We start from the raw sequence: 72,089 nt of genomic DNA on the forward strand, positions 1-72,089 counted from the left end.
CTTTTCAAGTGGTTTTCACAGCACATGTTCTCAGTTGAGATCTCCAAGAAATTTTGCCTGAAAAATAAAACCAACTCACTTGGGATTTCTGTCAGTTTCAGAAAAAAACAGGAGAAACAATTTTCATTAGGAGATCATGGGGTTTTGTCATTGCAAAAAATTTTCAAGGCTGATGTTTTGGTTTCGGGGTGTGCAATCCCAGTGGAAGGAACAATAAAGATCAAAATGTAGAAGTGTATTGTCACAACAGATTTGCATTAGCTATGCATTATGTACAACACAAAAAGTGAAACAAATGAAATTTTTTTACAATGTAGAAGCAGTATTAATGACAGAATGATTAGAATGTACATTGCAAATTGTTTGCTTTTGCTCATATTTTCTGTCAGTAAATGGACTAAATGGATCACCCTCAGAGAAATTTCTGAGTTCCATAAAGATATTATTTACAATGAAGGAATCCTTTTTAATTTCTTTGATCCAGAGTTCACAAAAGACAATAGAAGTCTCAGTGAAGCAACACTTTCCATACAGGAAGAAGTGATACAGCATATATGGTTTTCAAATGGTAAAGTCTGTCTGTGATTTTTTTCTGTAAGACAGCACAGGCAAGGATAAAAATATGCAGTTATTTAATTGTGGTTTTGTAGAGCATTTTCTTTTGTACTGACAGAACTCTCTCTTTGCTGTTTGTTTAATACTTCTTCAAGATTTTCATACAAATTAGATAATTACAGAATAGACTGAGCAAATCAGTATGGCATTTTTCATGTCATGATGTGACGTTAGTCATTTCCCCTAGACATATGATGATTCTAATTACTTTAGCCACCTTTGAATTATAGCTAACCAAACATTAATCAATGCAGATTTTTAATAATTACAAAAATTAATCTTTGAAAGGAACATTTTGTAAATGTTCCATTCAGAAAAATGTTCTGACTTCCATTTTACCGTGTAGAAAATATTCTTACCAGTTTAGTGAATATGCAGTATGTGTTATGTTGTTGTTTGAAGAACAATGTTCAGTTTATATAAGAATTGTTATGAATTGCACTATATTTTCCCATCAATGAGCAGATATTCATGTTCTAGTGACATTAAGATATGTTAGAAATAAGGACACCCACATGGTAGTTATTGGTATACAATATCTTGAAGCTGTGAACTGTCATTTCTGCCTATTATAAATTGTTTAACATCATGTCTTTGGTACATGCACACAGGGAAATTATTACAAAATAAGGACAAATAACACTCTGTATCATCACATAAATCTTAAAGAAAATTAAAAGTGTATATCACTTATTTCTTAGCTGCACTAAGACTGCAGTGGTCTTGTTACAAACCCCTCCAAGGTCAGTGACTCTTGCCTGCAACTAGGGGAAAAAAAAAGAAAACATCAGGTTTTCAAATGCATTTATGCACTTAATATTCTTCTAAACAGTAGCTAACTCTTGAATAATGAGGGTATAGTCTCTTAACATTCTTCTTACACTAATGTTACCTCATCTAAGTTAACTGTATTTTCCATGCTCACTAGCTGTTGGTCTGCTACATGTAGACATTGGGACAAATGCAAATGTTCCTGGTGTCCTACCTTGAAGTTAAATGACTAGTTGGGGCTGCAGTTGATCAATACCTTGTTTTTTGGATCCCCTCTTCAAAAAGCTCAAAGGAGCTAATGACTGTTACATCTACCTTTTTTTTATTTAAGTCAAATACACATTGATTGAATGAGATACGTCTCATCTGTTGTCACATTGCCTTTGGACCTTTATATTTCCTTTAAAACTTCCCTTTTATTCTGTTACACTTTTAATGAAATGCAGCTAAAATAACAAAACAGACCTGATTAATTTATCGTTGCCACACAAGAACTGGAAATAGCCTCTAGGCAATGCATTTTTGCTATCTCTTATGGGTAATAAAGCATTCATACAGTGATATATTGATTTAACCTCACACGTGTTGTTGAGTAACCTTTCTTACAGTATGCAAAGCCCCTTTTCTAAGACACCACAGAGTATGCTTTCAAGGTGCTACACAAGTGTTTTAGCCACATGACTCCCATAAAGATCAGTCAGAGTTCTGTGAATAACCATGCAAACTTTTAAAATCATGCCTTTATTTGATCAGTTGCTGCAAAAGCTTCATAGCTGAGATAGCATTTTCAAAGAAATAAGATTCTGTCTTAGTTTGATTTAAACATTATGGTCTGATTTATTATTTATTGAAATTGATTTATTGGCAAACTGATCTGGAAAAATACTGATACTCCAGAATAGTAAGTCGGAGTGTTGAATGATAAGTTCTAGTTTGCCTTTATTACTTCCTTCAACAAGCAACATTTTTGGTTTCAGTATTTCTCATGATTGATTAAAGGATTATAATCACATAATCAAAGCCTATCCTCAGTTCTCCAGATGTCCTTTCCTTTTAGGTCGTACCCTCAAGCAGGAAAGAGCCCAAGAGACCATTCTGAGATGTTGTGACTATTCATATTTTTAAAAAGCAACGATTAGAATGAAAATATTCTCAGATTGAAACTGTAGCATTGCTTCCTGCCTATGTGGTTCCTTGTTTGATACTTACATTTTTCAACAGTGAAAAGTAGCCATTTACTTTGAAATGAAAGAAATAATTATCTAGATAATTTTCCTATTCCCTCTATACTTAATGCTAATTTATTTCTTGTGAAATCTCATTTATTTAGATCTTTGCCCAAGCCTAATGTTACCAGACACTAAAACAAATGCTACTATAGAATTGCAGATAAGACTACCACATTTATTAATATCAGTCATTTAACTTTAGGTATTTCAAAATGGTACATCAGAGCGTCTCTTATTCTGTATAATAGACTTAGAAAATTTGGCTTTTAAATTATACTTGCTCGTTCCTATATTCAATGTCTGCATTTAGATTATCTGGAAGTTTACAGTTTACCACCAAAATGTCCAGGAATATAAACTGTCAGGAGGATCCCTGAAGCTTAGACAGAGATTGGGGGTGGGAGGGGTGGGGAAGAAAAAAAGGTATCTTTTTTTTCCCCAGAAAAGAGCAGTAGTTCCCTCTGCCTGTAGAATCCAAAGTTAATTCCAAAGTGTTGGGGGAAGGGCATCTTTTCCTCAGATTTTCTTTGGGAAAATGCAATCTGAAATGTCAGAGAGACAGCTAGCATCCTAAAACACACAGAATTCTTCCAAAACAAGGGATGTGGCACAAGAACAATTATTGTACCAATAAGCAAAAATGAATGTAGATTATTACAAGATCTCCAGTCCGGGTAAAGAAAAGCCCTATTAACTTTGACACTTAAGTCAGCATATCTTGCAAATGTTGGAATAGTGTTTGTAGCTTTAGCATTAGACAGGATTACATCTACATCTATGTATTCTAACAAGCAGGGAAATGTCAGGCTGAAAGTCAATTTATTTTTTGTGAATGGGCAAGAAGGAAGAAGAAATTATTTTAAACCCTTCTGCCAGCCACACCTATATAAGAGAACTATATAACAACTACAGAAACAGATAGAAGTGGCAGGGTTAAATGGAGAAGCTCAGGTTCTCTGAGCCAGTGTTCGGCACCTGAAGTCAGGGGAACTCTGCAGCAATGCAGAGGTCTGCCAATAAGCAGTAAAATGCCTGTTGGAGGCCAACAATAGCACTATCTATCTGAACAACGTGTGTGGATCACTCAACACAACTATAAAATGAAAGTGTAATGCATTTTGCTGTGTAATTGTTCCCAAAGAGATCATCAGAGAGGTAGAAATGAAGAAGTTGGGTTAAGAATGGACATGAGGGCAATCATGACTTCTCTTATATCATGTTAGATTATTTTTCCTCCTCCTTTTTAGTTTAATTTTATTTTATTTATTTTTATTTATTTTTATTTTAATCTCAGATTACCAGCATGCAAACATGTTCTACTTCTTGAAGTATATATGGACTATAATCTTGAAGGTTTTGTTGGTGTTTTTCCCCTAGAATACCACAAGCAAAAAATATTCTTTTTCATTTGTTTTCTGGTGGTTTTTTTCTTTTTTCTTCTTTTTTTTTTTTTTTTTTAACTTTTACATAGCTACAGCACAAGTAACTAAGTCATCCTATCTAGTCAAAAGTACTCAAAAGTTTATTTTGGAAACAGCTTTATTTGATAAATATTGTCATTAAGTCTTCAGAAAATATAGAACCAACTTGCTTTACATATAAAAAAAATTGTTTAGTTGCTTCACCTTTTAAATCGCTTTACCTTCTTTGTAGTAGCATATAATTATTAGAACAGACTTCATGAAGGAGTAATTTTCCAAAACAGTTGCAGAAAAGCAGTGAATACAGTATTCTAGACAACTTTTAGGAGTATGTTTACTGATCCGTGAAATGTAAGATGGTATTCAGCGGAAGGAAACTAATGCCAAGAATTTCTAACTTGCTTACACAACAAACAGCCAATGGTCTGTAAGACTGATCTACAGACTTTCCTGCAGCGAATAAACTTTATCAGCAAAGAAAAAAACCCTCTTCTTTCTGTACACCAGGGCTTATATAATAGACTTAAATTAGTTTTTAGATCACATTAGCAGTGTGCCACTATATTAGGAAAGGTCTCAGGGGAGCACCGTTTTATTGAAGATAAACCATTAAGGAGATTGCTGCCTCAGCACTTTCTACTTCAGATGAAGTATTCTCCATGTGACACCTGAGCAAGTGATAGGACAGAGACTGACTTCCAGCAAAGATTGTCAGTACTGAACCATGTGACTGACAGGTACTAAAAATACAGTCAGAGTTTTTCTGTTGGGACATTTCATATAATTAAGGCAAGAAGGATGCACCTTCAAAATATGTTTTGTATTTTGTAATATTGACAAATAAATGAAGGGATGGGCTATGTAAAGTCCTATCCTTAACTCATCTGAAATCATAGAGTTATGAGAAATCCCTTCTTTTACCATCTTTCTGACCTGCTGCCTACACCTTGATCCTGAAAGGAAAATAGTAACTGAGCAGTTCCCTTTGCCACACAGGATGGTTATAAATTTCTTTGATGCCGTTGGAGATGAATAGCACAGAGTACACTTAATATATGGGAGAGGATGAAGGAAAGGATATGAAAAGCAACCTGAATTAATTAAGCCTAAGTTTGGGAGATAAAAAGTTGTTAGGACAGGATTCAATTGCTCCTTACCCCAGGTAACTCAGTTTGAGGGAATTATGTAATTTGTGGTTGTGGTAATTCCTGTCTCAGGCTGTAACAGAGCACACTTGAAAAATGCCTCTTAGCCTAAGCTATGTTCTTCTGTTCAACCAGAGCAGAAATCAGCTCTGCCTTATTTTATAAAAAAATTAGGTGGTGGAGGAGGGAGTCTTTTAAAATTACTCTTTCAGTCTTCTTTCTCGTAAAATAGTTTTGGTTATTTATGAAACTTGAATACATCAAGGTGTTCATTGACAACTAACAGTTTTCTTGTGTCTGCACAAAGAGTTACAGTGCAGTTGCACTGTTGGGGTTGATGGAAGTTCAGTCAAATACATGTGTTTGAAAGCAGAGGAGAGCGTTCCAGACTTTAAATGTGAAAAACAGCAGAACATGTACAGTTTAGTCCAGAGTATAAGAAATGGAATCATTTACCTCCTGTCCCCACTTGCTTGAGAATGTGCAGATGTAAACTACATCAAAACTGGGGGAGAAAACAGTTGGGGGGAGGGTGGAATTAATGAACATCTATAATACTCCCAGATAAATGGACACACACGTTTTATGTTTTTATTTTTAAGAGAGGAAAGTGGCATTTTTTTAAAGTAGAGCTGAGAGAGCACCTGGTGAGCAAACTTGTTTTAAAAAAATCAGTAACAAAAAAGTTCTTTTCAGTTGACCCAGGCAACTTGAATTCTTTCATTCAAATCTTGAATGAAATAGATTGAAGTAAATGGAAACTTTTAAGTAAAGGGGAACAAATTAGTTCACTATCAGCAACACTAGTAAAACAGTAAATCAGATCAAAACAGTTAAGAAGAAGCCAGAATGGCTCCGTGGTGATTGGTCATCTGTGAGGGCTGAGATTACAGTGGAGAAGGGTATGAAATAAGGATTTTAAGTGAAAGATTTTTGGAAAGAAGCGTATTGCAGACACCACCAAAAGGAAGCTCCTTTCCAAAGAAAATTCACGTTTTCAGGCAAAGCTGCTATTCTTCATGTCAGTAATATCTCCACCCTCATTAATGGAAACCTGTAGTATTTATAGTCAATCTTTGTGTTGGTTTATGGGGATACAGCTCTGTCATAGCCCACCTCCATGCATGCTTTTATCCCAGGGGTCATTCTTTTCCACTATAAAATCCTGAGGGAATTTTCATTTCTCTGAGTCTTCAGGCTTGCAGTACAAGATTTTCCTGTATATAATGTCTCTAAATCCTTTCTTAACCTTCCTTTTCTCTTCAGCAAATGACAAAATCAATTTCACCTTTCTTTATCTGCCCCCCCCCCCCCCCCCCCCCAATCAAATAAAGCAAAAGACTCTTCAGAGCTGATTAACAGCAGCATTTAATGCTGGTTATTCCTGTGATCTTGTTTATAGCATCTAGCACTACAAGGCAGAAAGTAAACTAGGCAACACCCGTCAAGAACACATCCAAGAGAGTTGTGAGTGTGTGTGGGATAGCTGAATCTGTTCAGTACCCAGCTCAGTCTAACTTCAGAACCAGACTCCCCTACAAAAATAAGCTGCAGATTATTGTCAAAATTCTATCCGTGCTGCTGCTGGGCTAGAGAAGGGAGTAGCAAATAGCATGGGCTGCCTGACACAATCAATCCTATACAACCATGCTGCCAAATGTAGTTCAGCCACCTATGTTTCCAAGACAGTGAAAGCAGCCTGAATTTAGATTGCATCTTTCCTTGTACTTATGCTGGAAAACATCAAGACCCCTTTTAAAGGGCCCTAGAGTCATGTGATACGTAAGGTATAACTGACTTGGAAAAGAAGCCTAGGCAGGCTAAGCACAGATGACTGCATGCTTAATGACACATGACGGGGTAATAAACCCAGTTTTTTCCCCTCACATGTGTCCCAAAGTGTTCAATGGATGATGCTACAAGATAGAAACAGTTAAAAGTAAACATTTGATTTGTCTTCCACAGGGATATTATGGAAGATTTGATGCCAGAAAAAAAGATGCCTTTCTCATTTTTTATTTATCAGAACACAACAGAATTTTGGAAGTCCTGCTTTTATTTTTCCTCTTCTTTCACTTCCTACTGGGATTCCTGTTACCTTCTTAGAAACCTTTGTTCATTCCTGATTGTTCCATAGATTTCAGTGTCTTCTCTCTTAACAGCAGCTTTCCCAGAGACTGATAAGTCTACCTCATCCACTGCTGTTGGTTCTATTCATCTACATCAAGATTCTTTTACCTTTAAACTTTCTTATTGTAAAAATTTTATTCCTTCATCCAACTTGATCCCTATACATATTTCCAGTAGGCTGCTTCCCAGCTCCATAAGTTTCATTCAGATGTATTTATCTTTTTATTGTCTTCAGTTGTATTTCTTAATTTTTTTCGCCATCACTCTAACCATCAACTGAAGGCATATCTTTCACAGAGAAATTACATCTTCCTGCTCTCTAGTTACAGCATCTTGCAAACATATGGTTTTTACCCCACTAGAAGTTGTGTAATATTGCTCACCTAAAGTGCAAACACTCTTAGAGGGTTGGAGAAAGGAAGTCTTTAGTAATGATTTAAATACTGAAAAGACTAATGGACCAGTTTTGACAAAGGATAGAAAAGCCTGGTCACAGCAAGAGTGACCAGTTCACAGGTAGACATTAATGATGACTAGTTGCAATCAGGAACACCCCTTTAGTGTTGAAATTCAAGTCTAGATTTCATTCTGAGAGGGAGTGTAGCTCTTTATGAGGACTACATTTTCCATCATACATTGTAAAATCCTGGTTCTGACATTTCCATTTGCAAAGCCTAACCAGATAAATTCTACCTTGTAACTAATGTCACACTAAAAAGAATCCAGTAGTGTATATTAATCTTCATGCCTCCATGTGTAATGTGTCATTGTGTCAAAAGCTAATAAAACTTACAATAGTAATGCAGTAGTGCCTATTCCATTTGGCTCTAAATGGATATACATGCAAAAGATTTTTGTATTTTTCTCATCATAAACTTGATTTTTGAATTTGAAACCAAGCTCTCACACTAAGGCATAAGGAATAAACTTCACAGGTATTAATTTTTGCTAGATTTTTTTCTGACATGTCCCCCAGTTATTTTTGGATGATAAATCAGAGATATTTTTTTTTAGTAGCCAATGCTTCTGAAGGAAATTATTAACATTTATAATTGTAAATTGTGTTGAAATGAAATTTTACAAGACTGGCACTGGAGCAGTTATTATAGACTGCAAGAAACATTGTCTAACTTAAAATGAATACTGCATTTTATCCCTGTTTCATTTCCTTCACTTCAAGTCAATTTCCTATGCATTCAGTTCTTCCATGACAGCAGCTCTCAGTATGCTTGTGCCACAAGTGCATCACTTCTTTATGTGCCACTAATGTCCCAATTGCATGCCAGCAGTGGAAAACAAGTTCAAGACAGTTCTACAGTAATTTGTGACTGCACAAATATTTTGCATACCAATAAGCACATTTAGATATAAAACTCTGTGATGTACTTCAATTTTTTGCTACTGTGCTTTCAAATATCAGTACCTTGTGTTGTTCATTCCATTTAGCAGTTACTCCATCAGCACTTTTTTTAATTCCTGCAACTTTCACTATTGAATTTTGTTGTTATTCCCATTTTTAGAGCTTATGTTGCAGTATCAAGTAGATGGCACACCGAGGTCAGATCCCACAGTCCGGTAGTATTTCCTTGAAAGAACTTATTTGCCTGTAGTGAATTGTCTTTTATCTAGAAAGGGGCTTTACTGAGGTTAGAAAAACAGAAAAATAAATACAGTAACTTTTGCACAACTTTTTATCAGAAAGGACAACAGCAATTATAGTTACCACCTCCTCCTTGTCATATTCAGACATTACTAAAGAATTGAGCTTTAGAAGGATGACTTGAAGGAGCATAAGTTGATGAATACAGTTATATGGATATTTAGGGGGATTTTCCTTTCATCTAGAAAGACTCAATTTGGGGATAAATGCTTGCTAGAGGAGTAGAGTTAAGTAAATGGAAATTAATTACAAAGAAGATTTTGGAACAAAAAATTGGAACAGATGTTTCTTTCTGAGCAGCTTTCCTTCATCTCTGTCACAAGGTCTTCATGTAAGCCTTTGTCTCTCCTAATTGTTCTTTTGTTTCTGTGCAGAAAGATTGTGCTCAGATATTATAGAGCTAGGCATTTTACCTTGTTTGATAATTTTTTAAAATATTGTTCTTAAAAATGTTAATTACTGGTCACATTATTCAGATATTTTTTGTATTATAATTATGAAATTTGCAGGTTTTGTGCAATCTACTTGCAAATTACTTTGCTGTCAAACTGACTCTGGAAGTGATTTTGGATCCAAACCTATGCCTGGAATTGTTTCTTTCCTTCTGATTTCCATATGAGCAGATACTTTCTTGTTGATTTTAAATCATAATGATGATTCACAGCAGGATGTTCCAGAAGCACAAAGGAACATAACTTTCATGTCATTATCTCATCTTCAAATGATAACTTCTCAGAAACTTTGGACTATGGTCATTGATCTTAGCTCACCAAGCAGCATTTTACTGTTCCTACTGTGTTAGAGGTCCATAGGAAGCAGACCATACATTACAGATTCTCAGTGGCTGTTCAGATTTATCCCAAAGTATTATAAATGCTCTGGAATAGCATTTCTACAGTTATTAGATAAACAAAAGATATAGCAAAGAACTAGTAGACATTGCTCATAAAATCATGACTGTCAAATATCCTGAGAGGTCTCAACTACCATTACAATCAGGAATCCCCACGTGCTACAATGACGGAAGCAAAAGGGACATAGTAAGTAGGTAAAATGTAGGTTTTGGTATCTCTTGGGTAGAGGTCACTGTGTTCCTAGCCTGTTATTAAAATGATTAGCATTGAAAGTTGTAGTATTTCAAGAAAAATGTTCTATACTCTCTCCAAAATGCAGAAAGAAGGGAAAATAATATAGTCATGCTCTGCCCTCTGTTTTTGATCAAAATTCTATATGAATTTTTCATGTACATTTTATTTAGATGTTCTAGTAGTTACTTATGGTGATTCACCACAGAAATGGGTAATTATAGGATTCTTTATCTTGGTTAGAAAGTTTATGAATTCTAGTTGACAGCTTTGTCAGATATGTGTGTTAAGTGCAGTTTAGTGTTTGGTTTTAAGTTACATTTATACTTTTAGACTTCTAAGACTAAAATAGGAGAGAATAGAACAGAACATATACATACAAAATAATTTCTAAAATGAATTTTATTATATAGAGTTGTTAAGGATAATAGTTACCAAACCCTGGCCTTGTAACTAAGCTCATAGATTATATATTAATAGCACAGTAGGAGAATTGCATGCAATTCTGTTCCATAATCAGAAATGTAATTTAAAAGGGATTAAGACTGGTGTGACATCCACCAATGCAAGGAAAGCAAAGAAAAACAGGCCAAAGGAAAGCTCTTAACTATTAACTTAAAATCCATACAGCAAGTTTCCACTAATAGAGAGTGCCTCAGCATATTCACATATTCACCATCAGGCAATAAAACATACTATATGTAATATATAAATCTTTAGTAAGGACTGCCTTCCACTCATATGGCAAGGTGTTACTAAAAACCTGATCTCAACTTTAATTAAAGAAGCATTTCTACACCTAAGTATAATTAAGACTGGAATGTATAGTTCATTTTTCTCCTAAAACATATTTTTAAGGAATAACTCTGACAGTGTTTTGGGGAACATACATTTAAATTTTTTAACTTGCATTTTATAATCATAATAGGCAAGATCAAAAGTATTTCAAATGAGACCAAAATGATGGCTTTCCACCTTGTTTTTCTTCAGACAATGCGTAGATTAGGTGTGGAATATACTTCCAAGAGATTCATTCACCCTGCTTCAAGACAGGGTTGTCAAGATCTAAACAGTTTGTGACAAGCAATACCGTTTCTGTAATTACCATTAAAGAAATCTGTTCTTGTGTTTCCTATAGAAATGTTTAGCTAATGTATGACCTCAGTTTGTCTCAACCCAGGAGATTTATTATTTTTTGTCGTACCCATAGTGAATTCTGAGCTACAGGGAATGAGATTATTCATGAGGTAAGAAGCCATATAACTAGTGACAAACTAACAATAACTGAATGAGAAGAATTAGTTTAGGCTGCATCTGAAGCTATAAACATAGGGTTTATTGTGTGAAATAGATACCCTCTATATTATCTAAATCTCAGATCTGATAATAGACTCTTATTCAGAGTTTGTTTTGGCTCCAGTGCAGATTTGAGATGTACCCTCTAGTTTGCTGCTAGGAAGAAAGACGACATGAAATTGAAGTTCCACACTGTTTATAGTGATGAACTTGATACCTAATTTTTAAAGATTTTTTGAGGATCAAGTTGCTTAGATTTTCCATACTTAGCTGATACTGTGAAATTCTATGTTTTTCAGCACTCTGAAATACGCCTAAATTCAGAATGATGTAGAAGTCTTAAGATCAAATAAAATTAATCTAACTGGAGATGTTTAGTGCATTCTTTTTACCTTCTCTTCAATTGCTACTTTTTGCTACATATTAACCACCTCTATTAGCCAAAGTGGTTTTAGTGTTTTCTTAACATTTTAAGTGACTGACATGCTGCAATATCAGACCACAGACTTTGCAATAGTATACTTGATTTCAAGTTTTTAGGAATAAACACAAATAATGATTATAAATGATAAAGCCACCATATGACACCACGTTTATCTGCAACAGCAAAACTATATTTTATGCAAGTATGTTACTGTGGTTTGGCCTGAGACCTAGTTAAGCAATTGGTAAATGTGTCTCTTGGAACTAGTTCCTGGCCTTGAATGCAGATTACTTAGTTCACAAAATTAAGATTTCCTGCTGGGAAATTGGGTAGTTTCAAACGTGCTTTACCACCTCAATGGCTATTGCCAGATTCAACTTACACTCAGAGGAGAAGCAAAAGCTGCCATTATACAGTGCACTGTGTATAATATAGGGGAAGGAGTAAGCTTTGGAAGGCCATATGCACCTGTAAAATTAGTAAATTTAGGCAAACCAGAAGGTCAAATTTAGACAAGCAGGAGATAAACAGTGCTAGTGAATGCTTTACTCTTTATGAAGTAAAATCTTAGTTTTAGTAAAACTGATATTAAAGATTGCTCTAATTTTAACTATTGCCCCTGGATACTGCCATCAGATTTAAATGTAGTTGTGTGAAATCCCGAATAGGACCCAAAGCTTTGATAATGCCTTTTATATTGCCTTTTTCTTTGCAAATTTTACCAAATCACTTATCCATGCAAAGGTATGCAAAAAATCTCCTTACCTTTGCCATGAGGTTTAAGGCAATTTATCCTCTAAAATTTACTAGCACTTAAAAAGAATAAAGTGTAATATAAATGATGGTTTATAAAGGCCTTCAAAAATACAGTCATTTAAAGGAGATATTCTGAGATTCTCAATTTTTAGCAAATTATATACTTTTGCGTTTTATAGATGGATACTCAGGAGGATGTAAAATTGCTTCAGAAAGATTGGTTGGTTATATGTAAATATTTATTATTTCTGTTGTACCTTTTGTAGTATAGCTGTCAAAGTTTCATACAGTGGGAAGGGTACTACATAAAATATGTGCCTGTCCAAATGCATTTAAGAGTGTTCTAATAGTTTGAATCTGTAAAAATCAGTTTTTCTTTCCCTGTGCTACATCAGTTATATCAATACAAAAAATTATATCCACCACCATAATTGTTGATGGTATAAAATATAGCTTCCTAAAAAGTGTACAATGGAGTATTTTGTTTCAGCATCTGTTAAATGTCAGTGCAGAATTTCAAGGGTACAGAGTTGTGCAATCTTTCCTTGCAGAAGACATCAGTCATGAAAAGTGAGACAGAATTAAAGAGCTAGCCTTTCTTGGCTTGCATCTAATTCAGGCATGCATGACCCATTGCCATCATTGTTGTACTTATGCCAGCTGGTTCTGATTATTAAGAAAAGCAGCATTGCGTGCTGAACATATAACAATAAACTATTGTCATATGAATGGAATACTTTTCCTTCTAAGGAATATAAATATACACGTAATAAAAATAAGGTGACTCAAACTTCACATCTCATACAGAACAAATAATAGTTCATCAAGCATTCTATAAATGGAACCTGGCTAGGGAAGGTACCCCTACCAGCTTCAAAGTTATTTTCTTCCCTCTTTTTTTGGAGGAGGCATGGGAGGAGTAAAAGTTTTACACTTCTTACTCCTCTCAAGTAAGCTAATTCCAAGAGCAGATACTTTTAAACAGTTAAGTGGAATTTTTTGTCGCATTATATGTTCTCACCCTGTCCTGATGTCGGATAGTCTGAGTTATAATTAATGGTTAGGGGAAATAGTCAGCATCTTTGATAAATAGGATTTCCCATCTCCTCACTGATTTTAAACCAGACACCATGAAAAACCTGGACTCCTAGCAAGTAATAAACTCTTTTAATATCTCCATCAGGGAATAATAAAATCAAGTATGTATAAAAACATACCCTTTAGCATATGAAAGCATAGAAGCATGTGAACTTACACAATAACCAGTAGATACCTCATTTTGAGTACATTCACATATTGACACAACAATGTATGCCAAATAAAACTCTCATGAAGCTTGGAACTAAATAAGACAGTGTAATAAAATCTGGGATACAACTTCCTGAAGTCAGGTCAAAATCATCATGTTCTACTACGAATTACTGTGGAAGGGTAAAATCCCTAGAAATGATATCTAGATATCGAGGGAAATAGTTGAAGTAAGAAGAAACCCCATTTGGCACATGTCTAAGTCTTATTGGTTTCATAGTGACTTTATCCATCCAAGAAATAGGTATAGATGTAAGTTTTCTGAACCTGAAAAATGTGGAAAAAAGATTTTGCAGTACACTGAAAGAACGTTAACAATCCATTTTGTGAAGTGTGCATGCAGTTTCTCATATTTCTGTAGTATTTTTGGCCACACAGATTTCTGGGCTGTTTTTACCAAATTCTAAACTGAAACATGGGTTTAGTATACATAGTATTTCAGAAAAGAAAGAAAGATTCTAATGTTCGTTAATGTGATATGGATGATTTAAGTCAACATTACTGTAAAAACTGCAAAGGGATTCAGTGTTTGCTCATAATTTTGATAACACTTACTTCCACATATTGAACTAATCCTATAACTTTGTAGCCAAGATGAACACAGCGCAAGCCAGAGGAAGAAGTGAATGAAGGAAGCTTAAAACTCATTTGTGTATTTCCATGACTGCATGATGTTCCCCTGGCTGACCATGTCATCCTGAATCAGGAGGTCTGTATGTCCAGAGACACAGAGGACTGATGGCTCTTCTCTAAACCTTTACCTGAGTCTTCTAGGGAAGAGTCCCAGAGCTCAGGAAAGGAGCTAAAGTGCCTTAACCTGGCCTTCACTTCACATCTAAGGATCCTGTTGATTATTCAGCCCTTATCAGATTTCTGTGGCCAGGAAGAACCATTGTAATGATCTTGTTGGCCCTGAAGTAAAACACAGGCCACATAGTTTTGTCGACCGATTCCTATAACAACCCTAGGAATTTATGTCTGAAGAGCACTTCAAAGACGGTAATGTTGAGACTCAGAGTAATATAGACTCAAAGACAGAAGAGGAATCAAAGACTGAAAGATCGGCAAATATAATACATCCCTTGGTAATCTGTCCCAGTAGATGGTTAGGTGGGTTTCCTATCTGCTCCCTTTAAGACTGAAGAACAACACATGACTGCTTTCCCACAGTGAGCTGGATCTCCACAATAACAGTATGCTACCAGTAACAGCACTGAGGACCATTTCATCCACGGATGATTAACTCCCAGAACATGCTGCTCAGACTACTAGGTAGATGCTGCTCAGGCATCAAGTACACTCCTCAGACTTGTCAGGTAGATAATTTCAAAGCAAGTATGTTACCAAGTGCCTCATATCACAGGGGAAACAGGTAAGAAAGAGCTGTAAAGACACTTGCAGACAGCATTTTGCAAGGTGCAGCAACTCACTCTTCCTGTATTCTCAACCTGCTAGGCCTGGGCTGAGTCCCAAGCAGGATCTGCTTAAGAGGTTTGTGTGTGGTGACACAGTAAGCTTTGCTGGATAGTGGCTGCTGCAGTTATAGGGCGTGTTAGCAGAAGCAGAGCATTGCAGCACCTGCATTGCTCCCCTCAGCTCACTGTACAGCACCCTGACAACGGGAGGGCCCTGATGCTGCTCCAGGGACAAGTCCTGCTGCTCAGCCCCTTCCTGATGTAAACCGCTGGGAGAAAGGAAAGAGAAAGGGAAAGGGAAAGGGAAAGGGAAAGGGAAAGGGAAAGGGAAAGGGAAAGGGAAAGGGAAAGGGAAAGGGAAAGGGAAAGGGAAAAGGGAAAGGTGACCCACTAACTCCCTTGGTCTGCATAATAATAGAGAAGGGTAAAAGCACTCCTCAGGATAAAGCTCTACATTTTCACCACAGCCAGAGATGATTTAAAATCCCAGTAGGCAATATCAGCGGTAAGATCTAGAAATATACTGGTGTGTTGAAGATCATAAAGTAAGTTTATTTGCTGAAGAAAACATGTCTCAAGTATTACACTGTGCCCTCTAGAGAAACTGCGTGTGATGCTGGAGCGTGTCATGGTTGCAGCACGCACATTAATTCTCTATCATTTGCTGGAAGAATAGAGAGCTATTAGATGTGGTGACTGGGAGAAGAACTATTTCACTGCCCAGTACTTCGTGGAACTGTTTCTCTAGCCTAGGAAATAAGCCTTTCACTCATTGCTTTCCTATATCACTGACAATTGCATTAAAATTATTCCCTTCTTATGTCATTGCCACAGGGCAATTTTGAGCAGGGGGAGAACTTTCTCAGACGCATTGTTTCTTCTTTGAGAAATGTGACCAATGTGGCACTCCTCTTTCCCTAACCAGAGGCAGGCCATAGTTCAAGCACATCCTATAAATCAATCCAAAAGGAAAGAAAAAACCCAAACCAAACCAAAATACCTAAACCCAAAACAGTGTAAAAATTAGTAGTCATCCCTGTCAAATTTAGGAAATTTTCCAGCACCAGAGATACAAGTCATTCCTCAGGCAAGACTTTTCCTCACAGAAGTGGGGGTTTTCACCTTTCCTTTTCTTCCCTCTCCTTTTCCGTTCCCTTTTATTGACACTGGGAAAACTATAAATTGCCTATCTAGTATAATAGTAAATAATTACAGCATTTAGCCTCTGACTTCCTTACTTAAATTGCCAGTTGTAGCCCAGATGACTTTTTTCTGAAAGAAATAGAAAAAGCTAGGTCAAAGAAAAAGACACAGCCTCAAACAGAGAGAAAAAAGTAGTAAAAAAAAAAAAAAAAAGGCAGCACATGTTTTCACATTCCATTTGCATGTGCATCACATGCACTCCATATATAACACTCCTGATGCTGCCAATGAGAAGTTTAAAGAGGATTTACAGGTTACTAAATGTCTGGCCTCACCTCCAGGGCTCACATCTCAACCTCGGTGAGGTCAGTAAGAATTGTGCCATGGGATTTAATTCTTTTTGATAAAGTCACTGAAGCTGCTCACTATGTATAAAGCTAAGTCTACATGCAGAACTTTCAAGATGATTGTTGTTAGGTTAGTCGAAAAAAAAAAATATGGAGGGTTTATACTTGCCTCTGTACTAGGAGGTACAGCCAGTAGGTTATCTGGATCTCCATTCAAAGGGCTTGCTTACGGTCCTCAGCTGTTTTGTCATGATCAAGGAACAGCAGGAATGATTGCTCAGAAGTGACCATGCAATTGCTGTTCTGATATAAGTAATTCAATATTTGGTCGTTGCTATATGGTGTTTAAAGAAACACTTGAAAAACAACTGAAGGAAGATGATGGCTGCTTTGCAAGTAGAATATTGTCCTGATCTCTTTGAAGGGAAACACCTATTTTAAGTTTTTCAGAGGTGATAGTTTTCTTCTGCATGTAGCTTGGCATCAGTAAATCTGGGGGGTTTCTGTCTTTTTTGTGTCCTACGCCTGTGCTTGGTGCCATTAACAATAGCTGAACTAGAGCTCCTCCGAGTTCAGGGTCAAGAGTCTGTCACTATTACATCTGAGCACTCCAGAACTCTGTAATTTATTCTTCCTTTGATCTATAAAGCTGATCCTTGGCAATATCATGTTTCTTCGTTTGATGATTTTAGAGAACTGGAGTATGCAGTAATACTAAGACAATGATTTGGAGTGGTTATTACTTTTCAGGTTTGTTTTTTTTTTTTTTTTCTTTCTGTGGGAGCATGAGACAAGTATTAAGTGTGTCAGATTTTTTTTTTATTGATTATGATATACATCAACTGAATGAAAATCAATAAATGGAAAATATTTAATTCCCTGTGCTCCAGATGAACAATTTGGATTTATATTAACAATTTCACCATATACTGATTCTTCTTATTTAGGCTAAGCACTGATATCAGCTAACTTGCTATTGGATTGTTATGTGCTGCCTTAAGGCCACACGTTCCAATTCTTTTGCTTTCAGGTCTCAGATATTAGCTCAGAGGAAAAAATATTTTTCTATATCTTCAATGTTACTATTGTTTCTATATATAAATTACAATTTTGACTCACTATCACTTTCAAAATCTTTTTTAAGCATGTCTTTCAAATGCATAGGACCACATATAATTGTTATACACAATATATACTTGCATAAAAATGCCTGATCTACTGAACATTGTGAAGAAAAACTTCTGTAAGAATTTCCCAAAAGAATTATCCCAGTCCAGAGTTACACAGTACAGCAAGTGCCCCACCATTTGTAACACCAGAGGTTTTTCATGTGCAGCTCTGCAGCCTGCTTTCACTTGCAGCTCCACAGTCTTTTGCTTAAGTTGCCACCATAGTGCTTTTCTGAAGATACTGTGACAATGTTTTTTTCTTGTTCTCCTGTTCGCATGGTCTTGTTCTCATAATCTTGCACTAGCAAACCCAGACATTACTGTTCTGTCAGATTTCTCATGCTAAGTAATTGCCACTGATGTGAGAATAAGCCTTTTCTCTCCTTTCCCCCTTCTTACACCTTGTTTTGTAGCTCTCAGTTTATGTTTGAGGAGAAACAAGACTAAGAAAAAAGTAAAGTATACAATCATCATTTAAATATCCTGTAAGTATTGCCCAATAGTATATTTGCAAAAAAATTGACAACTAATCAGTAAGCAACACCTGTCCCTTATTGAAAATAGGCTCCAAACAGCACTAGCAGCATCATAAGGAGGAACAGTCAATAGGGATTTTGAGCAGATCCTGATAAAACCTACATCATTACTATGGGAAAAGTATTATGTAGGATCATATGCTGCTCTGGAGAAGACTTTGGGAGAAGATGCTCCTCAAAGGGACACCTTCCCTGCCTTATTGTCTGTCTTCCTGCCTGTTTACAAAGGACAGTTTTAAATTTACCTTTTGTTTCTCTCTATATATTTCCATTTCTTTTTCCCAAAAGTAATCCTGTTCATTAGAGTCCATGTATGCTTTCAGCTGCATCATCAAAAATAAGAGCCGACAAAACTTTGCTAGAAAGTCCTGAGAATTGTCCACCCTTCTGAAATCAAAAAGAGATGCTACAATCCTTTGAAACCAAAGTGGGATGCCATTTTTTTAAAACCTTTGGAAAGTCCGATTCTTCTTCCCACAGTCAGCTGACTAAGCCTAAGGCAGCAGAGCGCCGACAGGTTGTCTTGTTCGCTGTGCTGTGTGGACACTTGAGAAATAAACCTGTGTGTTAAAGAGAGCCAGCAGTTCCCTGCCTAGATTAAAAACCTACAGGCAGGAGATGTAGCCTGCTTCCACTCCCATGCTCTGCAAGGACTGGTCTGCTGCTGCTGCCTCACAAGCTCCTTCGAACAGACACGCACGCACACGTGCGTGCACCCACCTGGTGGTTAGGGCATTTGGCTGAGAAGGGAGAGACCCAGTTTGTCATTTCACCTTCAGACTCTCACACAACTAAAGACTGCCTCGCCCATGAGACTGTAACCTGTGCAGTCCCCTTCTGCAGTGCACTGGAGAGAGCAGGAGTCAGCAGAAGACTGAAGGAAGAAGGAAGGCATGTGGCTAAACCCCTAATTACAGAGTATGAGCTCCTGCTTCCAAAATTGTTTCTGTTTTTTATTGAATGCTTAAGCAGAGGAAGTACTTCCAAGGAGTCGGAACTGCAACCTCAGATGCCCTCCAGCTTCATCTGAGTGCTGAATGAGACCTTCTCCCCTTTCCACTAACCCCACCAGTAGCTCCGCACTGGCTACCCTTTGACAGAAGGGTGTTTTTCAGCAGAAAGCGTCTCCTCCCAGCCCACACAAACCCAGCGTCCTCAGCATGATGCTTGGGGACAGTCAAGTGGAAATCCCCAGGAAAATCCTCCTTCTTGTGTTACACTTATTGATTAATTCAATGCTATTATCACGTGTGTCTCAGTGTACTCACTGTATCCTAACCTTCAATAGAGTAAAGCATGGACAAACCTTTTTTCTGAGAGAGATAAGGTCTTTAAATATGCAAAGGAAGCATTTCTGGTAATACTGGTTTAATTCCAGAGAAAAAATTTACTTACAATGTCTTATACTCGGTTCAGTGAAAGAAATGTATTGTCTTAAATTTCAATATCTAAATCCCTTTTTGATCTCATTTCTAAAGAGTACTTCTTTTTTCTTCCTTCTCATTTTTATTCTCTTAAAGATTCTGGCTCAAAACTTTTCAGAAGATAATTAGAAATAAGAAGCAGAAGCAGCTTTTCTGCTTCAAATAACACATGACCTCTGACAAACTAGGAGGGTTGAATTTAACTATAAGTTGGTTTTGGGTTTTTTTGTTTTTTTTTTTTCTTTTTCTGATGTAAGGGCTTTTTAAAAGGATCACATTTCACACAATGAGTATTATTAAAACATGTTCATCAGATAAACAAAAAATTTAATTACAAAAAGTAGAGCCCTCAGACTATCACAGACTTTATAGATTATAAATGTATGGGTTTTTTAAAAAAAAGGACTTAGTTCCATGCAAACATAATTGTTGTAGTAATTTTTTGTAGGTTTCGTGGTTTATACACTTACTGCGAGCAAACGATGCAAAAGCAACTTTGAATGGTGCAGCTGGATATCCTACATTCTCCATGAAAATTGTGTGCTTTTATTGCCTGGTGTTTTTGTAATGTGATGCCAGTGTGCCACAGGATATCTATCATCAAGACAAAGTAAAATTTAGGATTCAGAGAATAAGTTGCCTTGTATCCTCTCAAGCTTATCTCTGCGAAGTGATTTTGAAGCCCATGGGATTGAACAAAGCAGAAAGACACAGCTAACACAGCTAATTCAGCTCAACAGAAACACAAATGTACTTTTATCAATGTCCCATCAATGTTAAGAGTGACTAGGAAGACTTGGTTTGAGCCAGAGGCCACTGAAGTCATGTAAAGACTTTCATCAACTCTGGCTTTCAGAACAGGCCTGTGAGAGAGGAACAAAAGGGGAAACTACAGAGTTATGCCAATTAATAGATAAGGTACAGTAGGCACACCAGGGGCTCTTGTTTGCTCTTTCTAATAATACAAGAACAAAAAAAGTTTAAGTTAAATTGAGAGGCAGCTTAAAAGCATTTTAACATGGGTTTTCATTAACTTAGAGAACTGGTCAATTAAGCTCCACTGAAGCCCAGATATACTATTCAAAAGGAAAAGGAAAAGGAAGAAAACAAGGGGGGGGAAAAAAAAGAAAAAAAAGCTGAGACATTTATTTGGATTTAAATGGTTTATTTTCTGCAATCTATCAAGGTCAGTTATTCTTTTTCAGAATGAATAATCTCATAGTTTGAAGACTTTCTATTATGTGCTTATGTTTGGTGCTATGAGTATTGCAGCTGCCTTTCTACTTACTAAAATTACCTGCAAGAATAGCATATATGATTACCTGTTTTCAACCTATTACTTAATAATATGTAAAATTGCCCCAAAGTCTCTTTATATACTGTAGACTACAGTCTATATATTTATTTTATACAAAGCTAATTAACTTAACATTTGCCAAAAAAAGTAGTGTCTTCAGACTGAGTACACATGCAATTAGTTGTTGATATGAGGCCAGTTCTTGGTTGATTATATGAGATACAGAAGAGGACTGCTGGATCTCGATTATCATAATCTGCTCCTGCAACAAACACATATGTATCTGGCAAAGGAAAGATGCTTTTTTCTTCCTCAGACCTATTTATATACAGCAATTTGCATGGCTTCAAATAGCAGACTTGAAGTGGTCTGTTTTCAGCTAAAACACATAATTAATGTTTCTATCATCAAAAAAATTATTTGAAACCAAATTTTTTAAAGAAATATTTTGGTGAAATAAAACCCTAAGGAGATACTGATATTTCATTTCTGCTTTATTTCCAAAAGAAATGAAAAAAGGCACTAAGAATTTGGGGGTGATAAAGACTCAAGAAGATACGAAGGATGAAACGGAATCTTTGCAGAGTGTTACTTAAGAGAAGGTTGAGGTGGGACTCAAATGTAATATCTTTTTAGGGATAAAGTTCACTTCAAACAAACAAACAAACAAATATATAAAAATGTAAGACCTAACTTCAAAAAGCTGACAGTTCTGACTCTAGGATGTTGGAGAGTTAAAGATAGAAACATCTTTAAGAAAATTGCAATATAAGGGAAAATAGTGTTATGGAAAACATATTAAACATTATAGATTGCTAAATACAAGTATTTCCCCAGAGGGAAAACAGGCAAAGGAGGAGTTGCGAATAAAAACAGCATCAGAGATTTTTACATCAGTAACTAATCGGTTAGGTGAGTAATGGTATTAGGTGACAGTAGTTCATGTGGATCAGCCATTCCATGTACCTTCACTGACAGCTTTAAAAGTGTGACTGCAGTATATGCATACATATGTATAGTTGCATATTTACATCCGAAGTCTCATGCTGTACTTATGTCTAATTACAGATCATGGAGAAGATCATGGTTAATGAATCTATAATAATAAGAGTTCATTTAAAAATATATCCTTTCACAAAGATTTTCCATATACACAGAGAAGAAAAAGGAAAAAGAAAGGAAAAAGGGAACCTGAAGTTTTCATACAGAAATGAAGCATAATAAAAGGGTTTGTTGCACAAGGCTTCTTTCCTTGTATTTTAAATTGGTTGGTCAATTTGTGAAGTGACGTAGTTGACTATGTTTCTTTGAAGTTCTACTGACACAACTTGTTTTCTCAAGCTGTCTTGCCCAGGAAAAGGCTTTTTTGGAAAAAAAGTCACTTCACTTTATGACCTCTTAGACCTTTTCAAGACCCCCAAGAGCTTGTCTATAAGAATGTCATTCAAGAAACCTCAGGCCTGACTGCCTGGTCGTTTTGTTTTGTGTTTTTTTTTAACATTTGTTATTTATTGCGAAAGTACTTGAGTAGAGTCAAGTGTCATAGGTGTAAGACAGTATACATTTTACTGAAAGGCTGTGGGTTTTATACATCTGTAAAGTGTCCATTCTAGGGGGAATTATGCTGTGGATGTTTTGTATTTGTGTCACAATATCACTGGTTTTTAATGGACAAACATACCAGTCAAAGTAGGTGCTACCACATATGGTCCATATTGCTTTGATTGAAGAAGCCAGTTGTTAGCGCTTGAAGCTTGCGTAAAAGCTGAAAATTACAGAGCAAGTATACATACTGAGTTTTTAGAATACCTTGAACAACTGATTCAGGATGAATTTCATTATTACAGATGACAATTAAAAATCAATATAGCCTAATTCTAAAGTGGAGACAAAAACTGATTTGCAAGAGATGGTTGTGCTTCAGAAAGTTTTTCCTTTTATTTATCTTTTCTTCCTGAGAGCAGTGCAGCAGAAGCTAGTTTACTGATCACTATATTGGAATTTTTTAGGTGAAAGAGAAATACCTTGGAGTTTATTATGGCTTGCCATAACTTATCCACATAGAAATGTTGTGTGCTGTACCCAAAGGGAAAGGCACAAAATGCTAAAAGTAAATACTGTTTCTCTGTATGAAGTCACAGGAAGAGTGGGAAATTGGACAAAAAAATAAAGTTCCATGGAACAAAATAATTGTAACTGTAATCACTATAACTGTAATAATTATTCTAATTAATAAAGAAATAAAACAACAAAAACTCCTGGAAAAACCTCACACATGCATTTTTTTAAATGAAAAGATATCACTCAATTTTGAAAATTCTTGTGGAATAAATAAAGAGCCTTGTCTTTCACATGCTGATTTGGGAGCTTCTTCTTCTTTTTTTTTTTTTTTTTCCAGCTATGTATGTTTTTTGCTTTGTTGGAAAGTGTCCTGAATAATAACTCTTTCAGAAGTACAGATTGATAAATTTTGACATAGTTATTTCTCCTGGCACGATTTTCCACTAATTAAATAAAAACAAAGAACTTTTTTTGCCTGTATATGATGGCAGGTCTTGATAATAATACTGGCAAATGTGCATCAAAAGGAAGAATATGTCATCCTGGATCTGTTCCGATATTTAAAATTATTTCTAGAAGCTGGTTTTAAATCTCTGTTATTTCTGTTGTTAAGTAGAGGTGCCATTAAAAAAGAAATGTCAAGTCCCTAAGGACAAAAGTAGAACAACTATGCAATGCCTGTCCTGTTTGTGAACTCTGGTAAAGACCAGTGAAGCCTTCAAGCGTTACCTTGTATGTTTTCCCAGATGTTTAGGACTTTATTGTATATCTGAAATTTTCTTGCTTTTTCTCCTTCCTTTCTTTCTTAGTGCCTGCTAGATAATTAAATCTTGGGAGACAGAGTAGGAAGTCCATACTTTCCTTTGGTGCTCTTGATTCCCTCCTTAAATTTTCAAATACCGGAAACACATTATAGTCCTATGTCAAAAGTTATATTGGAATAGTTATAGTTCCTAAAGATAATATAATGTGTAAAACATAATTAAGTAGAATTATCACCTTAAACTGTGAACCAGGAGGATCCTCCAGGTTGGTGAGAACATAACCTGCAAGTTTCATCTAGTCTCTGGTAGAACAGAAGCTTTTAAGAAAAGCCCGAGTGCAACAAGAGATGGTGTACATTTGATGACTAATTCAAAGCGTGTCACTCTAGGTTAATTTAATTTTCATTAAGGAAGAGAACTGAACTTATACTCCACACAATAATCTTTTAAAGAAGATATGAATAATGATATTTTGGTGCACATAAACCTTGAAGTGTAGTAACATATATTCAGCAGTAGTTTTTAAATTACAGAAGCACTGTTGTTTGTTTGCTTTTTCTTTAAGGCAGGGATTTTTTTCCTACTCAATTTTACTTTCTGATAGTATTTGAATATTGCAAACAGAACAGTCTTTTCAATTTTCTCTTTACATAAGAATAGTTTGCACCAGAGACTCATCTCTACAGAAAAAATGTTTGACCCACTCCATCCTGTATATTCTTCCATCATTATCCCACAGAGTCTTCCTACCTCAAATATCCCCAGTTTTCATGCCTTGAACCAGTATGTGCAACTCTTTTCTTCAGCTTCATGTTATTAAAAAATCATTCTGGTTTTTGGGTTGGTGTTTGGGCTTTTTCCTTCTGGGTTTTTGGGTTGCTGTGGGGTTTTGTTGAGTTTTGGGGTTTGGGGTTTTTTTTATTTGGTTTGTTTTTTTGTTTGAGTGTTTTGGGGTTTTTCCCCTGTGGACCTTTTATTATTTTAAGCAGTTGGAACCGAAAAAATGAAAACAGTAATGATGTTGCAGGCCATAGTGACCATGGACTGTCCAGAGTAAATAGGGATGAATGCTGTGAAGCATGGACCCTGCCAAATGGAAGCCACAGATCACATTTTTGGAGTACTAGATGTAGCAGTAGAGATGATGGCTTTTCCTTTAATTAACTCTGACGAGAACAGAGGATGACCCATAAAATCTTGGACATCTATGGTGGGAACCAGTTCAAGTATGAAATAGCTAAATTTAGATGTTTCTGGAAGGACTGGGCATCCAAAATCCCTTTGCATTCAGACAGATGCATTCAAGACAGTGAGGATAACGCATCTGTCAGGTTGAGAAATATTTACTTTCAGGTGATCCAGTTTGGTCTGCATTTTATTGATATCTTTTAAACACCTAAGGCTTAATGAGATGAACTCCAGACCAAAAACTTCTTTTGCGTATGGACAAGAGTACTGAGTAAAAAACAATATTTTGCTTTCCACATTAGGCTAGGTTGTCAGTGCCAGTAACTTCTGAGCAATGATCAATACAAGAAGCTTGAAAGCAGTATACAATTCACAAACCACAGAAAAGGGACCGCACTATTTCATATGTCCCTATACAGGCAAATAATTTCTATGCCCATTTTTCCCTTGGATTTCCTAATGAAATTTCAGGGGCATTCCCCTTAATTGCAAAAGGGATAGCACATTTTGTGCTGTAGACAAAGGTTCAGTTGGATACAAAATGAGAAATCCAGCTCATTCTCTATAAATCTTCAAAATCCAAACCTGGATTTTGTTTAAATAAATGACAGAGGACTAAAAGCTTCAGCAACCCACTGGAATAATTCTTCTGGTGATAGTAAATCTATCTTCTGCAGATTGCTTCTCAGCTAGACATTGGTTACATGTTTGCATTATTTCTTAGAGCACTGCTTTATGACCCATATTGCAGAGGAGCCCATGTTCCCATGTCCCTGTGTCCCATTACCTACCTACAGAAACAGTGACTTAGTTCAAAGATCTTACTGTGATCTTCTATTCCTGTTCTCCTGATATCTTTGTTTAGCCTCTGGTAGCTAATTGACATTGTTTCCAAATGGCTAATTTGAATTAGAGATAGTTACTAGTAAATAAGGCAACCTTAGAGAAGCAAGGGGGGTTTGTTTGTTTATTTGTTTGTTTCTTAAACTATAATTGCAAGAAATAAGTTGACCATTTGTGTCTTCTGCTGTCATTAGCTAGAAGAACACAAATAGTATTTCAGATGTAGAACACATTAAAAATTGTATGCACACTAAGTAAGTAGCTGACATTGATAACCTCAAGCCAGTCACAGAAACCCCTGCTTTAGTTTTCCTTTAATGGGCAGCAACAAGATAAAGAAAAAAATCATTGTCTTAAATAGTGTTCTATGTGGGAAGCATCAGAGATAATTTCTCATTCAGTGAAAATGGTTTGTCCTTAACAAAATTTAAACAACCTTGAAAACAGCAATTACCCATGTTTGTACAGTGTTTGAGTAGGTTGGTTTTCTATTTATTCCCTTGAATAGTGATGTGATGACACATAATTCTCAATATGATGTTTACATCAGAAGTTATCCAAAAAACATAGAAAATATTGTAATTTTAAGTGGGTGATGATAACATTTCAGTAGATTTAGCTACATATATCATCGCAGTGATTTGATTTTTCTGCTTTTCTTTCCCAACTTTGAATTCGTTGACTCATATGAAAAATTTGATGGTCTATTTTTATAAACCTGTTTAGAAATCATGAAGAGTTGCCTTTTCCCACTGGAAATCTGTCAGGTATTCTTTCCAGATGTATTTCTAACTGATTGAAATATGGTATTAAAGATTCAAAAAAGCATGAGTTGATTAAATAAAATATAATAAAATCTCACAATAAAATCAAAATTTCTTGGGCACCATTTCCAACCCCATATCAACTTACTTGTAGCTGCTTTATTATAATTTCATAGATCTTTGCAATTACTTCCAGAAGTCTTTCTGACATTTTTCAGATTTGCGTATATAACTCATAAAATCACCTCTGTGAGAAAAAGCCAGTAAAGGTATTCTAACAAACAAAAATAGATAATGAAATGCATGAAAATACTTTCCCAGTTTTTATAGTGCCAAAAGCTAAGCACCTGCTTAAGAACAGATGCCTTTAAGCATATCCAAGAGAAGCAGTTTTGAGTTTCCTCTTTCTTTTTTCCTGTTGCAAATAAACACATAGGCAAATTATTTTAATAAACCCCAACAACTTAAAAATTAAATGCAGATGCCATAGATTTTGTTTCTAGAAAATATCTCTTTGTTAAGAAAAAAATAAATCATATTCATCCTACTAATCAAGAATAATGTTAGCAGAGACCCCAGTCCAGGAAATATTGATGCATGTTTGCCTGATCTTGATTCAGAATTCAATAGCCAGGTCATGTTTCCAATCAAGCACATGCATTAGCTGCACAGTATTTACAGTATTCCAACATACAAAAGTGAGTAATTATGGAACCATACTATCATGACAGCCACAGGCAATAATCCAGTAGAGTACAGAATAATAATCTGATATTGAAATATCTGTTCATAATGTATAAACCTAGAGGTCTTCTCATTCTTATTAAGGTAAACTTCAAGCTTCAGTTTCTCTTCCTTTAATATGAATTAATAGTTTCCTCACACATTCAGGCATTTTTATCTTAAATAAATTGTTTTAAACAAATTGGTAATATACTCAGTGAACTATTTTATACCATGAAAATTGTATATCCTTGGAGATTAACGTGACCTTTCTAGAAAATTTAAGGATGTACCTGGAGGGTATATCTAGAACTGCAATAAATATAACCTTTTTGATTCTAGTTTGAAAAGTTTAAATGTGAATTTTGTGTATATTGATTATAGCACATATAAATTCATAAAAATGTTATGTGAAATATGATGGAGTAAGAATTTCTTCCGGTTTTTCATCACTACTCTTCTCGATTTTGTCTTGTACAGTGGTCACTAGTAGGCTCTTTCTAATCCACTTTAGGATAGAACTGGTTTATCATCAAAATGAAAAATGGACAAAGATGAATCAAGCCTAGATTTAGGATATTAGTTCTAGTGCTGCTGATAAAAAAATCCCTTTTCTTTTATGGTGTGTCTCGCAAATGAAAGAAGTCAGTTGTCCTTTACTGGGTTTCATTGCACATGTTTTTTAAAATGTTTATAACTAATGAATACCTTAAACATTTGGATCAGACTTCAGATATTTCTTAAGTATTGTTTCGGCCCTTTTCTGCCTTAATAATAATGTTCTGTCACCTCCATAGAAACGGAAAATACAACACAATGGAACTGGAATTAAGCCAAACTGTTGTTAAACCAGGGGTAATGGCAAAGCACTCTCTGAAATATTTTATAGCCATTGGAATGCCATATTAAATGTTAAGGAAAAAATATCTCAATTAACTTTTTTGTCATATCTGTCATATGTTTTTCTGGAGACTTAATACAACATCGTATACCAAGTGAACTATTTTCCAGTATTGCATATTTTATTTTCAATTGTCCATTTAAGAAATGTAAAGTTTTCTTAGAAAGCAGTAGTGGGTGTTTTTCATTAAGTGCAGAAGTGCTCCAGAATAACTAATTAAGTCCTGCTTCTATTCTCAGTTTTTCTATGTGTATTAGCTAAAGTCTCATGTGAGAACAGAGATTTCATAGTGCTCCAGAGAGCCTTAAAGTTTTACGGGGCCAAAAGCAGCAGACACAGAAGTAGTCAGCAGGTCTTGTCACTACAAAATGTGGAAAGTGACTGTCAAACTCTCACTATATGCCACAACAGGGATTGGCCCTTCACTTGCTTTCCATCCCCCAATTTAAAAGCATTAACAAGAAGAAGTGGATGATGGAAAACTGCAGAGGTAGCCTCCCAAAGACCCTAAGTAGCTGGATTCTGGGCACCTTTCCAGTCAGTGAAATACTTTTAAGCAGAAATAGGGACTTACAACAGCCAATCAAGGCAGGGAAATTTGAGGAAAGCATCATTTACTGAAGGATGAAAAGGGAAATGAACAGTCTCTCTGAAAGCTTTAAGTATTAGTGTGTAGGATACTCTTCCTAGCTTTTTGCCTTTTTGTAAGAGACTTCACCAAACAGGAACTTTTGTTAGTTCAAGATTCTTGCATGAGTAACTTACTAACAAGTACTGGGATTTAAAAAATTAACAATATAATTGTTTTTTTACTTGTTAAAACTGACCCATAAAGAATCTATAGGCAAGCATTTTGAAACAGCCTTCTCACGGTGACCAAAGCTGAGATCTCACTGGATATGCCTTTACTGCATGCTAGAGGCAAACCCAAGTCCAATATCACCTTTCATACAGAACACAAATCTGAAGATCAGCCTGTGTCTCAGGAAGGGTATTCTTTGCAGAGCACTGGGATTCTATTGTAGAGCAGGCTGAGAAGATCAGAAACTACCCAACGTACTGAAAACTGGCTGAATGACTGGTCCCAGAGGGTGGTGATTAGTGGGGCAAAGTGTAGTTGGACGCCAGTAACTAGCAGTGTACCCCAGGTCGATACTGGGTCCAACCCTATTCAACATCTGGATGATGGAGCAGAGTGTACCCTCAGCAAGTTTGCATGATACAAGAGATGGTACAAAACTGGAAGGAGTGGCTGATATATCAGAGGGTTGTACTGCCATACAGAGGGACCTCAACAGGCCAACAGGAACCTTATGAAGTTCAACAAGAAGTACAAAGTCCTGCATCTGGAGAGGAACAAATCCATGCACTAGCAGATACTGGGAGCCACCCAGATGGAAAACAGTTTTGCAGAAAAGGAGCTGGCTGATGGACACCAAGGTGAACATAAGCCAGCAGTGTGCCTTTATGGGAAAGAGGTCTAACAGTACCCTGGACTGCATTATGCTAAATATTGCAGCAATTTGAGGGAGGTCATCTTTCACCTCTGCTCGGCACTGGTGAGGCCGTATTTGGAGCACTGTGTCCCGTTCTAGGCTCTCTGTTACAAGAGGCAAGGACATACTGGAGAGAGTCCAACGAAGGGCCACAAAGATGATTAACGACTGGAGCATCTCTCCTATGAGGGAAGGCTGAGAAATATGTGACTATTCAGCCCAGAGAAAAGAAGTCTCAGGAGGAATGTCAACAATGTGTATAAACAGCTGAAGGGAGGGTACAAAGATGATGGAGCCAGGCTCCATGAACCCTGCTTCTTTTATATACACCAAAGTCTTACCCAGGATAATAACTTATTATTTCCCCATTCCATTTTGCCAAAAGTTCTATAGACATTCACTTTTATGCCCATGCCAAAAAGGAACTAGCTTAGGTGACTTCTAGGCTACCATCTAAAGTGTCTCAAAAAGTCTTTGAACTTCACTGGAGAACAAAACAAACAAAAAAAGGCTATTCTAAACCTGTAAGGACTCACAAAATTAAATTAACTGATAAAGTGAAAAATGTTTATAAATTAAAAAATATTAATAATAGCAATTTGAAATCTGTGATAACTTTTCATAATTGTTCATTTCAGTCATTTGAATTTCATATCTGGTCCCTCTATAACTAATACTAAACCTTCATTTTTGGTTTTTTAGCCTTAGAATATATTCATTATAAGAAAGCCTATTATCAAGTTACCAATTAAATACAGAGAATTAAATTAATGAAAAAAACCTTCACTTTCTTCATTAGAAGACACATTTTGCATGATCAAAAATAAGTACTTTAGAGTGTAGGAAATTTTACACTGTTTATGTTTTTGCTTTTTGTGATCACTGAAGGCTTTTTTTGTTATAATACATTCTTAAGAGACTCAATTAATTTTCCCTTAGTGAAGATTTCTTTTAAGAAACTTTTAGAAAATACATTATTCACAGACATTTATTAGTATTATTAAGAAGCTAAGTCAGATGATGTTTGGGAAACACTTAGACTTTACATTTTCATTTTTTATAAATATTTTTTTAAAATTGCAAACATTTCTCTTATAAAAAATAAATAGTACATTTTTCATTGCTTTTAATCATTTTAATATGTCCTCAACATCTTTTTACGTAACAAGTAGTTGAGATTTTGTATTCACACAAAGACTTCCTAAGCACACTACTTATTTTTATTTAGCAATTTAGGATCAAACTTCATGCTTATTGCATAGAAATAAATATTTTTTTTTCTGACTCTCCTGAGCAGCGAATGAAGCAGGACTTGGTGCCGCTAAGGATGTAAAGCATATAAATAAATATTGTCTACATTATTTATGCCATTGTTTCTACACTCCTGTATACCTAATTTTGATTTCTTTTCTTGCTAACTATGGTTAGGGCATCTACCTCCTCTAAACAAGTGTGCTATTTGTAGAGACATTTTTTCATCATTAAAATTTAAATATTTGTTTTGTATTCTTCCTTCCTGTAGAGGGTTTCAACACTAATGTTATGATTTGTTCAGGCTGTGTAATGAGTATAAAGTATTATTTTAAAAAGAAGCTTAAGAGAATTTAAAATACTGTTTCCAACCTGTTCACCTCAGTTTCTCTAGCCCATGAGCAAAGCTTAAAGAAAAACTCACATTTATATGGTTCTGATGAATTTTAATGCATTTGTGAAAGAAAAAACCCAAAAAGTATCTTTATTGATGAGAGACGGGTTGGCTGAACTGGACTTACTGAGGCATCCAATAGGAACCAGAAAAACACTGGTCCCTCCTTGAAGAAACTAGAGATTATATTTTTCAACTCCATCCAAAACTAGAAAAGATTGGCTTTTGGTTGTTTACACAATGTCTAAAGCGTTTGACAGATCTACAGTACAATCACAAAGTGATCACATACATATAAATCTGACAAAACCAACCTATCATTTCAAATGAATTATTACCAGTCTTCCACTCAGGTTGAGACCTCACAGAAATTACTATGTTAGAGAAAAGATGTAAGAATGTACATTAACAAAATCTGAGTATTAAAAAAATTCTAAAAGAAGAGTTAGATTTATCGTATTGTTGCCCTCAAAAAAACAATCACATTGAGGAAGATCCTAGAGCTTAAAGAACAGGCCCCAAATGTGTGCCAAGTCTCAGGCAAAATAAATGTCCTGGAGTAAGGTACAGAAACATTATTTCTGATACCTTGAAAAAGTACCACTTAAGGGATATTTTGCTCTTTCTCTGAAAAATACCGGAAGATACCACAGGTAATCATGCATACAAGATTTATTTTCCCTAAAATGGCTACATTTTCACAACAAAATAAGATAACAGACCACAGTTTAAGTTGCATGCATGGAAGTATCTATTTAGAGATACAACTGTAAGACTATATTGTCCCCTAACACAGGATTATTGGAAATGTAAGAGAAGAAAGAAATAGATAGAAAAAGAGATCTATCTAGATCAGTGTCCTATCTCCAACAGTGGCTGCTAGCAGGTGCCTACGTAAGAGAGTAAGAGGATAGGAACAGGAGAAGCAGGTGGTGATACTTCTTTAGATGACCCTGCAAGCATTCAACTGTGCTGACTGAGATGTTCTGAATCAAAAGTAGCATCTTTGTAGTAATACTCCTATGTGGATTTTTCTTATCTGACTTTCTCTTTTGTCCTTTGTAAATTGAGAATAAAATCCCAACTAAAAGGAGAATAGAGTCAAAATTTTACCTATAGTTACACTGACAAATCACAAAATACTGCCAACTTCTTCACCAGCAAACTGGGGTGGGGAGAAAAAAAAAAAGTTTTCTGTTAGAAAATACTTAAGAGCTAGTGTTTTGTAATAAGCTATCACTTTATGAACATGATATTTTTCCCTAAATTAATTTTTTTTTTTTGTGGTCACCTTACACTGAAAAGCCTTACCTGAAAATAAATGTTTAAAATAAGGATTAGGGTTTTCAGAACATCAGTAAAAGTACAGTTTCATTCCTCACAATCTGATATTAAGTATAATTCATTAATATTTGTCAAAACTTTAAAATGTATTCTTTATTGAAAATCCTTTCTAATTGGACACTTGTGAATGTCAGAAAAGAATTTCAATTTCTTTTACCAGTTTATAATTAAAGTAATGATGTACAGTGTAATGTCTAGAAATAAGATGTCCTTCAATCTTATAAAAGAAAATCTTCTGGCTTGCTCACCACCTTAGGGTGAAATAAATCCTCAGCAGTACATTCTATGGTTATCAGTAGCTCACATATTGCGGGTTGTTAAAGGCATCACATGAGGTCCCACAGTGCTCTTCATTAGACAGGTATTTTTCTACTTTTGTATCTGCTCCTGTTTACCCTGCATTACATTCTTCTCATACTTACTTATTCTATATTGTTGCCCTACTCCACTTCATCTTCTAGCCACGCTAGAAAAAATTCAACCACAGAAGAACCCACAAAGTCCTAGTGTGAGTGAAAAGTTGCAATGTGATGTAATATCTTATGAATGCTAGAAAACACTGTACTAGACATTATCTTAATCTTTAAACAGTTTTGGTTTCAAACAACTTTTTCACAGTACATTAATCAACGTTTTTGCTAAACTTTTCAACTTTTCTAAGTATTTTTATAAATAGACAACTGACCTTAGAATAATGCATTTTCGTACTTTACAAATAAGTTTTCTACACAGGTGAAGTCAATAAAACTGGATTTTGAATTAAACAGGTAAATTTTTGATCTTGATATATAAAACCTTATCATGAATACCTTAAGGGTGTGTACAACGCATGCTTTTCATTTACGTGGGTCATAAAAAGCAGGCAGAAACTTTTATGAAAATATGTTTTAAATTGACCGTTATGTCTGAACAGAACAATCCCCTGTGCCTTGAAATTGTTTTCTTGTGCATCACAGGAACATGACTCCTGCAATCTCCAAAGAAATGTAAACAAAGGGAAGATATTAATCCATCAGGAAACCTCAGCTGCCAGAGGTGAAACTGGTGAACTTGTGCCTGTGTGAAATCACACATTTTGAAAGTGACCTTGTTCTAGAAGAACACATTAAATATACCTTCTTTCTTTTTTTCCTTCCTGTCAAAGAAATGGTGACAATCTTACAGTGATCTTATTTTGCACGATGAAAAAGAATGCCTTCTAATATTCCCTAGGCTTCCTTTGAAAACAATAACATCACAAGTTGTCAAAGAATTGCATTACTCTCAAGCATTTAAATTGTGCAAACTCTTTTTCACACCAGAATATGTGCATACGTTAGCACTTCTGTGTTAAAAGTCTTAGACTGCTGAGAACAGAGAACATTATAATCCCCAACTGTATGACTCCAGCAGCACAAGGGGTTTTTTTGCTTTGTTCCGTGGTTTGGTTTTTTTTTTTCTTTTGGATGTCCCTTGAGCGATTCAAAAAAGTTAGTTTATAAACTAAGACTTTAGCTTGTAACTCAGCTCTTATGCTTTCTTATGGTGAGCAAAGATGAGAGGCCAAAATCTACTCAGTCTGTGATTTCCAGTTGTGTCTTTGGAACATCTCATTGCAAATTGAGTAGCAGTTTCTGCAGTGCCAGTGGTAGTGTGTGGGGATTTACAACTAAAATACAAAATCTGATACACTGCTATGCACACCAGCTCTCATTTTGACTTACTCCAAAGGAGAATGGGACACGAGGCGGTGACTCTTTAAAGCAATTCACTATCGTTTATGTGTCTCATGGAGCTACTAAAATGAATGGAACTATTTGCAGACAAACATAGTGCAGATAAAATGTTTAAAGTAAAAGTATTAGATCAGGCTACGTATTATCCTATGAAACTCAACAATCTGCAAATGCAATAATTTGACTAAACAACTCTATACACAGACAACCTTACAAGTAAATACTTACATACTTCAGGTTTAGGGTTTTAAATAAGTATTTTAAAGTAATGCATTTTTGATCATTATTTGCTAGGGGAAAAAAATGAAATAGGCGAACATTTGAAAAGATAAGGATTAAGAAAAATTAAACCCTAAATTCAGTTGCAATAAAGGTAGAAACAGTACAATCCAGAGATGAATATCCCCCAAAGCACAAGACAAAAAAAAGGAAAAGGTTGTTCTACTTCAGAATACTTTTAAAAAGTTTTCATAGGATATTCAGAATATTATATGCTAAAATTCTTACTAATTCCATTTTTTGTCTAAGATGCAACAATCTGGATAGAAAACCTGGAGAATCAAAAGATATTCAGATGTTCCTGTTCTTTTATATACTGTGCCCACAGTCCCAAGGAATAAAAGCAAATGCTTAAGTGCAAAGTTTAAACACATCAATTTAATATGTCCTTATGTGCAAAAAGGTTTATAGAGTTCTATATAGCATTTAAAAAACTAAAGTCAGCAGTTCTTTTAACCACTTTGCGTTATGTCATTCTTTGGTATTTCATTGTACTTTACTGTAATCAAGCATATATGCGCTTTTTAAAAATTATTATTTATTTATTTATTTATTTATTATGACAAACAGTAAAAAAACCCAAACAACAATGCGGAGAAGTAGTTAATAATGTCACTTTAAGTATACTGGAAAGATTAGATTAACCGATGAAGTCTAAGACACAGAAGTAGTTGTACATATTGGTAATGTTGTGGATGGGAATCTACTGATGCTTATGAGAATGAACAGAACACCTTGATAACTTGCTCCAGTGGTCCAGGACATAACAAACCTATCTGGCCTCTTTTCTGATCTACACACTTGTTTTCCATGGAATACAAAATCAGTCTTTATCTTTATGTCCTCCATGGCAATTTAAAACACCTTCTAAAAGGTTAGGAAGTGAAAACCAAAATAGATCATTTGATTTCTGTGGTAAATTGAACTCTCTGTGGTATGGATCACGGTCATCTGTGATGATAGACAACATCTGTTCCAGGTTTAACTGAGTGTAAAATAAATATTCCATTCCCTCATCCTCCCCTCTGTTCTTACCACTTGGCTGTCATACCCAGCCAATACACTCTCTCTCTCTCTCTCTCTCTCTCTCTCTCTCTCTCTCTCTCTCTCTCTCTCTCTCTCTCTCTCTCTCTCACACACACACACACACACACACAGAGCATCTCCTGACTCCTGCATCAAGGGCAAGGCACATTGCTCCAACATTATTAAAACATAAAATTCAGCAACACGCATACTTATATATAAATATGTTGTTTGTATGGACATACATGTATAGACATAAGTGTTTATCAAACACACTGTAATAATACCCATGCTGTTCGTCCTTCTCTCTCAGGAGAGAATAAACAACATGTGACATATACCAACAATGCAACTTAACATGCTCTTGGAATATGCTGGTGAACACTGTAAGAAAACCAATATGAAAGAGATAACAAAGAGAATCTGCTTTTATGAAAATTTTTGGAAGCTCATCAAATAAAAATGCTAAGAAGTCCATAAACACTGCCAAATTGTACACCACATGGTTGTAAAACATAAGAATGCTCCACTCAATTTTTAAATGTTACTCAAAGGAGCAACTACTACAGACAATTTACATTGCTGGGTTTTGAGTGAAGGAATGTGCTGGCATTTTTTTCTGGAAGCTGAAGTACTGCACCTTTACAAGCCTTCCAATAACTCAACTGGCTGAACATCAGACAAACAGTAAATAGGAATATTTGTGTGTATCCTACACAGCCATTGTTTAAAGATGCTGAGAGAGCTGCCAGCTGGATGAAGAGATGAAAGCCAACATAGTACTGTAAAATCTATCCACGATAACTGATGTAAGACAGTACATTTTAAGAAATTGAAAAAAGGAAGAATGACTGTCCAGTAGCTTGTGTTTAAAAAGAAAAAAAAAAAAAAAAAAAGTATGTGTGTGTCCTGGACTCCAGAAGAGAGGGTAGAGGCAACTAGGGACACTAATTACAAAATTTAAATCTGAAGAGAAGCAGCTGAAAGAAGGCATCACTGAAACAAATCATTGAAACCACTTAAGCCATGTTGACTTAAACAATGAAGTACTATTATTATGTAAAAATGCACTGAAATGATCATTAGTTTATTTATACAATGCCTAGAAATATAAGATTAATCAAATATCTACAGTAACTTTCTAATTTCTGCAGCACCATTTCTGATGCAACAATTCACCAAAGATGTACTTGTAAAATATGTAAGAGAATGTCTTCCTTGTTATACAGGCCATATCATAAATATTTCTCATTTATTGGATTATATTTTCTCATTTTTTGGATTATAACATACTGTATATTTTTTAAAATGTTTGTCCATTTGAAATTAACTGAAATTGTCCTTCCATATCCACTATATCCTTCCTGTATGTCATTCAGAAAATATAGAATAATTTAAATCTAGGAGGAAAAAAAAAAAACTAAAAAAAATGCCTTTCCATTATTAAATTTACTGCTAGTAATTTGAAAAAAAATAAGTTACCGAAAAAAAAATTTACTTTTAAAAATCTATTTCTGATTTGCAGTATCTTAAGAGAGAGGCATTATCTAGGTAAACCAGATGTGTAATTTCACAAAACTGAAATGGCTAATTATCCTGCCTATTTCATTCGCAAGAAATTTCTATTTAAAAGAAGAAAAGGCTACTATATTGCTTAGGAAAAATGGCAGCCAATACGGTGGAAGTTAAAAACTCAAACTGCATCAGTGGTAAGTGGCACTATACAAAAGAAAACTCCAAAATGTTTAGCATCCGTGCTAAATCCTTTTTCTAACCACTGTGATTTGCAGAATGACCTATTTACAGAATTTTATTTGTAGACTTTTCTTGAGGGCTTTTGATATTACCAAGACAACTTTACCAAGATAACTAAGGTTATCTTTTTGTTCAATCCAGTTAGCTAAAGTAGGGCGAGGTGCCATGACCACTCTCTGCTCAAATGTTAACTCACATCAGCTCAGTGACTGTAAAGTACAGAGTACATAGTCAGAGAATGTAGAAATGGAAACAATAATTTTTCTAAGCCTGTTCTGGTTTTTTTTGTTTGTTTGTTTGTTTTTTGGTTTTTTTTGTAAATTACTCAGTGATTAGCATGCTTCTAAAGGGCATGTGTCTTCAAACCACAGTTAAGTTTCCTGGGATCATCTATGCTCTCTGTCATTTGAGGTTCATACCACTCCTGTTTTAAGTAATAAGGGGTTTAGTATACTGTAGTGAAGAGAAATATTCATGACAGTTCAGATTCCTGGAGAAAATCCATTACTTTGAGTTAATTTACTTAGCTGTTTCTTAGCATATGCTGTCTGTTCTGTAGATCTACCCAGGGGAAACAACAGAAATTAACTTTACCTACAAGTTTTTCTGTTACCACTTCCCCATTTTACTACATAAGAGTTTTATTAACAGCTTAATATTTTTATTCTCCCTAGTTTAATCTGAAATTTTCTCAACTTTCTTCTTGCTTCCAAAATATATATTTTTTTCCTATTATAACACAGTTTAAATAAAAATACTATTTTATCAAGATAGAACTTTGCTAATATAAATCTAAACAATTGGGTAATTGAACCACCCTAAGCAGAAAAGAGCATAGGGTACCTCAGAAGTCCACAAACAATTATCTGAAACACAATTTTTAATCATGTATTTCTATTACTGTTCATATTACCAATTACATTAATATGAGTAGCTTTCCATTCTTGGAAAGCAAGCAAGACTGAATGCCTACCACCTCACAATTAGTTACTTTTATATTTTAACTTATTCATAAATGAATGCATATCTCATCCCCTTTTGCAGACTAGTCCCCTGATTGGGAATTCTTGAATAGGTTTTATGTATCTATTTAGATAGGTATCTTTCATTACTTTCTACTACTCTAAAAGGTTATTTATTGCAGAGGTATACAACTGTATTCTACGATCTCTATAGCTTCTCTGGTCTTAACACCATTCACTAACAGATAAATGTGGCAACATTTGTATGTTCAGCAGCGGTTTGCATGGTGCCATCACATGAGAAACTTTAGGCAACATCTTAATTAGCTTATATCAGGAACTGTCTTGAAGCTCTGGCTGACTGAATATGGCTTTCATTCTGTGAATAATGGACTCAATCTCTCATTCCTAAATTAAAGGAAAAATCTAAATTAAGGTGTTTATCTTGTTTTTCTTTCTCCATGTCTATATATATATAACCACATTTTTCTTTTCCTCTCCAGCATTCCTCTTTTTTTTCTGCACAGATTAGCGGTCTTCTAAGTGAGTCTAGAATTGGCTTTGTCTCCACATAGCTGTCTTTGCAGCAGGGGCTTGGTGGTATCTTAAGGCAGCTTTCACTGTAGTTCATCCTCTGAGTCATACAATTCTGTGTCCTGCACAGATGTTGGATTGTAACAGTTCCAAAAATTGTTTAAACATATACAGAAAAGAAAAAAAAGAAAGAAAGAAAGAAAGAAAGAAAGAAAAAAGAGTACTCTATTTGTAGTAAATGTAGCTCTTTCTCAAACAAGTTTTCATTTTCTGCAACAGATAGAAGATTTAGCCTTCTGTGTTGTTGGAAAATATTTGTCTCATGAATTTTTTATTACAGTCTTTAGGTAAAAAAGTAGTTGTATGCTACATCATCTCATTAAATTAAACTTTTTTTTTCTTTTTGAAATTATTGACTGGAGTCAGTTTTGGTTCTTTTACTATTTGAAAAACATCCAGGCTCAGGATCCACCCTATAGATAGATGATATGCAGTCTGTTGAGGAAGTGGTAGATTTTCTATAGTCTTTATTTTAATAATGAAAAAAACCCCAACCATTGCTTGTTAAGGAGAGTTATTATAATTCTTGACCTTATTGTCATGAGTTTGCAAAAGCAAACTAGTTGCCTGCCACAGACTTATGACCATCCGCCTACTGTCTATCCCCATTTGTGTGTAACCAAAATCTCCCTTGTGAACACATAATTAGAGGTAGTTAGAAACTAGAGATGTGAATCCATGAGGCATACAAACATCTCAAAATTTCATGTAGAAGGCAACTTTCTTTTGTTCTTCCTTTAAAAAAAAATGAAGGCAGTTTTCTTTCTCTTTTTAATCAATGTGAAAAAGTTACCCTTATGGAAACTTCTTAGGTATTCCTATAGAGGAATTCCTAAAACATCCTTCTAGACTCAGCTGTGAATCAGAAAACAGGGAGATGAGGCAGAGAGGAGTTGGACCAGAATGAAAGCAGTGAGAGAGATGTAGCTGAGACAGATTGCCAAAGTCAGGTGAGTTCCACAATTGATTTTTTGTTCTGGTGCTCTCATTTTGGAGAGAAATCTTCTCCTAGATCTGAGAAATGTTTTCTAACTGAAGATCCATCAAAACTGGCAGGTCCCCATAAAAAGCTTGGTTTTGTCAAATCAGCACTTTCCAGAAAGCAACTATTTAAAAAAAGAATCCTGAGAAGCTGTCATCCTTATTATCCAGGTTTTGCAAAGAGCTTTCATTTACCTCACCTCAGAAATGTGAAATAACAAAAAGAGAGCCTGTTAGCTTGAGATTTAAAATTCATTTAGTCTGGCCTTTTTGTTTGTTTGTTTTAAAAGTTAGTTCTCTGACTCATATAACTGCACCCTCTGTTTCTTCCCAGCCTGGAATATACTTCATAGAACTAAAAGTTTCAACATAATGTGATTTATATCCATACAGTCAGCTACATATATGACATCCCTGTAGAAAAATATCAGTGAATTGTAAGCACAGGTTAACAAAGACAAGGAGATCACCTCTGTTGCTCTGGAAACACCAGAGTTATTAATTTAGTGTTCGAGAGAAGATATATATATATATATGCACATATATCAGAGGTGCTTTGAGACACAAAGATTAACTTTGTTGATCAATAATGATGTGCGGAGTTTTTTTCCATTTCACAGAAGATCATTCTTGATCATCCCCTGCTTGCAGTAAGTTACATTTGAAAGGCCATAGCAGTATCAACGTATTAGCAATCTCATCCTATTGAAGATGAAGACCATAGAAAGAAAGAGAGAAAGAGAGAGAGAGAGAGAGAGAGAGAGAAAGAGAGAAAGAAAGAGAAAGAGAGAAAGAAAGAAAAAGAAAGAGAAAAAGAGAGAAAGAGAAAGAGAAGACAGAGAAGAAAGAGAAGAAAGAAAAAGAAAGAAAAAAGAAAGAAAGAAAGAAAGAAAGAAAGAAAGAAAGAAAGAAAGAAAGAAAGAGAAAGAAAGAAAGAAAGAAAGAGAAAGAAAGAAAAGAAAGAAAGAAAACTTTCCCTGAGGGGAATAATTCATCACTTACATGGATATTTGACTATACAGTCAGTCTCAACCTTCAGGTATACGGGACTGGAATTAATAGAACTGACAGCTATAGCATGAAATTCACAACATCCAAGATAATCAGAGGTACTTCCTGTATTTTATTTACTCAGTAAAAATCTATTCCCCAGAACTAACAGCTGGAAGCTACATCAATGGAAATATTTTACAGTAATTAGACTCACTCCAGTTTAAAAAATAATAAAAACAGGAAACATATTATTGAATTTTGTTGAATGTTTTCTTGCAGGAGAATTAACACGCCAGTTACAGTTGTAGAGATTTGAGCAGGACCGCTCAGTACTTAGGGCCAACAATATGTGCAGTGATAAGGCCTGCAAAATTAAGGATCAAAATTTTCAGATTCTAAAGATGAAAAGAAGTGACTCAAGATTGTTATGAGAAAAAAATTTATTAGAACATGCATCACTTGTGCCAACTCAGTCTTATAATGCATTCATTTATCTTTTTGTTTGCTTTGAACTTGTTTGTTTGTTTGTTTTATAGGTCTGTTATTAAAAACAGCGTTACATTTGTGACATGCTAAACAGATGTTCCTTTCTGTTCTTTATAAAACTCAGACACCTGGAGACTCCAGTTAGTGAGCTCAAGCTGGGCAAAAGAAAAAGAACTACAAGGAAAGTCTGAAAGTTAAATTGTGTTTCTTGTCACCTTCGGCTCTCTGGAGTCTTGAAAGGTTACCAGAATTGTTTTTCTGGACCAGACCATACCAGACAATGAAATTTTTGGACTAATTTTTTTCAGAATTGGTTTGCATTCCCTCAAATGAAACACTTTCGAACTGTTGTAGCTGGATCAAGACCAGAGACTGAAACCAAATCACATATCCTCAAGTGTTAACTGGGGGTAGGAAGCTCAGGTAAAGATTATTCTTTGAAAACAACAGACCTAACCACAAATGCTTAGGGCACATGAACTTTTCACAGTCTGTGCAAAGCTTAGTTTGCAAACTAAGGTGTATCCAGCCTGTTTCTGGAATTGCCTGCAAATTTACTCCCCCACTTTCTGACATAGCACTCTGTGTACAATAGGAACCATGCTCTGCCACTTAGAGCTCAGAAGTTGTTCCTGGCAAATTCAAGAGTTCATATTTTACATTTAAGATGTGCTTAACAAAGTATAAAATAATGTAAAGGTATCCTGTTTGCTTCGTTTCTAGAACAGTCATACTGAAGAAGCAACCATTTTAAAAGAAAACAAGGATGAACTCTCAAATCATATCTTAGACTGATGCCAGCATGAAGTTTACTCCCTTGGAACTGAAAAGCAGATAGCTTTAAAATGTTATTATAAGTATAACCAGTATCACTTGGAACTTATTTTGGAAATGAACACTGTGATGAATGTTTCTCAGGAATGGTCATATTTTTAAAAACTGCTATATTCAGAACTGCCAAAACTAGCGAGTTAAAAATGTGTCCACCTTTAAATTGTCATTGTTACACTTGTAATAAAACATAAGATAGTGTCTTGTATCTTGTTCACAATATCTTAAAGCAAAATCTTATTCACAATATCTTAAAGCAAAAAAGGGCTCCTCACCAACCATCCAAAGAAGAAGAAATCAGAAGCAAGTTTGCAGAAGGCCACTTCATCAGTGTTTAAAATACTTCTCATACATTTTAGCAGCATTTTGTGGATGAGGTCAGGGTAGGAGGGGTCTTTTTTTTCTTTATTTTGGGAGTTGGTTTTTTTGTTTGGTTTTGTGGTTGGGGGTTTTTTTGTTTTGGTTTGGTTTGGTTTTTTTTTTTTCCTCTATGGCATGTTTAACACTCCCATCATAAAATATAACTTTCTGAAATGCATAAATGTTAAGATATCTTAGGAGGATGTCAGCAGGTTGTTAAATATAGGGATGATATTATGAAGTAACGAGCTGAGCTGGACACATCATGCCACTTAAGAGATCTGAGACTCAGCAAAGAACATGGGTCTGAAATTTAGAAAACATGTTAGATAAGATTCTCAGCTACTGCAAGTCCATAATTTCACTATTTTCAAGGAACCACCTATTTACACAAATCAGGGATTTAATAACACAGATATTCTATATAGCAATTTTAGCAGTATTATAACAGTATTATATACAGGCTTCTTTGTAAAAGGTAATTTGGAATGGCAGTCTGTTAATTACTGGCAGTTCAAGCAGTCTGTTAATTATAACAGTAATCCTTAGCTCCATTTAGATACTGCGTACCACTATGCCCATTTCAAAATTTTATTATGGGAAAAGTGGAGATAATACGAGCACCAGCTATATGGACCACAATTGGTGTATATCTGGTCAGCCCGCTTCCTGACTCTCATCAGACTGCATTTTGGTGATCACAGTCATGCTTCAAGTTGCTAACAAAAGGTTGTGCTAAGAGTCACAGTCTCACTAACTCATAGTAAGCTTGATTAGTCCTAAAACTGTGTTAGGTGTTGATGAGCTTTGAGTTCAGAATCTAAGTTGTTGTGTTAGGAAAACTTGCACTAACTTGGGAGTTCATTCTTGTACCTCTATTTTTGCCAAAATTTTTCAACTAAAAGTCAATTTTCAGTCCCAGTACACTAAAACAACAAAACCCTGATTAATTTCACTGGAACTAGAGTTTGGCAATAAAATAAAGCTGATAAGATTCAGCATTTCTCCAGATGATAACCACAAAGATATATATAAAAGCAATAAATAACATAAACAGTTCAAGATTTATTGAAGAATATGCCAAAAGAGACGATGTTACTTAAAAAAGGTTTTCCTAAGACTTCGAAGACTTTGAGCAGATAAGAAAGAGTTTTTGAAAGTTATCAGTGCTAGCAATCAGCTGCCAGGGCAAAAAATAAAATGCTCAAAGATTATCTACTGTGAAGCCAATATACAGGGGAAAATTCAGGGAGATACCATGGTGAGCTATCAAATGGAGGCCACCAATGACCTGCAGAGTGCATTCCTTACAGCTAAAGAGAAAAAAAATAGGAAATTATCAGGCAGGAAGTGGAACAGAAAACCAGAAGAAATAAGGAGTGAAATAGAGGACAACCACAGGATTCGTTTCAAATATAAACACTTCTTGGCTTGCTCAAACCCAAATGTCCTGACATCCCTTAAGATTCTACTAACTTGAATGAGTTTCATTTCACATGTGTATAATAGTCAATAAATAACATTCAGAATGTTAACAATATCCTCCAGGATTCCATTGGGAGTATGTTGACATAAGGTTTAGGTCCCAAAACAAGAGCAATGAAATATTGATATGTGTATTGCCTATGACCTGATACCAGATTACTTTCTGCATGTGCAGAAGGTGGCTAGGGATAGTTAGAGATTTGCTTATCACTTTTCTTCATACTGATGTAGTTCAAAGTGAAACAGAAAAAACAGAAAAGTTCTTCAGTGAGTGAATCATTGATAAATTTCTAGTTTTTCTTTTTTCTCATTGGAAACTGAAGAACAGTAGGAAAAAAACCTAAACCAAACCCCACTCCCCAAATCAACCAACCAACCAACCAACCAAACAAACAAACAAAAAAAACCCGCTGCAAAAACCCATTTAATTTGTACTCAGTTGCTCTCTAATAGTGGGAAATTCCAGAAAATGCATATGAGCAAGTGGAGCAAGTGAAACTTCAACTTCTTTCCACGTTGGCATTTAACTAGATGTGTCACAGGTTTGTAAGTTCATGTGTTTTTCTTCCGGTAACATATGGCATTACATAATAAAACAAATATAATACAAAAAAATATATATTACAGAATGAAAAAGTGTGTTGTGACATTCCCAATTTTTATTTTTTTTTCCTGATAGATTAATAAGTTGTTACTAAGTTAGGGATCTCTACTGTCAGGTTAGGAAAAGATTTAAGACTGAACTATAGCAACTGTTCAGTTTAAATATCTTATGAGTTTTTAGTCATCTTAGTCTGAAAAAAAAACACCTGGTGAGTATGCAAGTTAAGACAATTTCTGCAGTCAAGAAAGAAGTGATATGGTATTCATGAACAGTTTGAAAAAGGAGAAAGGTAATACTACATTGACCAAAAGGATTTCAACTTTCTCCACAAATGTAGCAAATGTTCATTTATTTAAAATCACATTATTCATCTTCTATTTTACTTGCAAAATTGAGTTTAATTTAAATTTTTGAAGGAATCATGTTCGGTGGAACATTATTCCAAGAAATCCACCAATTTTCCATTGCCTGCTTTCTGGATACATCACTTATTAACTCTCTGGGCTGCCAGGGTCAAAGCTATGCAGTGGCTGGGGCTCAGAAGTCAGAAGCTCCAGGCTCATTGCCACAAAATCCCAGGGCTTTGAATTCCAAATATCAAATTGTACTTGGTGCCACTGAATCTGGAGATCTGGAAATCCTTGGGGGCATCCAGGAATTTCTCTGCAGTAGTGCTCAGACACTTCAACGGTAGCTAGAAGTTTAGAAGACCTTTTTTAAAAATCATAGATCAAAGCCTACAAGTTTAGATTTTAAGATTCTGTTTCATTAAGAACATTTCTATGCAAACCAGTTTGAATTATTGCTTAATGAAATCCTTGCCATCCAAGGTTCACTAAGAGAAAATTTACTTTTTTTTCTTTCTTGTTTTTAATAGGGCAATTCTTTCTGCCTTTTTTTAAAATTTTTAATTTTCCATGCAATGGAAATTTTGAGTCCAGTTATTTCTGGTCTGAACACATATACAGGTGTATATGTAAATAGTAAAGTGTGTACTACTGATAAAGTTGAACAACACCTTTAAAAAGAATAAAAAGTTCCTCAAACATTTAGGAATAAAATAATGCAATTTTATTATACTTACAAGATAAAGAGACTTCAGTATATGTAAATCAAAGGAATGTTTTGCCTCCTAAATCTGTAAATTTTCCTCCAAAAAATTGGTTTCAACATCAGGTCAAATCTGGTTCTTTTGTTGTAGCTGGCATACAAAACTGGAGTCATTCTTCTGAGGACAGACTCTGATCAACCTAACACACACACACACCACATCACACCACCACCACCAACCCCACCACCCCCGACTTTGACATTCTATGACAGAAGGAGAAAAAATAAAAAATATACTTTTAAAAATGTGTTATAGATTGATAGAGAACCTCATGGGTGTTTCAGAGGTTTAGATATAGCTTTAATCTTGAAGTAAAAGATGTTTTACTTCTTAGAAATCTGCTATCAGCTCACACTTGATGGATCGATGGCATAGTATCAGAAAAGGCTGATGGAGCAATAGATAGAATTTATATAAGCCTACAGTTGATTAACCTGGCAACTGTATTTTAGCTGAATTAGTGAAAAGGAAGTGAGGTATTAATAAATGTATGTGCATGGTGCAACCAAATAAACCCCAAAAGTATAGCACTGATTTTTTTAACTGATTCTTCACTAGGCAGGAAAGCCATTTTCTTCTGTGATGCCAGGAAAGGAGAAATAGAATCCGTCAGTCATTAAAATGGAAGGCATATAGCGCTGTGGCTGTCTGGAGATGAAATTGGATTTCTCTGTCTGGGCTCTTCAGATTCCTTTTTATTCCACAAAGCAAATTGCTTTGCTGTAACTTCATATTAAACAGGAAAGGGTTCAGCTGGCACAGGTAGTACTAAAAGCTTATTAGGAACCATACAGTGCATTTGTCACTGAACAATATGTATTGGAAGACCAGCTCTTGTAAAATGCAGAATTCATTTTCCTAATCTTTTATGCAAGTTTAAGTCTGTTCATTTACAGCTCTTTTATTTTCTCTGCTGTGGAATTTTTTGCACTTTTTTTTTTTTTTTGCACCTTTTTTTTTTTTATTTCCTGCACTTTTTACATTTTATTGACAGCTGCTATATTTTTATTGGAGGCAAAAAAGACAGTAAATGCAAATGGCTGCATTTGTGATAGAATTTTGCAAAAGAACTTGAAGCAAAAAAGAAAAATAGCTTTACTTCCATTTGATCGAATTTTCTCATGAGCTACTTCAAGCCTGCTTTTTACTGTACATGTATCTAACAAACTAAAAACCTCTAGCATTATACATAACAGTATTGTCATTTTATCTATGCAAGGATAACCGTTGACACACCAGTAATAACAATTACTACTATATACACTAATTCAAAATGCTATATAATGTATTCAATAAGGATCTTTGGCAGGTAGAAATGCTGATGTTATTTTCTCTTCAGTTCCTTTTCTAAAATAATTTATCTATATCTTTCTCTTTCCACATTAAAAGGTCTGTCATAGTTGTTACTTTTTATTAGTTCAGTGCTGCAACTGGGCCATCTTCTAGCATATTCATTTCAGGAGGTCATAACAAAATATTTTATTGCTTCTTAACTCAAGGTCTCAGGATGTTTCCTATAATTCACCTATGATACAGAGGAAGAAAGAAAGAACTCCATAAAGAAGTTAATTTTCACTATAGATAAGCCAAATATGCAGGCCTCTAAAGATAAGTCCTGTGGGGGAAGTGACTTTGTACAGGTGCTACTTTTATTCAAGAAAAGAAAGAAAAGGAGAAGAAAAAAAATTGTATTAACTACATAGAATATTGTATAAACATTTGATGATATGAGGTGATCCCTTGCATAATTTCTCTTCTAAAGCTCACTTTCATGATTCACTTTTTATCCATAGTCATAAAAAAAAGGGCAAAAACTGAATTTAAGCACCCTTGTTACCTACCCTCCTGCAGTTTGGATCTTGTATCCTTATCACAGTGGAGGTTCTGTCTTGCAAGTAGTATTAACAAAAAAGCAGCAAATGTACTTGAGACTTCCTTGTTCAAAGAAAAATTAGCATTTGAAGATTTTTTGTGCAGATAGATGCTTTTTTTTTCTATGTTATGAAGCTAAAACAGATTACTGAATTAAAAAACAGAGGTAAAAGAGCTACAGAGTTTGAGTCATTCCCATTTCCAAAATTCATACAATATCACATTCTACAAGAATTAAGAAGTAACTTGTATTTGATTAAAAATCCATTATGATATTTGATTAAGTATGCATTACCTAAATTTAGTATCAGAGTATTTTATTTCACTGAGTTATATGACTTTACTTACATTTAAAAACAAAATATGCACACATGAATACTGAACCTTATGTCTGAAGATTTCTATTGCACAACTATCATTTTTCTGAAAAAATGCCATTTTGAATAGTTCTAAAACTGTTGGTCACTATGAATTGCATTAACTTACCACTCATAAACAATGAAAGAAGATGCATTCAGCCATTGAAATTCTTAATTTAGGCAGATATAAGTTATGTGTGAATCTTAACATGGACTCCTTCACACCCCTGCAAAAGTCAGTGAACAATATTAGGAGATCAAATATCCAAGGTGAAAATTCCTTAAGGCAGCATAGAATTTCTGATGGACACAGAGACATGGATTGATCTAAGGCAAAGTATCCTGTTTCAGCCCTAATGGTAAAGATGGCAAAAAAAGCATATTTACCAGAAACTTTCCTACACAAAACCAGTATTTTCCATGAACACTTTTCAGTAAGACATTCCCAGTTTTCTGATTTGTGCTCATTTTAGGATAAGCAAATTGAAATTGAAATCATGCTCTGGTAAATACTGTATTCTTGTTTCAGTATGAAGTTAATGGCTGTAACAATATATCATCTTTCGATACTTCATTCCTTTCTATACCTAATCATACATTTCAATATCCCTTCCTGGACTACACAATATTTTTTGCAGAGGTGATTTTAATAAAGATGTTATTGTGATATTTTCTGAATGGTTATAATGGTTATTGATAACAAATTCTTCGTGTGTATTAGAAACTTGAATTTGGCAAATGATAGTAATTTGATAGAGGAGAACACTGGAGATAGGAGTGGGGAGAAACAAAGAAATAATTGACTAGGGTATATTTTAGATATTAGGGATACTTTAAAAATGGTAATTGACCTTTACATATATATATAAAAATCTTTTCCACTTCCACTTCCTTTGTCCTCTGTCCTCCCTCCACTTTTCCATCTGAATGTCCTGAAATATTTCTCATTGTCTTGGATAAGCTTTTTCTTCTTTTTTTTTTTTTTTAAGAAATTTTACAGCTGCATAAATTATGGCACATTTCATGAGAAAATTAGAAAAGCTCTTCTGATAGCTGAGTTACATGTGAAAAACTAAGCACATATATGTTCACCCATATTTTAAGGTGAAAACATGATACAACCCCTAATGGATGATGGTAGGTTAAGTGACAAGAAGCTCATCTGCATACACAAAGAGGGTACAGAAATAATGATGGCAGAAGTAACTCAATAACCTGCACCAGCTGCTCCCAGGACCATCCTAAGAGCCACCAGCCCATAAAAAGCCCGTCTCCGCAAGCCCAGAGGAGCACAGGGGCACAGTGGCATGAGAGGAACCCAAATTACAGACTCCTGAGGAATGGACACCCTGTCCAGGCCCCTCCCCGAACTGTCCCAGGAGAGCTTCTGTCCCAGTGTTCAGGTGTGGAGCCCATCACCTTGAGTCATTAGGAGCAGCTCTTTGGTTCATCTTTTGGACTAAAGAGAATTCCCTGCCCAGGAGTGTGGGCTATGTGGGACACATGGAATGCAGGGGAAGAGCAGCTTGGGATTGCTCAGGGTTTGTTGTAGGATATTAAAGGGAAGAACCAAAGGCAAGAAAAGGGAGGGCTTTAGGTGATTTGGAGAAGGGCAAGTGTGGGAAGCAGAGGGATAGGGGAATAAAAAGGTACATTTGTGCAGAAGCAGGGCCTAGTGAACAGGCTTGTCTGGCCATGCCCTGTGTCTGATGATAACCACCGTCTGTCCCGTCTCCTTATTTTCCAGTAAGGGACTCTTTACTGCATGTGCATGTTGTACATATGTACATATATATTCTCTTCCACTGCTCAGCCAGAGAGAGGAACAGGATGACACTATTTATGTTGTTGGTGTTCATATGAATGACCTGTATGTCTGTATCTTATTAATGTGGCCAGTCATGTACGTAAGTGTGCATATACATAAGTGTGCGCGCATACATGCGTGGTTGTGCTTACTGGGAATCTGTGCTCAGCCTCGCTGCTGTTTGGACCTGGGGAATGGAGCTGCACCGGCATCACCTCTCTCAGGCTTCTGGATTCAGCTGGATTCCCCTAACAGATGGAAGTTAGTTTCTGCTCATGAATATATCTCTTTGCGCATAAAGTTGTTTAATTTGCCCATGCAAATGCTAGTAAAAGCACGTTTTGTTTACAACAGAAGGGAACTGCCATATTTTGAAAACTGATCTCAAGGGTATTTTTCAGTTACTGTTTTCTGTCGTCTTAATTCACATTCAACAGAGATCAGAAAAGTATCTCAAATACAGGACACCTTGTTTGTCCTGGAGCTAAAAGTCAACACAGTAGGTTTTGTTCATAGAGTTTTCAAGGATTTTAGAGAAGGTATGGGCTTTTAAAATTACTTCAGGTACAATAGTGCTTTGCATATTTATAGTGGGGTATATTTAATTGAAGAATTCAAATGTTATTATTGTTATGACTACTGGAGTAAATGGACCTGGAGGTAAGCATCTGATCATCCTAAAGCCCTCATTTACTTGCACATATGCATAACTCAGGAATATCATATACTATATAATATACATAACTGTGACTGCTCTTACTCTGAAGACACTTAGACTTATCGCATACACTCATGGTTGCTTTGAAACTTCCCAAGATGCTTAAAGTCTTCACCCTGCACTTCCCAGGATCATGTTTAGATCTTTGGGAAGGAAGGAAGGAAGGAAGGAAGGAAGGAAGGAAGGAAGGAAGGAAGGAAGGAAGGAAGGAAGGAAGGAAGGAAGGAAGGAAGGAAGGAAGGAAGGAAGGAAGGAAGGAAGGAAGGAAGGGAGGGAGGGAGGGAGGGAGGGAGAGAGGAAGGAAGGAAGGTCCTTTAGAATAAATTTCCTTAAAAACAGTTTGGGGGTTTATTTTCAACTTTAATAGGTTCTGCCTTTAGAAAAGATTTGTAGTAAAATAAAGACAAGATATCATATCATTTAAGTTGACAACCAGATTTTATCTGGTACTTTGATCTTTTTATCTGGAAAGACATTGTTTCACATACTTCTGTGTGCTTCTTATTGTCTTAATAATTCAATAAAATCCTATTATTCCTACAGTATATTAACTCTCAGTAACTAAATTATGGAATTAAATTATATAGTAATAAATAAATTCTACACAACCAATAACATTGTCCCCTGTCATTTCTGATTCTTTTACAGACATCATATCTAATGGGGTGGGAGAAGGGAAAAAGGAAGGGGAGCACATGTGCTCATGAGTACTGCCTTAAACCAGAATATTTTTTGCTTGTTTCACAGATCACAAATATTGTAAAAAAACACTGGAAGACTGTTTTATTGATATAGAGGTCCTTATACATACGAGAAACACTCTACATTCTAGATCACAGGGACTATGCACATTTCAGCATAAATTTCTCTGTATCTTGCAGCAGGCCTATGTTTCTGGTTTTTATTGAAGGCTAAAATAAATTCCTTAAAAGGTGTATATAAAAGTATACTAATGAATAAAAAGTCCATATTTCTTATATTGATATTATAAATGCTTTGACATATATTTTAACATATCCTTCAGGAAATCTATTCTCTAGAGACAGAAAGAAAGATTATAACAAAGACAAATACTTCTGTCTGCATAGAAAACCATGCAAGTTAGGCTAATGGAACCATTTTTGCATGTTTTCATTTTCAGGACAAAGGATTTCTCTGGCAGATCTAGGGCCTATTCTACAGTTGCTTCATATCTCTCAGACTTCTCTTGAGTTACTGTTGACAGTGCTTTGACAGTTCAGGACATGGTAGAGTTTTCCCCTCAGCAAATATTTTTTGTTTACATCTTTCCATCCTTTTCTATTTGTCAGTAAGAACTCTCTGTTCCTTTATGTATGCTAGGTACTATTATAAACTAAAAAGAAAGTCAATAAGTTTTTTTTTTTTTCCCCCCTTCATCAATTTGATCTCCATCCAATCATTCAAGAGAGAGATTTTCAAGTCAGTTTTAGATAAAGCCCATTGATGTCAATGGAATGATTCCAGTTGATTTTAATGAGGAATAGACACGACCCATATTTAGTTGCTCTGCTCTTTCTGAGGCAGAGTAGCTTGAATCTTACAAGGAAACTTACCAGCCCAAGATTCACCTTCCAGTTTTGTGGTTTAAAAGTTTGGACTAACCATAATCTTCAAATTCCTCTCAGATTTGCTTGTTCATCTTCGACCTCTTCTATTGCTTGGCTTCTGTTTCAAGGTTCAGAATTACTTTGATCTAAAAGTGACTAGAAATAATACACAAGCTTGCAGCTTTTTAAAGAGATTGATAGAGATGTCTCAAATAATAATGACAGTGAAACAATGATAGGGAATGAAGCTATGTGGGACCTGTATATAACAAGTAAAAATTTTTCTTGTAATGCAGAATAACACAATTTTTTTATATTTTTAGTATTATATAACTGCAGTAAGATATCAGGTCACAGAAACCTGTTCATTGGAACTTGCAGAAATTTGCACTATAGATATATGTCAGCTACCTGAGCTTGAGGGTATGTTGGATAATGTAACAAATGACATTATAAAAAGGTAAACTATTAAAAAAAAAGAACCAAAAAACCCAAACAACTTCATATATTGTTAATAAGGGACACTTCAAATGGATGCATTATTCTGCAACATTTCCTCAAACTGTTCTGATAGTAGTACAGTTCATATATTTAATTTCATATGCCAATGGCTATGTGGCTGTGCAAAGTAATGAATCATATTTGAAGACATAAATATAGGACTGTTTAGTCAACCATCAGTTTTATAACATAAGTCTACTAAACTGGGGAAAATGAGACTAGTATTGAAAAGCACTAGAAACAGTAGCATAGATGTCAGTCCAAAAATGCATCCACCTCCAGAAGGGGGACAGTTGTCTTCAAATGTGCAGTAGGCTGTTGCAGAAAATAAACTAATTGTCAGTCCTGTGTGTCTAAGTTGCGTAAAACAACAAGTAAAAGTCATATAATTACAGCAAAGAAGATTTAATTTAGGCAGTAGGAAAACAAATCTATCAGCAAAAAAAGTGAGCACCATAACAGATTGCCTATGGCACTTATTGAGTGTTTGAGGATATAGTAGACGTATATACATCTGCTAAAAATGACATAAGCTGATTCTGCTCAGGGGAGCAGGAGAAAGGTCTAGGTGACCCCCTCGGGTCCCTTAGAGCTCTGCCCGCTCCGGTCTGATGTGCCCTACTGAACAGGTGATTTGCTTGTAACATCCATGTAACTAAATGTTAACTGACTTGTACATTGGACCATTTGACTTCATAACTTAAACAGTGATGCCAATATAAAGTAAACATGAAGTTTCCAGCAGTCTAAGAAATAGTAGGATTGTTAGTCAATGGAAACTGTAATGTAATGGTGTTTTCTATTAAATAGAAGTCTTGTATCTCCTTGAAACTCACAGAAAATTAAAAGCTTATACAGAGGTATGTAGCAGACATAACATGTATTCTTTCATGGAACACATTGAAAGACAACACCTAACATTAGTATCACTTTGATTTAATGTTGAAATACACATCATTTTAAAGTGTGTTACTTCACTGGTTCAAAATGTATGATAAATATCAGAAATACCATCTTCTTTTTTGTAAGATCTTTGGATTTTTGTCAGATTATGAAAGTATTCAACACATTTTGACAGTCTGTATACAGAAAAAAATGTCATTGCATAAAAAAAAAAAAAAATTGAAGAAAAGTTCCTAAAGTAGGTACCAGGTACTTAATCTGTAGGGCTCAAAATTAATAACTTCAAAGAAATTACTTGCCTTTTCACAAACTTTTAAGGTTAAGAGCATTACAATTTCTTTCATAAAGAAGTTTCTAACCTGTTTACTACTTAATATTTTCTTTCACTTTTACACATATCTAATGTATCACTGATTGCTGGCAGTTCTTCAAGAGAGTATTTTTTCTACTGAAAATAAGTTTTTATGCTCTTTTTAAGGTGTGAAATACCTATAATTCCCATAATTTTGAATCTATGAAAAAATAGATTTTATGCTAGTAAAATATCTTGCAAATATACACTATTTTCACTGATGTATTTTAATTAATCAGGTGTTAGATTAATTCACTTGCAAAAATGAAAATGTATTTTGATATTATGGATTTATTTTTGTCAGAAATCACTTGTAGTGTTGAAATTCTTGTCTTTTTTATTCTAAAATATATTTTCAAATGTCTAATGCTGGAGATTTATACAAGAAGTAAGTATTTGAATGTTTTCTTTGGTTAATTTTTTTAACAGATAATATTAATCCACTTAAAAATATTTTACATTAGCTTTTTGAATTTTGAAAATTTCCACTGAGCAGATAGTAAGAAACAAAGCAAGATATATTTTTTTCCTTCCTATGAGCTATGATCCAGCTCTGCCCAGCCCATATCTGTCCTAATGCAAGACTGTAAGAAGAAAGACCTCATATTTTTTATCTTCTATCACGTTTCACAACTATAATTTAAAGCCCCACCATCTATCATCTACAATCTTTATTTTTATTTCAGATTTTCTTCCAGTTTATGAATTAAAATACTGAATAAGACTGAGGTGAGAACTGCTTTCAGAAAAATACATAAAGAAAGTCTCTAACTGGTTGACATTTCCCAGCAAGGTGTTATGGTTTGCAGCCTATCACTGTTTCAGCCTCCAATCTACTTTCATGTGTCCCAGTTTTATTTTCTTTAGCCCTTGTTTTTCTTTCTAACCCAATTATCATCTTGTAATAAATTAAATACCTTAGAGAAGTTGAAGAACATTGCTAAAATGATCTTATTTTTATCAGCTGGAGTTGCAACCTCATCAAAGAACAGCACAGGGTTTTTTTTAAACACTCATTCCCATGGGGTACAAGATGCCCTAACGATTCCAGCTGGAGTGAGCATGTTTACACCATCACTGCCAAACAACAGGCAATCAACAGCACATCACTGGAACAGGCCATACAGCACAAATGTGCTCAGCTGCTGCTTCCTACTGACTTCCCACTGCTTAGGGCATCCCACAGCCAAAGCCAACCAGCATGAAAATAATTAAATGTGAATATGTGACAGGCCCCATGAGAAAGCTAGAGATGTGGCATGAGCCCTACTTGAAAAGCATCTGGGGTGATCGAAAGAATCCGTTGGTTGAAGAAAAGCTGATGGGCCATTGAGTTTCAGTATTAAAGACTTAATGTATAATGTACCTTTATACCATCTGGATGTTCATCTCTATGTTTCTGAACCAATAAGATCTAAATAAAGTTAAACTTTCTACTCCACACAGAGTTCAACAAAGTGCCATACTGAAAAACAAAGTCTTTACTGTATTTCACAAAAAAGTCACACGTTCTTGCACCAAATCTTTCATGACACCAGCATTACAACTGTTTAGCTGCAATCATTGAGAATATAAGTGCAGAATAACTGCAGGGAGAGATAATATCTCCTATTAGACCGAAACATATAGCTAGAGGAAACAGATACACAAACAAGACATATAAACCTTTCTCTTGGATGAAGTGTCGGCAACAAAAAAATGTGTGTTGGAACATATTGAGTGACTTCTGTTGCCAGCACCCTGTTGTGCGGGGAATGGGCTGGGACCGGTGAAAGTCCACTGGCATGAGGTCAGAAAGCAGCAGAGGTGTTTGCTGTGATCTACAGACAGGAAAGTGCTTCCAGTCTCTGCATTTATGTGTGGGCTGTATGTAAGATACTATGCACCTGTGAGATTACCTGATACTACTTTTTTTATTTTCTATTTATATTATAAGTTCATAGGAGAAAATTATTCCCTATTTATCAAGACCAGTTAAGACTATCAGTAGCAGTAGTACCGGTGATATAACAATCTCTTTTCTTCTGTGGATGTAATAGATAGATAAATCACAGTCATTCAACATGCATCTCACGTGTCTCTGCTCCACCATCTTTCCTAGTTTTATAAATCCCTCTAGACAGAAGGTCATTGCTATCAGTAGCCATGTGCATGGCAGTCAGTTATGGGGAATGTAGAAAAATCTGTGAGAGTCAAAAGCCAGCTCAAACACCAGGTCAAATAGGAGCCATCTTCTTTTGGACTCCTGTTCATGTCATAAGGAATTACAGCATTCTCCAAAACCTTTGGTACAAAACACAGTTCATTATCTTTATGTTATCATGATAAGGAAATGCCACAGAGGCACTGAGCTGCTACAGTGCTATGCAGATGAACGTGTTACAGGAGTGACTGAAAACCTGAGGAAAACCTGACGGAAAACCTGATGGAAACCTCTTTTGGTGGTAGCCTCTCCTACCACCGCTCTATCTCGTCTAGCTGGTAAACTGGGTTTTCAAGTACGTTTCAAAGAATGTCCATGGCTTTGGATAGAGGCCTATTTGGCAAGGGATTTATTCAGATCTAATTAAAAGTGAAAAAATATCAGTTCTTTGAGGCCATTGCCAGCTGGCTCAACTGGTAACAACCTCAAGGTCACATGAGGAAACAGCCTGGAGCCAGGTGGATTGAGATCAGAAGGGCACAAAGGCCATCTAACGCGTCACTTCCTAAGCTGCAGTTTGTGGACCTTGGCAAAAAGTAGCTGACAGCGAAGAAATACATGGATTTCTTACCAGCTTAGCCAAAGTGAGGCCACTTTTTGGGAGGGCTATGAGAATCCCATTGCAGAGTTTTATTGACATAATTTACAAGGTGCCTGCGCAGCAAGTGCAGCCAAAGGATGATGATTCAGCTCGTGACAGATGTGAGAGTCCTGGAAACAGAGAGATGTTCCAGCTAAAAGGGCACGTGAAATATTCCTAGCATATGTTTCATGAAACGCAATGTCTCTGTGTTTTGCTTCAGTGGTGGGTAAAATGAGGAAAAGAAGTTGGGAAGGCTGGGAAAGAAAAATGGACCTCTGTGAAGGTGCTAAAATGAAGGCAAAGAAACCTTGGAGTCCTTGTTGACATTCTTTCACCAGGAAAACTTTTTATCCTAATTTCAACAAGTTAATGAAAATTCTAACCAAAGAGCTGGTACTGGAGAAGGGAAACAGACTGTCAGAGTATTGGTGGGGATTCCAGTATATTACTAACCTATTTTCTTCCTGGCTGAGCAGGTGTTAATACTGTCACTCTTCCCGAGTGAACTAAAGTCTGTGCTAAATGCTCTGCTAAAGTGATCTTACTAAATTGTAAAGGTTCAATAACCCGAAGTTCTGCCCTGGAGGAAGAGTAGTTAATTTACTCAACTAATTGTTAACAATTGTTCTAAAGTCTGTCCACCTTTCAAAGACGTAAGTAAGTAACTTTATGGATGAAGCATAGGCAAGACCTTTTGTGAGATTTACGGTAAGATTAGCAGGGGTAATAGCTATTTTGGAAAAAAAGCTACTACTGGACAAAACTGTAGAGTATTTGAATCTCCATGGTAAATATTACTGGTATGATACTACTCCCTCTGTGCTTCTTGAGGTAACTGGTCAAGCTACCAATCATGTAGCTGATTTGTTAATTCCATACTACCTCTACTCCTTTCTTGGCCACACCTTCTTTATACACTTAGTTTTTCTCCACACACCAAAACTTCAGCAACTTTTCTGTATACATCAGCCATGCGATTGTGTCATCTTTTCAAAAATCTATTGTTCTCTACAAACTAAAAAAAATGAAGTAAAAATCAAATCAAATGTATTTAGGATTAAAATAAGTAAAATTATGATACTGTATCACTCTGTGCAATACAATTAATCATTTTAATTTCAGAAAATAATTCATATTTTATTGTATTACAAGTTATGTGGAAATTCTGCTGAAGCCCTCTCAGACACAGAAACCTTGCCACTGCAAAATGTGGGCAGATGTATTAGTCAGTGCTAGCCTGTGTTATCTTCGAGGCTCACAGCAGTGCTGAGTTTAAAGTACTGATTTGGATAAAAGATTATTTTTTTTCTTTTTGATACAATAAAAAAAGAAAAACATTTTCAAACTTATGTGGAGTGCTAAGTAAGAGGGGCTTATGCACCCCTGGCAGGACACTTCATTGTTTTTTTCCCTGCAAAATAATTGTATCAGAAAAAGTACATCTTTTAATGTAATTTATTACCTGCTAACAGAAGTGGCATATTTGTAAAAGGATGATAAAGTATCATTCAAACAGATCCTTCTGATATGCAAATGAATATGAATATGTGTTAGAAATAAGTACGCATCGTGGTAAGGAAAGTAATAAGCAGCATTTTTAGCTGATTAAAACTTGAAAGAACAATGAGCTGAATGAAATTTATCTCAGTGATTTGAACTTCAAAGAGCTTATGGTGAGTAAGAACTGTTTTATGGCCTACTAATTAACAAGAACTGAGAGTGAAAATATATCATTGTTCTCAGAGTAATCCTGCTGGGCAAATTTCAATTAACTAAGCCTTGCAAACGTGCTTTTCTAATTGATAGTGGGTAGGCTGAATCTTGTATGAGACATTATTTTTAACTGATATTGGCTAGGAGTAAAGCAAATTATGGAGTGTTCAACAGAAATGATAAAAGTGTGTCTTTTGCACAGGGGAACAACAGGTCCAAAGACAAAGATATCTAATTTGACTGGACTTTTTAGAGCATAACCTGATAAAATATTTAAAACAGCTATAATTTAGATAGCATTCGAGCTACCCAGAAATTTTTGAAGGAATAAATGTTATGAGGTCAAGTGATCCTCAAAACAAAAACAACAAAAAAAAAAAAAGATTTGTGAACTATCAGCAAGGCAGGATGCCAACAGTATTTATAGCTGACTTGAGTGAGAGCAGCAGTCTATCAGGATAGATGAGCATCACACCAGGAAAGAGGAAGGACAGCAGATCATGTTCCTCACTATTTAACATTGGATATTAACCAGAATAATCTGAACATTGAACCCCATCAGCTATGCAGTTTCACAGAATGCAGCAAAAAGGTTTTGTTTGTGTTTATAAAATTGACAACTGTTCTTTACAGATATTTTTTTTCCCCTCAAGGATGGAAACAAACAACTTCCAGATTTTCCAGCACCCTAAAACACACCATGTTTATAGCCTTCTTTTAATAAATATATCTGGCAATTGGAATGCTAGTCAGCTGGAAAACATTCTCCCTAATTTAATACTATATCTACCAGTGAGAATAAGCATCCAGGCTGGTATCCCAGATCATACAAAGGAATGTCTGCCAGTGCCTAGGTCTACTGTTCAAGTCCTTTTGCACTGGCCTTTCTTATATTTTAGAAGATTTTTTTGTTGACTCGTGTGAAGTTAGTTTTCCAAAACACTTTTTACATTCAATATAAAGACACTGTTCAAATGTCAGGCATAATATCTTCAGCAGATATCCGAAATATTAATCTAACTGGGGAGCCGCTAATTGGCAAAGGATGTTCAGTCCTTGCAGAAATTGGTCCCAAACAAGATAATCTGGTGACCAGACCTCTGGAAATTCATAGACAAGATGTAGTTGAACTAAAATATAGAGTGACTGTTCTGAAAACCATTCAAGCCTCAGGATGGTGGAGGTAAAATCCAAGATTTTCCTGTTCACTGATTAAGAACTTTCACCAGTTTAACCCTATCCCAATTTAGAGAAATACATATCAAACTAAGCATACTAATGAGAAAGTAACTCAGGTTTTCAGGTTAGTATTTGCATCACCATTTTGACAGTGACATACTTTTAATTGAACCCTCTCTGCTTGGTGGTTGCCTACGCACATGAAAGAGAAACATGACTAGAAATTGTAAAATCTTCACGTATAATTTATACTATGCAATTTGGTCAAATTTCTTTGCTTGTTATATTCCTAGTTCTGGTGTTTCATTTAAAGTCTGAATTTAAATGACTTAGGATAAAAATGCAAAAAAATTCAATTGCCAAGATTTAATGTCAGGCTGAAATGGTCTATGGATCTTTTTTGACTAGCTTTGAAATCAGTAAATCCTTTTTCAGAACTATCAAGAGAAACTCATTGATTCAGAGTGATTAACGCAGAATGTTCAGACAAACTTTAAACTTAAGGATGAAACTTGTGTTCTGGGGTTGAAGTCCTTTTCCTACTTAATTTCCCTTGGCCCTCCTGGTGGCTGATAACACTAACCTCCTTGCCACTAGTTTCCACAGCCTTTATATATTTTCTGAGTCTTCCTTCCTATTACCTCAAATACAAAGTCTGTGTCTAGATCTTGCAATGCAATGTTTTTAAAATCACATTTTTTTTAATACACGTTTCTAAAAATTTCTCCAGTTAAGTGGTTTAATCCAGATGAGATGGTCAGATGAACATGTTATACAGTAGTAGCAGGTTTAGGTTTTTCAAAAGTCAGAAATCAGAGAGTGCAAAGGTAGAGCAATACTGTTGCACAAAACCACCAGTCTCTTCTGGTGGCACTGAGAAACTCACTATCAAAGATGCTGGCCCTAATAAAACTGCATTCTTCTACTTTCACTACAGGGTCAGTAACACAGGTTGTAACTATTACAGAATTGTAAACTGCTTTGAATTCTTACTGAGTTGGAGCCCTTGAAAGGTCTACATTTTCAAAAGGCAAAGAGATAAGGTTTCCATTAGCCAGTCATGAACTTTTGAGCTTTCAAAGTAAGAAAACAAGGCTTGAGCTCAAATTTGGTCTACAATCACAATCTTTATTTAGAAACTCTTTTTTTGCAGTCTGGTGTGGAAATATGTGCAGATAAAAAAACCCCACCAACTGTCTTGTGTGTATTCAAGAGAACTATAGATATTAGGGTTCTATTTTGTTTTGCATCACAATCTTGATTTTCTTTCATGAGTTAACATATCTAGAATATTTCATTTTTTAACAGAGACAAATGGCCTATAATTTCTTGACTAAAAGCATGTTAAAATCAATGACAGTTTAAAATAAAAGGAAGTGATTTCTCATTTGATTCACTCATTAATAAATACCTTGACTACATCAGCTGATAGTTCCCAAAAATATCTAGATGAGATATAGATTCTTTATTAAGGTGGGAATTTAAAAAACATTGAAGGTTCATCTCATCCATGGTGGAATTTTAGATACCGGATCATCCTTTGGGATGAGTTCTGGGACATGAGTTCTGCTTTGGGTGGACTATAAACAATATAAATCCTTCCATATCACTCTGAAAGTCCTGTCAAAATCAGAAAGTTCAAAATGAGTGGCAAAAAATCCCAACTCAAAACCAACAACTCCATTTTTATTTAAAATATGGTTTATAATACTTTTGAAACTAGGGAGACAGTTGATGCTGTTAACTTTTGAGTTTGAAGCATTCTGTGATGATGAATGATGAAAAAAAAAAAGCATAAGATCTCTGAAAGTTTCTGAGCAGCTTATGGCTTTATTGAACTAAACCCATTTTTAACCTATAATTCTAGCTTCAAACATTTTTTCTTTATCACCTTCATTTTAGTTCTATATGAAATCAACAGAACATGTATCAGGTGACCAATGAGTGATTAAGGAATCATTTTTAGATACCATTATAAAAGAACTGGTACTGAAAAAGATCTCATCTGAGAGCATCATGTAATGACAGAATTTACTGATAACTTTGGATATTACTTAAACACTTCAAATTTATGCAGCAAATTTTTGCAGTGTTATGCAGGAACTGATAATGTTATGGCTAGTTGGACAAGAAGATAAAGTTAATAAAAATTATTTTTTTTAAGGGAAAGAACTGTCAACAAAATTATCTTGGTATTTTTTGTGAGAGGAGTATAATATAAGAAGGAATATACTTCTTAAATTTTTTAAGCCAGAATCTGTTTTCCCTTAGTTCCTGAAAAGAGCAAAGCAATGTCAGACTTCTTCCTAGAATATCCATTTTCCACCACATGCGTATCAGCTCTGGCATTGTTTCCTTTTGCTAGAGACTTACACTGAATTATTTAAGGAATGGGCCTATGTTTCATGAATTGAAAATTTTCCCCAGACTCATTTGTCTCCTTTCCCTTCCTTTTTGATCCACACCTACTTTACATCTTCAAATGGCAGACAGAAACAGATATGATGTACATTTTTCATGTTCATATCCATTCAAACGTAACCTATACAGTGGAATTTGTAGCTGGCACTGATTTCTACAGAAGTAGGCCATCAGATCAGCAGAGTTCCTATTGACCATCTGTTTTATGAAGCCTGTTCAGAAACAAGAGGGGACTCTTTGCATGGTTGCTTCTCATCATGCCTGCTGTTGTTAAATACTTATCACAGGCATTATCTTCAGTCAAAATTCTTCATTTCTCACAACAAAAAACCATAAAAAGCTTGAATATTACTCTCAGTAGTTAGCTAAGAAAATGGCAGAATGTATTTCCGCAGATGTTACTATACACAAGGCAGCTGAGAGGGCCCTCTGCACTTCCAGCACATTGATCCTCTCCCTCCTTGCTCTGGCTCTTGTGCGATCCTTTACTGAAATCAGCAACTCAGCATGCCGTAAAAATAGTGATGATTGCTGGATTGATTTTCTCTTCAGGGAGGTGAATCAGCTCACTGAAAGTCCAACAAACACCAGGTCCAGCAAAAGGGAGGTGGCAGGAATATGTATCTGGAGGCACGAAGAGGAGTAAGCAAAGAGGGATCTGGTCAGATAAGACTTCTTTTGGCAGTGAACTGCCAAAGATTGTTGCAGCTGTGGTGTGTAATCTGATCTTTACGTGGAAATACAGTTTTCTGGCTTTAAGCAGTAGAACAGCAGTTGCAACTATAAATGCTGTTTCTGGTTCAAGGTCTTAGGTAGGCTGGGAACTAGGAGATGGTCAAAGGTGCAAAGCATTGGTGATTCTCCACCTCATTTCTAGTTAATTCAATGAAAGTCTTTAGTGAAATCTTCCTTTCTACCTTTTTTAACCATCCTGCCCTTGTGCATTTCCATTTGCTTGAGAAACTGCCAGATACAATGTCTGTCTTCATTTTTATAGCCCTAGGATAAACGTGATTCAAGCTTACTCCTTTCCCTTCCCATCATATATCTTTTAACATACCTTTGATCTATTCAAGGTCTCCTATGACCTTCTATTTCTCCTATTTTTTGCTTGTTTCTGTCAGTCGCTAAGATTTGCACTGTTAGAAATTTGATCACCAGAAATCTTCTCTCCCCTGTTTCTGGACCACTGCTTTTTACATTCTTTAACTGCAATTAATGGGAAGAGAACGTCTTTACTTTGGGCCACATTTTCTCTTTCTTTGGCTTTGTCCATTTTGTTGCTTTCATAGTGGCATTCTCCAAAGCTCACTTTTTTCTCCGTCCCATTTCTTTTTTCTGTGTGTACAATACATACATTGCACAAATACAGTAACCTCGTATCTGAGATGATTAGGACTGCAACAAGAATATGAAATATTCCTTAGTTGTCCACACAGTCTTACCATAATATTCAGCCTGTGAATTATGACTACCCAATAGCAGATATTTCCACCATAGATTAGGAATCACACGGACTTTGTTCTTCTGTTCAACAGAATAATAACAGAATAATAACTGACAGAAATTGCATTAGATGTGTTTGAAAACCATTTTTAAAAAATCCTCTTAATTTTTTTTTCCTAAAATTGTGTCTTTGTGGATGGGAGGATAGATAGACATAGATATAAAACATTTTAAAAAAATGCTCTGTTTAAGATGTAAGATATATAAATTACTGTAAACAGATGTTCTAGCTGGCACTTCTATTAGTATTCTTGAATCTGGACCTTATATACCAAAGATCCTCTGATTGTTCTCGACAATATTGTCCAAAAAAATTATATATTCCAAAGGCTACACTTCAGTGAGTCTGTCTGCGTAATGAAATAGATATGCTAAATCAGGTGGCCAGATCAGTAGCGAGAAAAACTGGCTCAAGTGAGTTTGAGTGTATCTAAGCAACAGCAGCTGTGCTTGGTACCTCAGCGCTCAGACAGTGGAACTAGCTTGGTGCTTTGGTGTATCTCATAACTTCATATAACTTGCTATTCCAGCAAATTTATTAACTATTTCTTTCTACAACAACCTTCTGCTCTGTATGGAGTTTTTATCCAAATGAAATCCTCTATAAGAATGTGCTAAACCTCCCTATTAATTCTAGCAGAAAATGCAGTGTGTATGGAAATTGATGTCCCCCTATTTCATTCAGCCAGCCTTCTGCAACTGAAAGGGACTTCTTGAACAGCTCTAAGTACATCTTCATGCATTAGTCCCTTAGTGGTGTTAGTCATAGGTGTAAAAACAACCTGAGTTTTTCAATGAAGCTTTTAGGATCCAGTAGAGACAGATACAACAAAATGGAAAATTCCCTGTGTGAATACCAGCTGTGGGTGCACTTACTGTTTCTGGGTCATAAAGAGATGAGGACAGGAGAGAAGGAAAGGAAAGGAGATAAAAAGGGAGGCATTCTAAACCTTCAGGTGGATGTTATTAAAAAACAGAAAAAATGGAAAAGGTTAACTTTTAACAGACAGGATCTAAAATATTTTTGGAACACGATCAGTGGCAGAATATTTACTGGTAAATGGTGAGAATTATAATTCAAAGGAAATTCTGGTGACCCTGAAAATTTTAAATTAACAATATTGCCAAGCATTGACAAGGTGTCTGGCAAATTAGCATGAAAAGTGCAACAACTGATTTATAAAGAGATTTTGTCCATAAGATAATCATATCTATTGTTTGAGTATATGATATTTACAGATATTATTTTCCCACTTAGTCAACAGAATCTCCATCACATTAAACAGAAAGATTAGCAATGAATTATTACAGGGAAGAAACTGAAAAGACATAGAATTTTATTATGCACCCTTTTTTCTATATATTTATTTTATTATGCACAAAAAAAACCCCAAAACCCTAATGGATCACATAAATGATATTATTAAACTACTGACTCTTTGCTAGTCACTGGAATAATTTCCTGGTAAGGCCACTTTTAGATAATTTCTCTATGTAGAAAGAGCCAATTTTGAAGAGCCTAAGGAGTGAAGACCTCTTAATATTTTGTCATCCAAGATCCATTTATGTAGTAATGATTCTTCATATTGTATTTCCATAGTCCCAGTATGAAGAGACTTCTCTTTCTCTTCTAATTTACAGAATGAATATGAAGGATGTACATAGTCTCACATAAAGTAAGCAATTATACTATGGTTTCTTAATGTGCTGGCTTCAGCAATGGAGAAAAGTAGAGAAATTCTGGACACTTCCCTTGATTCTGGCCACTGATGTCCACATCTGCTTTACATCCCATCAAGACTGTTTGCATAGCTGGTTAAAGTAGATTGCTGAAATGATCTGGATTAAAAGCAGTCCTAAGAGATAGTTAGTTTATAGTGGAAATGTTTTAGTATCCAGATAGCTCATAATTTAAGGTTTTATATTTTGTGCATAGTTTTCCTAAATTGCTACATCAATCTTCCACTCTTTCTGATTTTTCAAGTATTCAGTTGGCCACTTCTTAATTGTGTATTAGAATATGGTGTTTTTGGCTTCAGTGCAAGAGCATCATAGTATAGAAGTCTTCCCCTAAAAGCAGCAGTAGGTTAGCTCAAAATTAGTAGGTTAGCTCAAAAACTTCGTGCAATTAAACTTTCAATAATTTTTTACTCTTTTTCCACAACTACAAATCTTCCTTCTCTCTATAGAAGAAATAGAGTAAGACGGGTGGGTTTCATGGGGTTAAGATGTAAGATTGTACATCCTCTGTTTCTTTTGCAAAGAAACAAAGAGTTGCCACCACTCTAACACCTATGAATTCTTATTCTTTCACTTACACACAGATGCTCTACTGAGTTGTGTGTAGCACGAGGAAAAGAATAGGCACAATTTTTTGTGCAGGTAGCTGGGCCAATCCATTTCACAAGTCTAGCACGAAGGATAATGTTGGTCTTCTGGCTGCCCTAGAAGGTGTTCCTCAATGTCAACAATAGCGGGATACACTATGCGTCTGTCAGTGCACCATATCTCACTGGCTCAGAGTTCTGCTGAAATTCTTGAAAATTCTGCCTCATAGTCTTGTCTACTTGGGTGGCTACACGGCTGTAATGATTTGCACAAATATTTTGTTTTGTTCATTCAGTCTACATAAAGAAACTCATTATCACCCCCTTTTAAACCCAGAACTACAGTTATCTTGTTTACACGGCTGCCATAGCTAATCCCCTACGGACCTTATTCCCCATTTTGTTGCAATGTACTCTGGTACAGTGTAACTTCAGGATAAACCAAGTCCTAATGCTCCTTTTTAGGAGTTCTGGTTACATTTCTTCTGGTTCTTTGAAAAACAAAGATGAATACAGCATCTAAAGAGCATAGGAAAACAATTAACTGGTTTTCAGACACTGAAGACGAATGACTACACACACACAAATACACACATAAAGCCAAGAAGCTTTGGCTTTATGTGTGTATTTGTGTGTGTGTAGTCATTCGTCTTCAGTGTCTGAAAGGATGATCTTTAATTTCTTATTATATCAAAACGAACTGGAAATATAGAAGGGAGAGAGTTTCATAAGAAACATGAGAAGCACTGAAATCAAAGTAAAATTCCAGGTATTACAAATTTCAGCAAATATCAGTACTGTTAATATTCTAGCTAAAAGTGTTTTCCTATCTAATGAAAGGATATTGACAAGATTAGAATGGAAAACATCTCCTATGATCTTTTAATACTTTCTAATCTGTTGTTTGATATTAAATAAGCGTGACACAGATGACTAACCTACTTTCAGCAATGTCAAAGGAAGAATTGCTATTTTAAATGAATGAATGTGTGATCAGAATTTAAGCCCTTCGTGGTGATTAACTAGTTTGACTTATTTTGATTTTAGGAAGTTTACTATAATTAAATTCATTTTCTAATTTCAAATGAGTTGTGATGCTCCATGGGAATTAAATTTATTTTGCTTTTTACTGTAAGCTATATCACTTATTTCAGCCGGTAACATAACTTTTGTCAGCGTTAATTGCATCTGACACATGAATACTGGCACATACTATTATTCTACCTCTGTGCTAAAGTGTGCAAAACCCCCTAAAATGTTCGTGCAATAATCACATATTTTACACATTAATAGTGTTGATAATTAAATAGCTTTGAACTGATTGTACTGGGTCTGACTGGGATAGAGTTAGCATTCTTCAGAGCAGCCCCTATGGTGCTGCACTTTGCAGTTGTGACTAAACCAGTGCTGGTAACACGATGTTTTGCCTGTTGGTGAGCAGTGCGTGCACAGACTCTAGGCTTTCTTTTTCTAACTCTGCGCACACGCACCCCTACCTCTGCCCAGCGAGTGGGAGGGCAGGGGCGAGACACAGCCAGGAAAGCTGACCGAAGCTGGCCAGAGGGATATTCCATAGCATATAACGTCATGCTTAGCAATAAAACTGGGAGAGAGGAAGGGAAAGGGGGTGTGTGCCTTCCAAAGTGGCTGTTGCTTGGAGACTGTCTGGGCATCAGTCTGCTTGTGGGAGGTGGTGAGTGCTTGCCTTTGCATCGCTTGCCCGTTTTCCTCTTTGCTTTGCTTAGTAAATGGTCTTTTTCTCAATCAATGAGTTGTCTCACTTTGCTCTTCCTGTTCTTTCCCCCATCCCGTGGTGGGTGGGGGAGGTTGGGGAGTGGGTGAGCAGCTCCGTTTAGCTGCTGGCCCAGGTAAAACCACCACACTGATCTATATTTTATTCTGTGTTAGTTTTGTCATTCTAATCAGTCATATTAAAATTAAATTAATATACAATATATTTGCACAACGGAAGCAACAAGATACAATCTTTAAGATCTGTTCAAGTATGCATTCTAATGCTCACTTTGAAATAAAGCTCTGCCCATTGGAACACTCAGAATCATTCTGGTTCGCAAAAACAAACCAAGAGATAAATCAGTCTCATCTCTTGAAAACAGCTCCTCTTTTAACAAGATCTTTATAACCTCTAGATAATCTCATTTGTATGCATGAAATACCTACCTCAATACAAAGATAATAATGTGCAATGGAATAGGTATTTTTACATTACTTAAGTCCTAATGCTGTCAGGCTTTTTCTTTGCAAGTATCATAAAGCATTGATGTCAACCTACTGTGATTTCACTAATTGCTTAGCAGAGTACTGAATTCTAAACATCCTATTACTTTATCTGTACACATGTGGCATCTTTGGGTATGATACCAGTGTAATAGTAAGCAATAGGGAAAAAAAAGTATTTAAAAATATATCACAAATTATTTTCTACAGTTTTAATTTTTACCATTAATCCACTAACAGAAATCATATCATTTAATTTACACGCTAACCCAGAAAATATCCAGGTTCTATACTTACTCATGCTATACTAAATATGTTAGAAAAAACCCTAAGATAAATAAAACTTTTTGCTAGATCTTACTGTTGTGTTTTATTTAAACGCAAACTTTAAGATAAATAGCAAACAACCAGTAACACTTTAGAGGTATTGTCTTGATTAGATTAAATTCAAAAGCTCCTATGTTAATACATCACTAGTAATGCTGAACTGATAAGCCTATCTCAATATTCATAATGTTGAAATCTAAAAAAAAAAAAAAAAACTATCTCAGTATCATATTTACTAACAGTTGACTTTTTTCTATGCTGAATAGAATTATCAGAAGTAAACTGCCTTTTGGAATCTGTGTAGTCTTTGAAAGGATTAGGAAATATGATGATTGCTTTATTATTATTTTTTAAATCAAAATAAATTATGATATTTCTAGATAAGCCTGGAAATATGAGTCATATGCTTAAAAAGGTCACTACTATATTCACAGTAGGCCAAGAAACTGTATATCAGAAAGGCAGAACAAAGAAGGATTTCCAATCCTCCCATCTTTTGGCAGATTTTAGATTAGATTCTAAATTTTTTCTTTCTGACTTCTTATTCTGGCTGGAGACCCACCTGTAACTTTTCCAAAAACCTGTTTAATGCAGGAAAGAATGTGAAGGGCATTTATAAATTGACAAGATCGTGAATCTTGTGTGAATCAGTCACAGAAAAATACCTCTGGACTATCACTCTTGCTACCATCTCAGATTGACAATGAAAGGGGTGGTTTGTAACCCATTTATAAGGTTTGTTTTGTGGTTCTTTTCTTTTAAAAACAATAAAGGCAAGACAGACACTCAAAGCTGCTCAGTTAACTCTAGGACAGCTAAAACTGAAATCATGTAGAAATTGCCTGTTGTGTCTAAGCAGGATCCAGAATGTTCTCACATACTTTTCAGTATTATGAGAAGTACAAAGCCTGGTCTCTGCTAGGATATGCAACATATATTGCATCTTCATTAATTAACACATATTTAACCAAAATTACTACAAAAACAACTAGGTATTGTTGTATGTAAATCTGATCTATTGATCAGACTAGTTGCAAACTAGTAATACATCACCTTTCCCAGTCATCATCACATCCTGAATCACTGAGGGCTCATACATCTGTAATCAATGTTGGCAACAATTCCTTAATTTTTGAACTATCACCTCTCTGGGACTTCTTTCAGTTTTAACCCAGAAGCTAAGGTAATGCTCTCCTCACTAATATCCCAGCAGGTTTTTATGTCCTCCACAGTCATTCCATTCAACTGTGGGCTAATCATGAAGGCCAAGACCCATCTGACGGAAGCTAGTCAAGAAAGCCTAAAGATCTTCCTGCAATAAAGTAAATCATCTGCTGAACTCATGATGTAATCCTCCTGTTCTACTCAGTATTGGTAAAAATTTCGATTAAAATGTTCTGTTTCAGGACACAAATATCAGAAAGCTGTGGACATATTTGGAGAATAATGTAGGAAATATGATCAGCTAGGGATGACTGAAGAATTTGGAGTTCATAGTCCACAGAAAATCAAAGGCCATTCAACAGCTGTATTCAAATATTTGTGCCAGCCATCTCCCAAAGGAAGGAATTATTGTTCCCCTTGTTTACTGAGCAGAAAGAAGCTTCCTAAACAGAGATAATGAACTAGGTAGGGGATTTATGAAGACATTTCAAATGTTAGGAATTTTTCTAAGGTTAAAAATAGTTAATTCTTAGCATAGCCTGAACAATAAAATTCTACCTCCACTGCTGGATGTTTGTAAGTATTAACCATGCAAGTATTTGTGCATATAAGTAAACTTGATCTTGCCTTTGAACTTAAATGACCCCTTGAGGTTCCTTTTAACATTATTTTCTAACTGTTACGATAGTGAAAACAGCTTAAGGCTGTCTTTCAGGAGCTTCTTAAAGCATGGTTTCATGATGCAAAAAAACGATTTAAATATTACACTTTTCTCTGAAGCCAGCTACAGCGTAATGATACCAGTAACAGCTATGATTTCAATTGCTCGAAAAGAACCTAGACAGGAGTAAATAGTTTCTCATTTAAGTATTTGTTCAGATTGTTACTTCTGCTTTTTTGACAGAACTCTTTTTCCTGTAGCAGTTAATACATAATCCAGCTGTGTTATTCTTTGTCACAGTGACTGAAAATATTGTTTAGGTAAACTAAGAAATAAATCCCCATCATGTAAGGTTTTTAAGAATAGGTCATGTACAGCAGAAGGAAAGAAAAGGTGAAAAGCAGGCAAACATGACTAAAAGGCCAAAAGAATAGTTACTAGGATCAACTGCGATTTATAGGACCTTACTTTCAAGAAAGTACTTTGCAAGTGTTTTGAAGCTGAGTAGCTTTTACCCTTGGGATGAAAAAAAGAGATTGTGCATGGTCTAAAACAGCATTTCCATTTGGGTCAGAAGTCTACTCCCAAATGCACCCACACAGCATCCTTTGGTTCTTGTCATTGAATAGTCTTGAAACACGCAAACTGGATTCCTCTCCGGTATAACCCTATCTGTACTCTCCATCTCTGTGATCTGTGCTCCTGTGCCCAGTGGTTGTTCAGTTCATGGGCCTAAATTGCAGGCAGTCAAAGTTAAAATAAATCATGAGTATATAACACAGATTTGGGATTCTCAGGAGCAAGATTGTTGATCCTTCTTCTTGCTTTAACTTACCACCTGATAAGTGCCATGCAGAGTCCAGCATGTCCCTATCAAACAGCATCAGGCTTTTCAGTCTTGGGTAGGGGAAAAAAAGTGGAGGAAGCAGCAAACTCACAGGCCCTGAGGGAAATCTTAGCTTCTTTGTTTTTGAGTTTGTTTTGATTTGGTTTTTTGGTTGGGTTTTTTGGGTTTTGGGTTGTTGTTGTTTTTGGGGTTTTTTTTTTTTTGGGGGGGGGGGGCGTTCAGCCAAATAAATGTAGAGCTGTTTCAAAATTCTGAAAAGCCAAAACAGAAAGTGAAGCAGAACACAACCTGACATTTCTTCCAGCAGTTGTGAACCTGTATCATTATATATGGCAGCCTCTGGGACCTGGAAGCGCTATATTCCAACTCCAATAGTGTCAATAGTGTCAGGATGCTCGTGCTTCATGAAGCTACAGTCCTTCTTTGTGTTGCCTTTGGGAAGGGAAACACTATGAGAACTTGGGTATCAGCAGAGGGATCTTGTAAGTTTTTGATTAAAAATAGGAATGTACCAGCTTTAATAGATATATAAATAATAATCTAAGCTCTATCCCAGCATAATAACTTTATTAACAACTAACATAATTTTATTTGATTTATAACCTCAGAAATAATAATCTCATCAGGATTTCCTCCCTCTTTCCCTCCTTCTGTCTTCTGTCTCCTCCTCCCTCATTCTTCCGTGCTTCCTGCCTTCTTTACCTCCTTGTTTCTCACAACAATAAACCCAAAATAAGCCTTTTTATTGTTTTGATTTC

Source organism: Balearica regulorum, chromosome 1 (assembly GCF_011004875.1).
Source record: "Balearica regulorum gibbericeps isolate bBalReg1 chromosome 1, bBalReg1.pri, whole genome shotgun sequence".
In the NCBI taxonomy this organism is placed as follows: Eukaryota; Metazoa; Chordata; class Aves; order Gruiformes; family Gruidae; genus Balearica; species Balearica regulorum.